The sequence below is a fragment of the Salmo salar genome, chromosome 10, assembly GCF_965601325.2.
Source record: "Salmo salar chromosome 10, fSalSal1, whole genome shotgun sequence".
Classification (NCBI taxonomy): domain Eukaryota; kingdom Metazoa; phylum Chordata; class Actinopteri; order Salmoniformes; family Salmonidae; genus Salmo; species Salmo salar.
The window spans coordinates 95,935,794-96,007,882 of NC_138300.1; the positions used below are offsets into that span (position 1 = coordinate 95,935,794).

A 72,089-nucleotide genomic window follows, 5' to 3' on the forward strand; every position below is an offset into this window, starting at 1 on the left:
TTTTGTACCCGTTTCCTCCAGCATCTTCACAAGGTCCTTTGCTGTTGTTCTGGGATTGAGTTGCACTTTTCGCATCAAAGTATGTTCACCTCTAGGAGACAGAACGCGTCTCGTTCCTGAGCGGTATGATGGCTGCGTGGTCCCATGGTGTTTATACTTGCGTACTATTGTTTGTACAGATGAACGTGGTACCTTCAGGCGTTTGGAAATTGCTCCCAAGGATGAACCAGACTTGTGGAGGTCTACAATCTTTTTTCTGAGGTCTTGGCTGATTTCTTTCTATTGTCCCATGATGTCAAGCAAAGAGGCACTGACTTTGAAGGTAGGCCTTGAAATACATCCACACCTCCAGTTGACTCAAATGATGTCAATTAGCCTATCAGAAGCTTCTAAAGCCATGACATCATTTTCTGGAATTTTCCAAGCTGTTTAAAGGCACAGTCAACTTAGTGTATGTAAACTTCTGACCAACTGGAATTGTGATACAGTGAATTAAGTGAAATAACCTGTCTGTAAACAACTGTTGGAAAAATGACTTGTGTCATGTGTAACCGATGTGAAATGGCTAGCTAGTTAGCGGGGTGCACACTAATAGCGTTTCAATCGGTGACGTCACTCACTGAGACCTTGAGGTAGTTGTTTCCCTTGCTCTGCAAGGCCCGCTGCTTTTGTGGCACGATGGGTAACGATGCTTCAAGGGTGGCTGTTGTCGATGTGTGCAGAGGGTCCCTGGTTCGAGCCCAGGTAGGGGCGAGGAGAGGGACAGAAGCAAAGTAGATGTCCTAACCGACTTGCCAAAACTATAGTTTGTTAACAAGAAATTTGTGGAGTGGTTGAAAAACGAGTTTTAATGACTCCAACCTAGGTGCATGTAAACTTCCGACTTCAACTGTACTAGATAAAGAATGCACAAGTATTATTTCTCACACAAGTTTTTTGTTGCCTACACAAACTTCAATTTTTTACATGTTTGGTTGTAGGCCCACCACTTTTAACAACAATTCTGAGTATTCTGTAGGTTTTCACACTTCCCGTGAACCTTCAAGTCGGCCAGTAGGGTGAGGCTGGAGAAGGGAAAGCAAATTGTGAACATGAGCAATTGATTCTGGAATGTCTCGAGCTCAGATGTAGACATAGATCAGGGATGGCAACTCCTGTTCTCTGGTTCCTGATTGGTATCACACTTTCCCCCAGCCCTATAACTAATCACACCTGATTAAACTAATTGCATTCTAAACTGAAGACCATGATAAATTGATTATTGGAGTCAGGTGTGTTAGCTGGGGCTGGGGGAAAAAGTGACAGCAATCAGGCTCCCCAATGATTTGTTTAATCATTGGACAAGGAGGTTATTAGGCAGATTGGACACATTGAATCATTCAATATAATGTCATGTTACAGTCTCATACACGCAAGACGTGTATATTTTGGGCTAGGTCTAATTTGTTATTCGATAGCTAAAACGTTATTCTTGGCCAGCTAGGGGAAACAATGATGGAACAGACATGGTCAAAAGTACTTTGATAAAGTCTGTGCTTAACGATCTGATTCTGCGCCAATACTCGATAATGGTTGGGCTAGAAACACAGGCTTGCCAAGCATTGATTTCGATTAATTCCTGTCATGACAGAGAAATAGTCATATAAAATAGTCTATATATTTTCTAGAGTTTAGACATCAAGTAATGAAGCCCAGTTCAGAAATAACAGTTGACATGAAAAGTTAAAACTAGCCAGTTGTATAATGTTTGTTGTACAACAGCTGACTAAAAACGGGCATTCAAATCTAGAACACAAGACATGCCGTTGAATGTTTCCACGGTAACTGGGCCTCTTTACAATTCAATGATGAAACAAAGTTGCCACTTGTTGTAACCAACGAGTGTCTTGAAATACATGCACCAGAAACAGGGTACACTTTTTGACTTAGCCTGGCTTGCTGATATTTAGGCCATCTATGTAAAGCAAAATAACTAGCTACCTCTCTGCTTGGCTAGCTAGCTGCTTAGCTGAACACATAATTTTAGCGCACTGTTGTTCAATGTCCAAATGGGTCTGTCATGTCGCAAGACTGGCTAAAGATATGACATGTTGAATCTTGAATACTCCAGGCAACGACATGAGACGTTCTAAATCAAGTATTCAAGATACGTAACTTTCAAAATACAGAAATCATCCCTGTATGATGCATTTTGCATCATATGATCCTGCGTTTTGCTTCACACGGGATGATTTTTGTATTTTGAAAGTTACATTCACTACATGACCAAAGGTACGTGGACACCTGCTCGTCTAACATCTCATTCCACAATCATGGGAATTAATTTTGAGTTGCTCCCACCTTTGCTGCTATAACAGACCCCACTCTTCTGGGAAGGCTTTCCACTAGATGTTGGAACATTGCTGCGAGGACTTGCTTCCATTCAAGTTGGGCACTGATGTTGGGCGAAGTACGCTTGGCTCGCAGTCGGTGTTCCAATTCATTCCCGAGGTGTTCAATGGGTTGAGGTCAGGGCTCTGTGCAGGCCAGTCAAGTCCTTCCACACCGATCTCTACAAACAATTTCTGTATGGACCTCACTTTGTGCACAGGGGCATTGTCATGCTGAAACAGGAAAGGGCCTTCCCCAAACTGTTGCCACAAAGTTGGAAGCACAGAATTTGTCTAGAACATCATTGTATGCCATAATGTTAAATTCAATGGAACTAATGGACCTAGACCGAACCATGACATTTTACAAACTGACTTGTTGTAAAGGTGGCATCCTATGACAGTGCCACATTGAAAGTCGCTGAGCTCTTCAGTAAGGCCATTCTAATGCCAGTGTTTGCATGGCTGTGTTCTTGATTTTATACACCTGTCAGCAAAGGTGTGGCTGAAATAGTCAAATCCACAAATGTTTAAGGGATGTCCACATACTTTTGTATATATAGTGCATCTTAAACTTGATTGCTGATAGACCCAAAATGTTTTGCTTATGTCAACAATGGCCTAATGAAACAAATAGCAAAATATATTTTTTAGGTATTGTTTTCCTTTAAGTTAATGAATACAGAGAAAAGTACATAAAAAAGGGAATTACCTTCCATTTACAGGCACTTAACGTGGGTCGGAATTTCCCCTTGACTAGGCCAGTGCGTGGGTGAGAAGAACAGGGTCAGTCAGCAAACATTACCAAATATGCCATCAACAGTGTGGGTGTGACAGTGTTTCTACAATCCAACATTTCCCAAACTAGAAACTGGTCTGAGGTTGAACATTACCTTGATCAAAGATGACCCTTTATTGAACACACCAATACCTTTACACAGAGTACATCAACATGACCAGAAATGGGTGGGTGGGAGAGGTACATGGGGTGAAGATGTACATGTATAGCAAACATTACACATGAACATTGTGTGGGTGTTTCCAAAACGTATCGATACATTAACATTTTCTTATATCACAGATGACCACTTAACATATGAAATATAGAGAAACTAAAACGGTCTCCGTCTTTGCAAGTTCTTTAATAAAAATGTCAGTCATTTACATTTCTCAAATATCTGATTTTCTTTACATTATTATTCACCAATAGTTAACATGAACATCAAGCAAAGTAGAGTAAAACATCAGCATCTGTTCTGAACAGAGTTAACGTCAGAGTTAATTCAGGAAGTGACTGCTCGGACACCCCACCTTTTACCACTGTGATGGCACACCACAAGTTGTGGATAACATGAGGACACAGACATACACGGACAGTAATATGCTGGACTCTATTCTACACAGTTCATGGGTGAATGTTACACCAACATTTCAACCATCATATATCTTTGTTTCAAAATGTAAATGATGTCGAAACCAACATAAGGAAAGGTTTCTTTAGTTATGCCAAAAAATGGCATCTAACACACTTAACTGTTGAACCACTTGTTCTTCTTGATGGTTGCAGTCTTGTTGCCGCCCATCAGTTTCCTCTTGTATTGTTCAACCAGATTGTCAAAGCGGTCATCCTCTCGGCTCCTAAACCGCCTCTTGGCCCCTTTAGTCCTCTGGAAAACCAATGAAGACAGTCGAATGTATTACATGATGTTGGGGCCACGACATGCAGACATGGGTAATGTTTGTGTGTATTTGTGTGCATACCTGTGTAGGTTTCTCCAGTGACGTTGCTCCCGGTCTCTCTCTCCTGCTGGAACCGATCCTGGGCTTCTTAGGCTGAGCAGGCTTTCCCTTATCACGCGCCCTGCAGGACCAAAATTATACCATGTAGTATGGGTTACAATGTGATAGGTACAGTGTGTGTGTGTGTGTGTGTGTGTGTGTGTGTGTATTACCTTATCTTTGGGCCATGGTGAGAGGGCTGGGATAGAACCTTCCTTCGTTTCTTTCCATCCTCCAGTTCTACGTGTTCTAGAACTGAGGTGGTCTGGAAGCCTGAGTACTGCCTGCCCTGCTTCTGTTGCTGAGTCTGAGCCTTGGCCTGTGGCTGGGGGGGAGGTACTAGACGAGAGAGAAAGGAATGGAAGGAAATATCAGCGACAACCAAAAAGCAAAAAGAACATAGAAAATTAGGGAAATGTTAAAAATGACAAACATTTGCAGTTCCACCAGAATTGATGAGCTGTGTGTGTGTTATATTCAGGGTTAGGGCAGAAGTGTAGAGCGTCATACCTCCATCCTTTCTGCCCTGACCGGATGGTGCCGACTGTGTCTTCGCTGACCCCTCCTTTGTTACCATGTTACTATGGGGTTTAGACACACCCTTCTGAGGTCCAAGCCTGCCTCCTGACTGCGGCTGCATCTTCCCTCTTGCCATAGGGCCACGCCTCTTAAAACGCTCCTGGAAACCATGGAGACAGGAAAATGTGTTACTCTTAATCTTAACCATCATCACACACCAACATAAACAGCAGAGAAGACACACCTTGACTTGTTGTTGTCGCATTTCTTTCATTTTCAAGAGAGAACTCAACAATGGGTCTCTGTAGACAGACAACGTAAATCACTCAAGGAAAAAAAAAACCTGTGAATAGTATTCTCAATAACATATTCTCATCATTTAGCAAGACCCTCATTATTGATCAGATGCTGTAGGTTGCCAAACCAAATGTGTGTACGTGCAATTTGACATTCTCTTTATATTCCTCAGGGACAATAACTATTGATGACTAGAATGTTTGAGTCCAGACGCAATATTGTTCAGAGATAAAATGAATGCAATTACTGACATCAGCTACTGAGAGCCAAAGACAACATCCTGAAACATAACCTGGCATTCACCCTCAAACACAGCTGCATTCTGTCGAGTACAAGGTTGAGGACATGCATACACACACACATAGATCAACAAAGACACAGCGTCACACAAACACACCTTGGTGTTTCCGTAGATGTCAGGGTTATTGTTGAGGTGTCATAGTGTCTTCAGAGCGTGTTCATGATCTTGGAACTGAACAAAGCCGTAACCTAGCGACCGGCCTAACACCTGACCCCGCTCTGGCTTCTTATCATACATCACCCTGCACTTGAGAGAGAAAGACAGCGAGAGAGAGAGAGGGGGCATACAGATAGAGATGGTGAGGAAAAGAAAGGGGGTGAGAAGCAAATGATAAACAAAGAGACAATTGCGGAAAGAGGTTGTAAAGAGACAAATTAAAGGCCATTCAACATGGACAGGGCAGCTTTATAGGACAATACAGTGCCTTCAGAAAGTATTTACACCCCTTTACTTTTTCCACATTTTGTTGTTACAAAGTGGGATTAAAATGCATTTAATGTCATTTTTTCCATCAACAATCTACACAAAATTCTGAAATGTCAAAGAGGAAGAAAAATTCTAACATTTGTATAAAAAAAAAACAGAAAAACCCAGTAATTAAATAAGTATTCAACCCACTGAGTCAGTACATGTTAGATTCACCTTTGGCAGCGATTCTTTCTGGGTAAGTCTTTAAGAGCTTTCCACACCTGGATTGTGCAATATTTGCCCATTATTCTTTTCAAAATTCTGTCAAATTGGTTGCTGAGCATTGCTAGATAGCCATAGATTTTTAAGCAGATTTAAGTCAAAACTGTAACTCGGCCACTCAGGAACATTCACTGTCTTTTTGGTAAACAAGGCCAGTGTAGATTTGGCCTTGTGTTTTAGGTTTTTGTCTTGTTGAATGGTGAATTAATCTGCCAGTGTCTAGTGGAAAGCAGACTGAAGCAGGTTTTCCTCTAGGATTTTGCCTGTGCTTAGCTCCATTCCGTTTCTTTTTTATCCTAAAAAAACTCCCCGGTCCGTAACGATTGCAAATCATACCCATAACATGATTCAGCCACCACTATGCTTGAAAATATGGAAAATGGTACTCAGTAATGTGTTGTATTGGATTTGCCCCCAAACATAACACTTTGTATTCAGGACAAAAAAAAATATTGCTATGCAGTATTACTTTAGTACCTTGTTGTAAACAGGCTGCATGTTTTGGAATATTTTTGTTCTGTACAGTGTTCCTTCTTTTCACAATGTCAATTAGGTTAGCATTGTGGACTAACTACAATGTTGTTGATACATCCTCAGTTTTCTCCTATCACAGCCATTAAACTCTGTTTTAAAGTCACCATTGGCCTCATAGTGAAATCCCTGAGCGGTTTCCTTCTTCTCCAGCAACTGAGGTAGGAAGGACGCATGTATCTTAGTGACTTGGTGTATTGATACAACATCCAAAGTGTAATAACTTCACCATGCTCAAAGGGATATTCAATGTCTGCTTTATCATTTTTTTTACCCATCTACCAATAGGTGCTCTTCTTTGTGAGGCATTGGAAAACCTCCCTGATCTTTCTGGTTCAATCTGTTTGAAATTCACTGCTCGGCTGAGGGAGCTTACAGATCATTTTATATGTGGGATACAGAGATGAGGTATTCATTAAAAATCATGTTAAAACACTTATTGCACACAGTGAGGCCATGCAACTTATTATGTGACTTGTTAAGCACATGTTTACTCCTGAACTTATTTAGGCTTGCCATAACAAAGGGGTTGAATACTTATTGACAAGACTTTTCAGCTTTTAATTTGTAATTAATTTGTAAACATTTCTAAAAACATAATTACACTGACATTATGGGTGGGTCAATTTAATACATTTTGAACTCAGGCTGTAAAGCAAAAAAATGTGGCACCTGAATGTGACTTTGAAGAAGAGGAGGAAGAAGAAGAAACCATTAGAACAAAAAGTCAAGGGGGTGTGAATACTTTCTGAAGGCACTGTAGTGCTACCTGGTGGTCACTAATAGTTCACCCAGAGCAGCTATTCCAAAACTGGGTTTTATTTTTTGGGGTAAAAATATTATTTCTTTCCATGTTTTTTTCTTCACATTTTCAAACAGTCAATATATATTTTCCAACGGGGCTATACATTTGGGTGAGGTTTTTTCCTCGCCTGAGTAGCCTCGTTTCACTGACCATCTAGTGTTCAGTGAAATAACAACACAATGTCAAATACAGGTAGCCTAGTCAAATAATTAACATCCAATCACATTAACCGTTACCATCTCGTGAGAATTCCACTAATGGTCCGTATGTAGCCAAACGTAGCTGCTGCTCATGTTGGTTTCTGTACTGATGGCGCAAAAGCCATGAGACATAGTAGAGTGTTAACATGCGTGCAAGCAGTTGCTCCTGATGCCACTTGGGTACACTGCAGCATCCACCGAGAGGCTCTTGCTGCCAAGGGAATGCCCAATAGCTTGAAAGACGTTTTGGACACTACAGTTAAAATGGTAACTTTGTTAAAGCAAGGCCCCTGAACTCTCGTGTATTTTCTGCACTATGCAATGACATGGGCAGCGACCATGTAACGCTTTTACAACATAAGTACGCTGGTTATCAAGGGGCAAAGTATTGACACGTTTTTTTTTTTTAATTGAGAGACCAGCTTAAAGTTCTCTTTACTAACCATAATTGTCACTTGTCTGACCGCTTGCACTATGACAAGTTTCTCACACGACTGGCCTATCTGGGTGATGTTTTTTCTCTCCTGAATGATCTGAATCTAGGATTACAGAGACTCTCCGCAACTATATTCAATGTGCGGGACAAAATTGAGGCTATAATTAAGAAGTTGGAACACTTCCCTGTCTGCATTAACAAGGACAGCACAGGTCTTTCCATCATTGTATGATTTATTTGTGTGCAAATGAACTCAAGCTTACGGACAATGTCAAATGTAATATAGCGAAGCACCTGAGTGAATTAGGTGCGAAATTACACAGGTACTTTCCTGAAACAGATAACACAAACAACTGGATTTGTTATCCCTTTCATGCCCTGCCTCCAGTCCACTTACCGATATCTGAACAAGAGACAGGGATGCAAACTGGTGAGGGCCCAAAAAGGTGACACTTTTTTGTTGCACTGAACATTCTAAAAATCCCTGCTAGGGGGAAATGCAAGTTTTAACTAATTAAAAAACAAAGAATATGATCTACATGCTCAGTCTGTGGGTGTAAAATAAAAAGTGGTTAATGTGAACCTAACTCACAGCAAAAAAAATAATAATTGTTGCCTAGACTTTACTGCAAATGACACACAAGTCTTGAGAAAAAAACTATACACTAATATTGCAGTTAGCCATGACAGCCTTTATAATAGAATGCTTGTGACCACACACCCACACATCTAAATATTGCACTTGGGGGAAAAAACATCTAAAGTAGAAATAGAATTAAACAAACAGGCATTCTATTTTTGCTCTATTATAGAGGCCACTATAGTAGACATCGATCAAGTGCACAAGGCTACATGTGTGCAAAAATAACGTTCACCAAGTTAAAAAAATTTAATAATCTCCCCTCACTCACACACGTGGTACTGTCAAGTTCAACACAAGCAATACCTTTGGGCTACACTGGAGGTTACTACATTGTAGAACAGATGTCAACAGTCAGAAAATGTCCAATGTGCCAGCAGCAGAGCATGAGACGCTTTTGTTGGCATAATTGATCTCTTTCAGGCAGACCTGACATACCCATTTTTATCCACTGTACTGAAAAAGTGAGAAAGAGGAAAAGTGTGTGGTGTTCCTTTCACCTCTATAGGTTTCTCTGGTTAACTTAGCTAACGGAGAATTCGATCCTGCTAGCAAGATAACATTACTTAAAATGCTAACAATACTTGTTCCACGACACTTTCTCCCTCACCTCAAACTTTCCAAATGCCAGTTGTTTTTCAGTTACAGCTCATGAAGTATGCTTCATCACCTTCTCACCCCTGTCTCCGTGGTCAGGCTTCTCACCTACCTCTTCGTTATCGTTCAGGAGACGAGCTGATGTAAATGGAAAACTGCCTTTCTACTCTCTGCTGTCTTTCCAGAGGATGCGCTGATGCTATAATTGGCAATTTGGTTGTCTCTTCTCTCTTTAGTCACGTGCTGCATTCTGCTGTTACGATTGGCTGAGCCTTGGATACAGCCAGTATTGCTCCAAACGCGCATCACTCGTTCGCTTACAGCCTGTAGTCTGATCCAAAGCCCCCCCTCTCTCCCAAGAACAGCCAGTAGTCTGATCCAAAGCCCCCCCTCCCCCCAAACTTCTTGGATACAGCCAGTATTGTTCCAAACGAGCATCACTCGTTCGCTTACAGCCTGTAGTCTGATCCAAAGCCCCCTATCCCTCCAAAACCTTTCTCATCAGATCTACACGAATCACGTAGGTCACCTATTTTGGATTCAAAACAGCGAATTTTGCCAAAAGGTGACTAGTTTGCATCCCTGAAGAGAGCCTCATCGAAATTGCAACAAGCGGTTCTGTGAAAATGTAATTTAATCAGAAGCCACTGCCAGATTTCTGGATTGGGCTGTGCTCAGAGTATCCTGCCTTGGCAAATCGCGCTGTTTAGACACAGATGCCCTTTTGCAACCACGTACCTATGTGAAATTGGATTCTCGGCCCTCACTAGCATGAAAACTAAATACAGGCACAGAGTGTGTGTGGAAAATGATTTAAGACTGAGACTCTCCAATACAACCCAACATTGCAGAGTTATGTGCATCCTTTCAAGCACACCCTTCTCATTAACCTGTGGTGAGTTATTCACAATTTTGTATTAACAAATAAGGTTTTATATGTAAGATGGTTAAGAGCAAAATTATTGATTATTATTATTTGTGCCCTGGTCTTATAAGAGCTCTTTGTCACTTCCCACGAGCAGGGTTGTGACAAAAACTCACTCATTCTTATGTTTAATAAATGTATCGTATAGTGTGTGTGTGTGTGTGTGTGTGTGTGTGTGGCAGGCTTACAATGATGGCAAAAAACAACATTTGAGAGTGCGCTGACCCTGGTGCTAGAGGGGGCACGCAGCTGGAGGTTGAATGTTTGAATGTTTGAGGTACAGGACTATAAAAAGTTTGGGAACCACTGACCCAGAGAGATGAGGACCTATTGACAGATTTGACTGGGATGGAAACAGCTATGGAAATGTGCTAGTAGTGTCTTACCTCGGTAATGAGGACCCCCTTGCCAGCTCCTGCAGAGCTCAGACAGAGTTGTCCTAGTTGTTTGCTGTCTACAGACTTGGGCAGGTTGTGGATACACAAGCGGGTCTTGGACACAAACACATTCATGTCCCGTAGCTTGGTCCGCTTCAGGTCCTCAAAATAACACAGAAGGAGAGTGTTAGCCTTCCTCAAGAAAACGCACACTGAGGACACAAGCCCCAAGTTACCAACACACTGTGTTGTGATTGTAACACTATGATGCTCTGATTGGTTAAAAAACAGGAAGTACTTACTCTGGTCCTCTTGGTCATGTCTGCTGCTGGAACACCCTCAGCTGCCTTAGTTCCTGCCCGTATCACTCAGAGAAAGAGGTATGAGATGGAGGGTTGGGGAGAGGAGAGGAAAAGGGAGGAGAAAGGAGGTGTAACTTACATCCCTCTCTACTGGTATCTTCCGGTTTGGAGCGAGCAGTCGCACCACGCTTCGCTCCACAGGTAATATTACACTTCACTACATTACAACGGCTTGATTTGTTTGATCTGAGCAATTCTTCTTAGCTAGCTACATAGCCGTCTTTGTATGAAAGATAATTTGTGTAGTTTAGAGTAATTGAGTAATTATCGAGGCTAGCTATCTTCGTCCTCCTAACGTAGTCAACACTGCTAGCTGCTAGCTAGCTAGTCATCACTGCTAGCTAGCCAACTTCTACCGACTAGCAGCAATGCAGAAACTATTACATTACAACGTAACGACTTGATTAGTGTGGTGTTAGTGTTAGTTAGCCAGCTACATAGTTGTCTTTGCTGTCTCTGTATCTAAGATAATCGTGTAGTTTGAGTTTGAGTATTATCGAGGTGCGCTAGCCAGCCGCGACGCGGCGCTGACTTAGTCAACACACCTAGTCATCATTAACCCACTGCCAGCTAGCCAACCGTTACCGACTAGCAGCGCTGTAGATACTAATACTTTACAACGGAACTATTTGACTAGTGCAGTGTTACCTAGCTAGCTACTTAGTTGTCTTTGTCATAGCTTGATAATTGTTAGCTAGCCAGCCATCGAGGTTAGCTAGCCAGCTATTTCCGTCCCCCGCGACGCCATTTTTCCTAACCCAGCCAACTATTACCGACGAGCAGCATTGTAGAAACTAAATACATTACAAGGAACGTCTTGATTAGTGTTATGTTAGCTACAAAGTTGCTTTGTATCATGACAAGGTGTAGTACTGAAACTATCGAGGTTACCTAGCCAGCTACACGTTCAAAGTCAACAACGCAGCCACTGCTAGCTAGCCTACTCCACCAGCCAGCAGTACTGTATCATTTTAGTCAATAAGATTTTTGCAACGTAAGCTTAACTTCCTGAACATTCGAGACGTGTAGTCCACTTGTCATTCCAATCTCCTTTGCATTAGCGTAGCCTCTTCTGTAGCTTGTCTACTATGTGTCTGTCTATCCCTGCTCTCTCTCCTCTGCACAGGCCATACAAACGCTCCACACCGCATGGCCGCTGCCACTCTAACCTGGTGGTCCCAGCGCGCACGACCCACGTGGAGTTCCAGGTCTCCGGCAGCCTCTGGAACTGCCGGTCTGCGGCCAACAAGGCTGAGTTCATCTCAGCCTATGCTACCCTCCAGTCCCTAGACTTCCTGGCGCTGACGGAAACATGGATTACCACAGATAACACTGCTACTCCTACTGCTCTCTCCTCGTCTGACTACGTGTTCTCGCATACCCCTAGAGCATCGAGCCAGCGGGGTGGTGGCACTGGAATCCTCATCTCTCCCAAGTGGACATTCTCTCTTTCTCCCCTGACCCATCTGTCTATCTCCTCATTTGAATTCCATGCTGTCACAGTTACCAGCCCTTTCAAGCTTAACATCCTTATCATTTATCGCCCTCAAGGTTCCCTTGGAGAGTTCATCAATGAGCTTGACGCCTTGATAAGTTCCTTTCCTGAGGATGGCTCACCTCTCACAGTTCTGGGTGACTTTAACCTCCCCACGTCTACCTTCGACTCATTCCTCTCTGCCTCCTTCTTTCCACTCCTCTCCTCTTTCGACCTCACCCTCTCACCTTCCCCCCTACTCACAAGGCAGGCAATACGCTTGACCTCATCTTTACTAGATGCTGTTCTTCCACTAATCTCATTGCAACTCCCCTCCAAGTCTCCGACCACTACCTTGTATCCTTTTCCCTCTCGCTCTCATCCAACACTTCTCACTCTGCCCCTACTCGGATGGTATTGCGCCGTCCCAACCTTCGCTCTCTCTCTCCCGCTACTCTCTCCTCTTCCATCCTATCATCTCTTCCCTCTGCTCAAACCTTCTCCAACCTATCACCTGATTATGCCTCCTCAACCCTCCTCTCCTCCCTCTCTGCATCCTTTGATTTCCTCTGTCCCCTATCCTCCAGGCCGGCTCGGTCCTCCCCTCCTGCTCCGTGGCTCGACGACTCACTGCGAGCTCACAGAACAGGGCTCTGGGCAGCCGAGCGGAAATGGAGGAAAACTCGCCTCCCTGCGGACCTGGCATCCTTTCACTCCCTCCTCTCTACATTTTCCTCTTCTGTCTCTGCTGCTAAAGCCACTTTCTACCACTCTAAACTCCAAGCATCTGCCTCTAACCCTAGGAAGCTCTTTGCTACCTTCTCCTCCCTCCTGAATCCTCCTCCCCCTCCCCCCCCCCCCCTCCCCCCCCCCCCCCCCCTCCCCCCCCCCCCCCCCCTCCCTCTCTGCGGATGACTTCGTCAACCATTTTGAAAAGAAGGTTGACGACATCCGATCCTCGTTTGCTAAGTCAAACGACACTGCTGGTCCTGCTCACACTGCCCTACCCTGTGCTTTGACCTCTTTCTCCCCTCTCTCTCCAGATGAAATCTCGCGTCTTGTGACGGCCGGCCGCCCAACAACCTGCCACCTTGACCCTATCCCCTCCTCTCTTCTCCAGACCATTTCCGGAGACCTTCTCCCCTACCTCACCTCGCTCATCAACTCATCCTTGACCGCTGGCTACGTCCCTTCCGTCTTCAAGAGAGCGAGAGTTGCACCCCTTCTGAAAAAACCTACACTCGATCCCTCCGATGTCAACAACTACAGACCAGTATCCCTTCTTTCCTTTCTCTCCAAAACTCTTGAACGTGCCGTCCTTGGCAAGCTCTCTTGCTATCTCTCTCAGAATGACCTTCTTGATCCTAATCAGTCAGGTTTCAAGACTGGGCATTCAACTGAGACTGCTCTTCTCTGTGTCACGGAGGCTCTCCGCACTGCTAAAGCTAACTCTCTCTCCTCTGCTCTCATCCTTCTAGACCTATCTGCTGCCTTTGATACCGTGAACCATCAGATCCTCCTCTCCACCCTCTCCGAGCTGGGCATCGCCGGCGCCGCCCACGCTTGGATTGCGTCCTACCTGACAGGTCGCTCCTACCAGGTGGCGTGGCGAGAATCTGTCTCCGCACCACGTGCTCTCACCACTGGTGTCCCCCAGGGCTCTGTTCTTGGCCCACTCCTATTCTCGCTATACACCAAGTCACTTGGCTCTGTCATATCCTCACATGGTCTCTCATATCATTGCTATGCAGATGACACACAATTAATCTTCTCCTTTCCCCCTTCTGACAACCAGGTGGCGAATCGCATCTCTGCATGTCTGGCAGACATATCAGTGTGGATGACGGATCACCACCTCAAGCTGAACCTCGGCAAGACGGAGCTGCTCTTCCTCCTGGGGAAGGACTGCCCGTTCCATGATCTCGCCATCACGGGTGACCCGATCCTGTAGGTTCATGTTCTACAACATTCGCAGAGTACGACCCTGCCTCACCCTGTACGACCCTGCACTTGTCATCTCCCGTCTGGATTATTGCAACTCGCTGTTGGCTGGGCTCCCTGCCTGTGCCATTAAACCCCTACAACTCATCCAGAACGCCGCAGCCCGTCTGGTGTTCAACCTTCCCAAGTTCTCTCACGTCACCCCGTTCCTCCGCTCTCTCCACTGGCTTCCAGTCGAAGCTCGCATCCGCTACAAGACCATGGTGCTTGCCTACGGAGCTGTGAGGGGAACGGCACCCCCGTACCTTCAGGCTCTGATCAGGCCCTACACCCAAACAAGGGCACTCCGTTCATCCACCTCTGGCCTGCTCGCCTCCCTACCTCTGAGGAAGCACAGTTCCCGCTCAGCCCAGTCAAAACTGTTCGCTGCTCTGGCACCCCAATGGTGGAACAAGCTCCCTCACGACGCCAGGACAGCGGAGTCAATCACCACCTTCCGGAGACACCTGAAACCCCACCTCTTCAAGGAATACCTGGGATAGGATAAAGTAATCCTTCTAACCCCCCCCCCTTAAAAGATTTAGATGCACTTTTGTAAAGTGGTTGTTCCACTGGATATTATAAGGTGAATGCACCAATTTGTAAGTCGCTCTGGATAAGAGCGTCTCCTAAATGACTTAAATGTAAATGTAAATGTAGCCAGGTAGAGGTTCCTGGTCCCTGTATGTGTTTTGACCTCTTGTCCTTCAGTTTGACGGCATCCTCTCTGCTTACCGCTGCTACGATGTTCAGCTTTCTACCATCCACACGGATACCCTCGCTCTAAGACAGACAAACATGTTACCCCCAAACATACATTACAGCAACTCAGAGCTCATCAGAAGAGATGTACCTGTAGAATACATGAGTCATTTATCCTATTCCGTCTCACCTCTGACTCATCCTCCGCAGCAGCAATGCATTTCTCTGCTGCTTCTTTAGACTTGAACTGAGCAAAGGCAATACCTGACCAGACAACAGAGCACAGTCAACAACCATTACCAACCAACACAGTCATGATTCAATGTCTACTATCTGACTGGCATCACTTCATGGCATTGTTTAAGTTTGGGCAGGGGACAGAGCTAGAGATAGAATTATGTTGTGTTGGAGGCAGGACTATACCTTTAGAGTGTTCAGTGTCTGGGTGTAGGCAGATCTTGATGTACTTCAGTTCTCCATACTGCAGTAACACCTCCTCCAAGCCCTCCTCCTCCGTATCAAACGACAGGTTCCTGATAAAGATGGTTTTGCCCTCATTGACGTCTGATGGTAGGGGCTTTCTGTTGGCTGCATGATGGACAGAGAGAGCGAGAGCCAGCGCCAGCAAGAGGCAGCACCAGAGAGAGCCAGCGCCAGAGAGAGCCAGAGAGAGCGAGAGCCAGCCAGAGAGAGCCAGAGCCAGAGAGAGCGAGAGCCAGAGAGAGCGAGAGCCAGAGAGAGCGAGAGCCAGAGAGAGCGAGATCCAGAGAGAGCGAGAGCCAGAGAGAGCAAGAGCCAGAGAGAGCGAGAGCCAGAGCGTTGGAGGGGTTCAAACAGAAGGCAGCCTGGAACATACACATTGATATTTCATCAAGAGAAAGACAACTGTTTCATACCAGAATCCTCACAGTCATCATCTTCATCGTTGTCTTCATCAGACCCAAGATCACTTTTTTTCATCATCATCTGCCCCCTGAGACTCTGCATCGTCATTCTTCTCAACACCCTCCTCCTCTGACGGGGTGTCTGGATGCTGAGCTGACTTAGAGATGACTCTATAGAAAGAAGAACTATTAAACACAACACTTCAACAATATCCTGGCGGAAATACTCCAGTCCTCAGAACCAAAGACTGGCCAAAGAAGATCAACTTAGACATAAAATGGGTTATTTGGATCCTGATTGGTTAACTGCCTGTTAACAGTTCAATTTGAATTATCAATGCAGATCTACTGTCCTACAGCCCAGCCAGGCAATTTATAAACTTAATCTCCCCTGGAAAAAAGTTGACATTATTAACTCATTCTACTAGGCAAGCATTTGGTTTGCAACAGTTGGGGTTTGACTAAATCTTGCTGCTTGCTTTTCTGACATGTGCAACAATGTTACAGTTTTTTTTTGGGCAATCTCCACCCTTCCATAGGAGAGAATAAACATGACTGACAATCTCTGAGCCAGACGAATACATTTATCAGGATCATTTTAATGGATATATCAAAAGAACTGGCAACAGAAACAAACGTAAAACAAATGTCTGTTGTCATTTCAGCTGCTTGATTTGCTTGTGAGTTAGCTTTAGTTGGCTAGCTAGCAAAGAAGAAGTAGCTAGCCTGCATGGCAACCTTTTTTGCTTAGAATGTTTGTAATAGACAAAGCTTGTTTGGCTTTTGCCCGGACTATATCATCTGGTGGAAGGACGGAATTAAATAAATGTACTCATTTTCATTTATGAAAACATGTCATTCATCTTTAAAAATATATGTTGGTAACCATTTTCTAAAACAGGAATGATAGTGAATAACAGCCTCCTATGGGCTGTTTCCCCTGACCCCCCCAGGCTGTGTTGGGTCTTCAGACAGCCCTTAGTCGGCAGTTATTCACACGATAATCCCTAGGTTCTCATGCCTTATTGCTTAATTACGTCTAGATCAAGGTCTACATCTTTACAGCCCATCTCAAACTGAGGACATGCAGAAATAGAGATTAAAAAGACAGCAAAAGCTCATACTTGTTCTCTTCTACTTCTTCCTCCTCTTCAGAGTCACTTTCAGGTGCCGGTTTCTCTGCTGTGACCTTTTCCTCTTTCTTAGCTCCTGGCTGAGTAGCGACAAACTTGTCTTTAGCCACAGCCCAATCAACAGCTACCTGCCTTCCTGTAAAGAACAGAGGAGAGAACGACTTGATTGCACAGATGAAGCCACAGTAGACTATTGAGATGTGCCCCATCTTTATCAGAGATATTCACAGGGCAGAAAAAGGTCTCACACACACTGTTAAGAATACTATTTTCTCATGATTATTCCCTATTGGAATATGGCCTCTAGGTACCCTCTCTCAGGCCAGAGGTCACCGTAAAGCAGGCCTCAGTAAATGGTATCTTGGCCCCTGAGCCATAACCATAGGTGTCCTTAAATGATTAAGATGTTTCAAATGTATAGTCTATTCAACCCCAAGGTCTCCACCTTGATCAAATGTTTTGGCACCGGGCACGGAAGTGTGAAACAACAAACAGATATGGCAGAGTATTTAGACCAGACCTCCCCGCTGGAGGGTGAGAGATTTGCTGCAAACCTCTTAAAGGAACATATGTCTTCACATATACACATATGTCTGTCTTTGTCAATTCAACTTTTAATTTTTCATCTAGCAGTTCTCCATACCTTGACCAGGTTTTCAATTCCTAGCACACACACACACACACACACACACACACACACACACACACACACACACACACACACACACACACACACACACACACACACACACACACACACACACACACACACACACACACACACACACCAGGTTAAGGAGTCTCACCTTTGACCTCCTTTAGGTTTATTGCTTTCAAGGCCTTTCCTGCCTTCAAGACGTTCTTAAACTGGACAAACGCAAAGCCCCGCATCTTTCCATCTGATGAAACACACACGGGAAGGTAAACAAAATGAGGAATAGTCAGACAGCAGATAGAAAACATGTTACTGACTCTGTAGTTGTCTTTACGCAACTAAATCCACAAAGGCTCAACCGTGCTTAGTGTGGTTGGGTGGTGATTCTCTCAAGTTAAAGTCTGTACCTTATTTAAGGGGGATGTTAGCCTCCAGAACTGTCCCAAACTTGGCAAAGGTCTGCTTCAGATCATCCTCAGAGCACTGTGAAAACACAAGACAAACATTAACAACTAACTGCAGACAAAGCATCCTCACACCAGTGGGAGGCCAAAGGGAAATATTGTTTGTCTGTGTGTGTCTGTTAGTTATGCAAGGGTTGACTCGTAACCCACAGTCCCTGCGGTTATATCAGCGGGGTGGGCAGGTTTAAGGCAATGAAATATTGTGTGGTTGAAAGGCGGGTGGGTGGCGGGTGGGTTGAATAAAGAGAAAACAATGCATTAAAAATCCATAAATGTACACAGTGAACAAGACAATAGGAACACCTTCCTAATATTGAGTTTCGCCCCCTTTTGCCCTCAGCCTCAATTCATTGGGACATGAACTCTACAAGGTTTTGAAAGCATTCCACAGAGATGCTGGCCCATGTTGACTCCAATGCTTCCCACAGTTGTGTCAAGTTGGCTGGATGTCCTTTGGGTGGTGGACCATTCTTGATACACACGGGAAACTATTGAGTGTGAAAAACTCTGCAGCGTTGCAGTTCTTGACACACTCAAACCAGTGCGGTTGGCACCTACTATCATACCCCGTTCAAAGACACTTAAATATTTTGTCTTGCCCATTCACCCTCTGAATGGCACACATACAATAGGTCTCAATTGTCTCAAGGCATAAACATCCTTCTTGAACCTTTCTCTTCCCTTTCATCTACAGTGATTGAAATGGATTTAACAAGTGACATCAATAAGGGACCACAGCTTTCACCTGGTCAAATCGGTGTCATGGAAAGAGCAGGTGTTCCTAATGGTTTGTACACTTAGTATAATTATTGTGACATTCATATCTATGGGCTACATTTAGGTTTTTCTTTCATTGTTTTTTAATCTGCTGTTGGTACGTAGCCTAAGCCTAAACTTCATGGCCTAACTGTAGCGTGCACCAAATACACACCAATTACGAAACGCATTGGGGAACTTGGGCAGAAAAAGTTAACTATGATCCACTGAGGCAACAAGTTCAGCGTTTCATTCAATAAGAGAAAAGCTGCAAAATTGAGAGTTGAAAATAAATAGAAAGGAGGGCCAGAACAGTATACTAATGATTGGGAAAGATTAAATTAAGTGGTAAAAAGAGGATGATTGTGCGATGATTGCGAAGCACTATACAAATTCAACCTCTCACAATGCCTATAATAACATTAACTCCCTCAGAATTAAGCATTTCTTGCATTAAAATTATACACCAAATGTAACATTTTTACTCTGGATCAGGAGTGGAGAAATATGATCTCTTCATCAGCATCATAAAATATGCATCCGAGCCGAACTGAAATCTTATCAAAAACATGTTGAGTCATTTTAACTGCTACTAATTTCCTTAAAACCGGTCACTGATGCCATTTGGAAATTTAGCATAGAAAAACTTGTACAGCTTATTTTTATTGCATTTTCTCCCTGGTCCCTAAACATATTTGCTGCGGGAGAGAAGCAGAGATGAAAGAGGAAAGAGAAAAACTATCGATTACATCAATTTATGGCATTCTGGTGAGCAGGGGTTTATTTGACAGAAGAGAAGCTGCATGTATCTAATTATAGACAAGTTGACTAAGCCTAAAATGTTGGAAACGATAAGCAAAAACATAAGCCTATCTAAAAAGGCCCGTCAAAAACGAATTTGGGCCATCTCTGACTGTGCAGCGCATTTTCTATATTTGCGTGTTATAGTTAGGTGCAGGCAGTGGCGGTTCTAGCTTGTATGGCTCCCTGGGCGAACCCCCCCCCCCCCCCCCCAAAAAAACACAATTCTGCACTAATTATAATTTTATTCAGACATTTGGAAAACAAATGTAAAAAAATCATAACATTTAAAACTATATAAATATACAAATATACACAAAAAGACTCAAATATCAAAAAGTAGAAACAAAGACAAACAAATTGTAGTATATAAATACAAATAAAAAAAATAAAAAATGACACTATTACCCAATTGCTAACAAAAACAATACACAAATAAAACTAAATTGCACAAATTCTATATCACACAAAGAATAACACACTTATAAAAAAGAGAACCTGATTAGATTATTGCACTTCAAAACAAGAAACACAAACTAAATTGCACAACTAATTGTATTAGTACCGTACAAAGTCAGAGATGCAGTATTTGATAGATTCCCCCTTTCTCCCTACCTCGGGCTTCCAGTGGGGAGACCTGAGGTCAACCTACCCCCGCTCCCCCTACCTCTGGCTTCCAGTGGAGAGACCTGAGGTCAACCTACCCCCCTTCCCTACCTCGGGCTTCCAGTGGGGAGACCTGAGGTCAACCTACCCCCGCTCTCCCTACCGCGGGCTTCCAGTGGGGAGACCTGAGGTCAACCTACCCCCTATCCCTACCTCGGGCTTCCAGTGGGGAGACCTGAGGTCAACCTACCCCCGCCTCTCCTACCTCGGGCTTCCAGTGGGGAGACCTGAGGTCAACCTACCCCCCTCCTACCTCGGGATTCCAGGGGGGAGACCTGAGGTCAACCTACCCCTGCCCCCTCCCCATCTTGTACTTCTGAGTGGGAGACCTTCCCAGGCAGTAGCCTGCCTAGACCACAAACTAGAATCAGGGCGCCCACTCCGACAAAGTTAATTGACCTACAGTCCCACACGGTGACATGATATCATTGACGTGACGTGCAAATGAGCAATAGAAAATCGATCGCGCAAATGTCACGATTTGGAATATATATTTTTTTTTGTGCAGGCGTCCTCCAGGCGGTCGTTACATGCATCTACTGGCAGACTCCGGACGAAAATTGTTAGGGCTGACATTGTTTATTATTTACTAATCTTTAGCTAGTTTCGTCTGACAACTGTTGCTTTTTTTTTGCCAGTCAACCAACGTCAAATGGAGCACACTGGCAAGCTAACTGGCTACTTTCTTTCCGGTACTTTCAAAAGTATTGTCTCCCCAGCGAATTCTAATCTTCACTTCCAAGACATAGATACAATTATCAAAATAATATAAAAATTGTATGAAAGAATGGTAACCGCTAGTAGCTAAATGGTAAACACACGTTTTCTCAACGACGCAGTCATCTTCTAATTGTAAGGAAGTTGTCATCGGTAATTTCCGATGCCAGTTCTGACAACCGACGGAATCTGACTGAGCACCGCGCCGATCTGCGTCACAAATAAACGTTTTGGATGCTGATTCTCTCCCACAACTTGGAGATAGATCCGGCAAGCAAGGTGTTTTCCCGGGAACTGCTCACACGCACCTGTTAGGCATAGTAACAGAGTTGTGGGAGAGAAGCAGCGAATCAGCATCCCACACTTTTTTTTGTGATGCAGATCGGCGCGGCGGTTAGTAAAATCAAATCACATTTTATTGGTCACATACAAATGGTTCGCAGATGTTAATGCGAGTGTAGCGAAATGCTTGTACTTCTAGTTCAGACAGTGCAGTAGTATCTAACAATTCCCCAACATCTACAGTTGAAGTCGGAAGTTTACATACACTTAGGTTGGGGTATTTAAATCTCATTTTTCAACCACTACACAAATTTCTTGTTACTATAGTTTTGGTAAGTCGGTTAGGACATCTACTTTGTGCATGACACAAGTCATTTTTACAACAATTGTTTAGACAGATTATTTGACTGTATCACAATTCCAGTGGGTCAGAAGTTTACATACACTAAGTTGACTGTGCCTTTAAACAGTTTGGAAAATTCCAGAAAATGATGTCATGGCTTTAGAAGCTTCTGATAGGCTAATTGACATCATTTGAGTCAATTGGAGGCGTACCTGTGGATGTATTTCAAGGCCTACCTTCAAAGTCAGTGCCTCTTTGCTTGACATCATGGAACAATCAAAAGAATCAGCCAAGACCTCAGAAAAAAGATTGTAGACCTCCACAAGTCTGGTTCATCCTTGGGAGCAATTTCCAAACGCCTGAAGGTACCACGTTCATCTGTACTAACAACAGTACGCAAGTATAAACACCATGGGACCACGCAGCCATCATACCGCTCAGGAAGGAGACGCGTTCTGTTCCCTAGAGATGAACGTACTTTGGTGTGAAAAGTGCAAATCAATCCCAGAACAACAGCAAAGGACCTTGTGAAGATGCTGGAGGAAACGGGTACAAAAGTATCTATATCCACAGTAAAACGAGTCCTATATCGACATAACCTGAAAGGCCGCTCAGCAAGGAAGAAGCCAGTGCTCCAAAAACACTATAAAAAAGCCAGACTACGGTTTGCAACTGCAAATGGGGACAAAGATCATACTTTTTGGAGAAATGTCCTCTGGTCTGATGAAACAAAAATAGAACTGTTTGGCCATAATGACTGTCATTTGGAGGAAAGAGGGGGAGGCTTGCAAGCGAAGAACACCATACCAACCGTGAAGCACGGGGGTGGCATCATCATGTTGTGGGGGTGCTTTGCTGCAGGAGGAACTGGTGCACTTCACAAAATAAAAGGCTTCATGATGTAGGAAAATTATGTGGATATATTGAAGCAACATCAGTCATGAAGTTAAAGCTTGGTCGCAAATGGGTCTTCCAAATGGACAATGACCCCAAGCATACTTCCAAAGTTGTGGCAAAATGGCTTAAGGACAACAAAGTCAAGGTATTGGAGTGGCCAACACAAAGCCCTGACCTCAATCCTATAGAAAATGTGTGGGCAGAACTGAAGAATCTTGTGCGAGCAAAGAGGCCTACAAACCTGACTCGGTTACACCAGCTCTGTCAGGAGGAATGGGCCAAAATTCACCCAACTTACTGTGGGAAGCTTGTGGAAGGCTACCCAAAATGTTTGACCCCAAGTTCAACAATTTAAAGGCAATGCTACCAAATACTAATTGAGTGTATGTAAACTTCTGACCCACTGGGAATGTGATGAAAGAAATAAAAGCTGAAATAGATCACTCTACTATTATTCTGACATTTCACATTCTTAAAATGTAGTGGTGATCCTAACTGACCTAAGACAGATAATTTTTACTAGGATTAAATGTCAGGAATTGTGGAAAAACTGAGTTTAAATGTATTTGGCTAAGGTGTATGTGAACTTCCGACTTCAACTGTACCTAATACACACATCTGAAGGGGTGAATGAGAATATGTACATATAAGTATATGGATGAGTGCTGGCTGAGCACCGTAGGCAAGGTATAAAATAGAGTATATACATGTGATATGAGTAATGTAAGATATGTACACATTATTTAAAGTGGCATTGTTTAAAGTGACTAGTGATCCATTTATTAAAGTGGACAGTGATTGGGTCTCAATGTAGGCATCAGCCTCTGTGTTAGTGATTGTTGTTTAGCAATCTGATGGCCTTGAGATTGAAAAACTGCTTCTGTCTCGATCCCAGCTTTGATGCACCTGTACTGACCTCGCCTTCTGGATGGTAGTGGTGTAAACAGGCAGTGGCTCGGATGGTTGTTGTCCTTGATCTTTTTGGTCTTTCTCTGACATCGGGTTCTGTAGTAGTCATGGAGGGCAGGTAGTTTCCCCCCAGTGATGCGTTGTGCAGACTGCACTACCCTCTGGAGAGCCTTGCGGTTGAGGGTGGTGCAGTTGCCGTACCAGGCTGTGATATTGCCTGACAGGATGCTCTCGATTGTGCATCTGTAAAAGTTTGTGAGGGTTTTGGGTGACAAGCCAAATTTCTTCAGCCTCCTGAGGTTGAAGAGGTGCTGTTGTGCCTTCTTCACCACACTGTCTGTGTGGGTGGACCATTTCAGTTTGTCTGTGACGTGTACGCTGAGGAACTTAATTTTCCACCTTCTCCACTGCTGTCCCTCCAATGTGGATAGGAGGATGCTCCCTCTGCTGTTTCCTGAAGTCCACGATCATCTCCTTTGTTTTGTTAACGTTGAGTGAGAGGTTGTTTTCCTGACACCACACTCCGAGTGCCCTCACCTCTGTCGTCTGCAAACTTGATGATTGAGTTGGAGGCATGCATGGCCACGCAGTCGTCGGTGAACAGGGAGTACATGAGGGGGCTAAGCACGCACCATTGTGGAGCCCCAGTGTTGAGGGTCAGCGAAGTGGAGATTTTGTTTCCTACCTGACCACCTGGGGGCGGCCAATCAGAAAGTCCAGGACCCAATTGCACAGGGCGGGGTTGAGGCCCAGGGCCTCCAGCTTGATGATGAGCTTGGAGGGTACTATGGTGTTGAATGCTGAGCTGTAGTCAATGAACAGCATTCTTACATACTGTATGTATTCCTCATGTCCAGATGGAATAGGGCAGTGTGCAGTGTGATGGCGTTTGCGTCTGTGGACCTGTTGGGGCGGTATGCAAACTGAAGTGGGTCTAGGGTGGCCAGTAAGGGGGAGGTGATATGATCCTTGACTAATCACTCAAAACACTTCATGATGACAGAAGTGAGTGCTACTGGGCGGTAGTCATTTAGTATAGTTATGTGCCTTCTTGGGTACAGGAACAATGGTAGCCATCTTGAAGCATGTGGGGACAACAGGCTGGGATAGGGAGCGATTGAATTAGTCCGTAAACACACCAGCCAGCTGATGCTCTGAGGACGCGGCTACGGCTGCCATCTGGGCCAGCAGCCTTGCGAGGGTTAACACGTTTAAATGTTTTACTCACTTCGGCCACGAAGAGAGGGGGGGGGGGGGGTGCAGTCCTTGTTAGCAGGCCGCGACGGTGGCACTGTATTATCCTCAAAGCTGGTAAAGAACGTGTTTAGTTTGTCTGGAAGCGTGACTTCGGTGTCCGTGACGTGGCTGGTTTTCTTTTTGTAGTCCGTGATCTCCTGTAGACCCTGCCACATACGTCTCGTATCTGAGACGTTGAATTGCGACTCCACCTTGTCCCTGTGCCAGCATTTCGCTTGTTTGATTGCCTTGCCAAGGGAGCAATGTTTATATTCAGCCATATTCCCAGACCTTTTCCATTGTTAAACGCGGTGGTTCGCGCTTTCAGTTTTGAGCAAAAGCCGCCATCCATCCACGGTTTCTGGTTAGGGTAGGTTTTAATAGTCACAGTGGGTACAACATCTCCAATGCACTTCCTTGTAAACTCACTTGCCGAGTCAGCGTGATGTTATTCTCTGAGGTTAACCGGGACATATTCCAGTCTGCGTGATAACATTTTTTTTGAAGCGTGGCTTCCAATTGGTCAGACCAGTGTTGAATGGTTCTCGTCACTGGTACATCCTGTTTTAGTTTCTGCCTATAAGACGGTAGAAGCAAGATGGCATCGTGGTTGGATTTGCCGAAGGGAGGGCTTTGTATGCATCGTGGAAGTTAGAGTAGCAGTGGTTGAGTGTATTGCCCCTGTGTGTGGTGCAATTAATATGCTGATGGAATTTAGGTAGCCTTGTTCTCAAATTTGCTTTGTTAAAATCCCCAGCTACAATAAATGCAGCCTCAGGATATATAGTTTCCAGTTTACATAGAGTCCAGTGAAGTTCCTTGAGGGCCGTCTTGGTGTCTGCTTGAGGGGGAATGTACACAGCTGTGACTATAACTGACAAGAATTATTTGTAGGTAAAATGACCGGAATTTGATTGTAAGGAATTCTAGGTCGGGTGAGCAGAAGGACTTGAGTTCCTGTATGTTGTTATGATTACACCATGAGTCATTAATCATCAAGCATACACCCCCGCCTTTCCTCTTCCCAGAGGTGTGTTTATCTCTGTCGGCGCGATGCATGGAGAAGCCCGGTGGCTGATTCGGTTTAAGTAATAATGCCCTTGAAGCCAGTGTTTGGAGGATATATATGCATTTTGGAGTGGACTGTGATTGAAGTAGTATGTTTTTATATTTTCTCATTTTAAATGACAAAAACATACTTCTTTAATCACAGAAATACACAAAATACATCCTCCAAACACCGGCTTTGAGGGCATTATCACTTTTATACAACGAGTTACCAATATATTCAAATAATGTTTGACATTTTCATTAACATTATTTTTATGAATTTATTTATACTATTTCATCCTTCCACAAGATAAAGTCCAGACACAAATCTAGGGTTGCTACCCGAGCCGGCTGGTTGTTCCTTCTATCAGTTTGGTTGCCAGAGACACGGCCCAGTCGTTCAGTCTTTTTTTCTGTATATATGGACGCGACCCAGTCGTTCGTACTAAATGTTCCATTGCCATACTGAGTGGCAACGTTCTTATCCATTGCTTGCTAGCTAGCCAACTACGGCTAACTTAGTCACGTCAAACAGTGCAGCCAGAACAACAGTAGCTGCATTTGCATAAGCTGTTTTCTAGTGACATTTATTTGGACACATCCATAACAATGAGCTAATGAGGCGCGATTTCACCTGGCATAGAAAATGTGCTCTCGTTGTTCAGAGGAGATAGCCAACAACACATCTAACACAATCTTTTCAAACTGAAGCTGGAAAGACTGAAAACTAGCTATACTTAGTTTAGTTTGACCTTTTTTTCTATTGAAATGACTTTGCATATATCCATAAAAATGATGCCAGCTGATTTATGATTTCGACCGGCTGAGAAACACTGCCTCCCGACATGTTCATTACTACGGGACAGCAGGAGATAGAATTTGAATATTGAAACAATGATACAAATGTCAGAGAGACATACAGCAAGGTTCATACAGTTAAAATAAATGTGAGATCATGTCTAGATACTTTTTATAGTGGAGATCAAGTTTATAAAGTGCCTGGCTGGGTTGATGAGACAGTGGATTGCGCAGTCAGATGGAACAGAGTAAATAGGCATTTTAACATCTTAGATTTAGCTGTTGGTAACTTGTGGAATAGACACAGTCTGGAATGCGGTTTTAACCAATCAGCATTCAGGATTAAACAGTTAGATATGGCATCGACACCAGCAAGTCTTCTTATTCCGTATGGTAGTAGTGAGCCAACCAACTAGTCTGTGCATTACTGCAACTGTGCGTGTATCATGCAAAGCTACTAGGACAGTGGTTCCCAACTCTGGTCCTTGAGTACCTTCTTCTTCGATGGGGTTTAACGGCGGTTGGCATCCAATGTTAATGGTGCATTACCGCCAACAACTGGACGGGGTATTGAATAAGAAACAAAATAAACATTCCAGGAAAGGGGGAAAAACATAATACAAAATAAAACACGTCAACTAAAAAACATTAAAATAATTAAGAAGTATAATGATGTTTAAACAATCACAGTCCACTCCAAAATACATCCCTACACAGGCTCAAGGGCCTGTGATGGGTCTACATTCACCTACAGGATTTCTTGCACCGCCTCGGCTGTGAAGTCACAAAAGACCCAAAAAACGTTCAGCAGCATTCAATGATTCAAATTTTCTTAGACTTCTTCTCCGCTTGTGCTGTACAGTTTATGACCATTACAATAAATAATACAAAGTCCACCTTTTTAACATGTAGCATTTCACTGTCCTTCGGTTGATGAGAAACCTTCACTGGTCTTGGTGGCTCCTCTACCGTTGCTTCTCCCCCGCTACCCATTCCTTCCAAATCTTCTCACCGCCTCCAGATAGGAGACACTCCTTACCACCTCATTCTCCTTCACCCTAACAGGGCACTCCAAGAATTCAGGCGCATGTTCACATCCACAGTTGCAGCATTACCCTTCATCTGGCATACAATATTCTTTCCTTCTGCACACACTTGACGAAATATTTTACATTCATGACACTGAAGGGGCTTGTGCACAGAAGCTCTTACAGGGTATCTCATGAATCCTAACTTTATATGAGAAGGGAGAGACTCATCAAAAACAGTAGCTTGGATGAAGTGAACTTCTTTTCTCCATCTACTGTTACCATGCAGGTCAATTGAGTGCACCAACCACTCCATCGATTCTTCAGTTAAATCCTCTGCCTTTATTTTTTACCTTTTTCTTCACTGTAACCCACTCACTTTCTGTACTCTTAGCTTCACATGACTCACTAGCAGTCTCCGCCATCTTCCGTCCATGGAACTTTACCGCCACCTACTGCACGGAGAACCCATCTCGGTCCTTGAGTAACCCCAACAGTACAAGTTGAATCAAGCACACCTGATTCAACTTGTCAATTAATCTTAAAACCATTAATGTGTTGAATCAGGTATGTTTGTCCAAAGCTGCCTATGGTCTTTACAACTACAACCAATTTTAAAAAAAGAAAATCAGCGCACTAGCGCGTGCACACACTTGTGGAAAGATGTGCCCGCCTATGGAAATCAAAGACCATCCAACTGGTTCGTTCTGCCGCCTCCTCTATTTTGCACCATCTCTCCAAACAAACACGTTTCCGCCAACCAGAGTCCCACAAAATTCAACATTTTTGTTCTTTTAAATCATGCTTTCCAAAAATAGAATGCATGACAATAGCTTTAATACAAGTGGTCACGGTGGACCTACAGTAAGTTTAAGTTTATTTTATTTTTACAGGGACAGTGCACATTAATCAACGTTTCAGTAAAAGTGCCGGTTTTAGCCAGCCGGCTAATTTTCAACCGCAGTCCCTGGACAGGTTAGTCCCTGGACAGTACTGGCGGATCATGAACATAAAGGTTTGGCTAAAACAAATTGACAGAATTGGCTAAATCTTGGGGGGGAAAAAACATGTAAAGATCTTGTCCATTGTCAACTTGTCATCTTTCTTTAAACTGGAAAGTGTAAATATTAGAAAAATCAACTAATGGTAACATTGACAAATTCATCTCAATGAATTACTTATCCAGTTAAAGTAAAATGGCACATCTGTTGGAAAACATTGCATTGAAGAGTTGCAGTATGTCTTTAACAAAATATTTATTTTTAAAGAATGGCGAAGACAATCAGAACTTCACTGCGATGTACACAGGAGAATACACACAGGGATGATAAGAGTATTTATTATATACACCCATAGATTTAGGAGGTCCTAGAGCAGGGGTATTCAACCTGGGGTTCGAGGTAATGCAGGAGGACGGTGAAAATATATAAAAACAAGTGGATTTTTATATGAATATCGCTAGCAACAACAATACATGTTTTTGAATGACATACCTACAGTAGAAAAGAGGAGAATATCTTCTAAAGGCTTCAACTCCTAATATTAAGCAAATTACACTCACTGGAGTATCATAGGCTTCAAAAAAAGCACCTGCGAATAGGCTACCAGTGAAGCAAGTGCTGCTGGTAAAGCTTTCTTGACTTGGGTATACATTTTTGTCAACACATTGCTAACCTTTGTTTAACCAGCTGCTCTTAGTGAAAATGTGTTTGGAGTTAGCCTATTAGCTACCTTCACAGGTCAAAATAATGAGAAAAAAACTAATCTACCAAATCTATTCATTTTAAAATGTTGATAACTTCTCCTTGCCATTATCATTCACCTGATGATAACACAAGATGCCACCTGGGTCACCGGTTTCCCTGGGCAAGAAAAGGTTGAAGACCCCTGTTCTAGTGTTCCTCATTTGATTGTCAAACAAGACTGCTACTTGATTGGTTAATATAGAACGGTGGGTAAGACTGACAGCAAATCTAAATTACGTTTCTATATAAAACAGGAGATTAATCATGTCTGGAAAATGTATCATAAACCACGTTTCCATTAATTTTTATGCGAGTAAAGTCATAATTTTAATAGAGTATGACAGCTGTGATGGAAACAATTTTATAAATGCCAACAGATAATTTGTTCGTTCGACACAGTAGGATCTTTTTGTGTTAGTAAAATTAAATCAAGGGAAAGGGGGATACCTAGTCAGTTGTACAACTAAATGCCTTCAACTGAAATGTGCCATACGCATTTAAAATTATGCAAGAAATGGCGGAGGAGAGTCCTTTATGCGCAAATATGTATATAATAACCATCATATCGAAGTAAACTTGGAGTCGAGCGATGATATGGTGTGTTGTCCTCCCACTACGACTCGGGAAACCATGCAGTTTATTAGGCTACTGATGAAATACGTTAAACTTCACAGGGTGGTGAAAGTGCACTGTGATCTTGATGCTCCTTTCAATACATAAAGGGTCATATTCTGGTGACATGATCGATGCTTAACTGCCTTTTGACATGCCAAATAAAAATTATCGCTCTTATCCATAATATTCATCATGTAGACCACAAGTCAAACTCATTCCATGTAGGGCTGAATATCGGCGATTTTTCGTTCCTCCCTTGTACTTGATTGATGAATTAAGGTCACTGATCAGTAAGGAACTCCCCTTACCTGGTAGTCTAGGAACTAATTGAAAGGTGAAAAAAAAATTTTTTTAAAAGACAGGCCCTGCATGGAATGAGTTTGACGCCCCTGATGTAGTCTATACCCGCACAGCCTACCCACACTGCATCTGCAAGATGTTGGCTGGAGCGCACGTGCCAAGACGCACATTTTATATTTAATGCAGTTTGTGACAAAACTATCGGTAGAATGGACAATGCGATGGAAATATATTGAACTTTGGGTTTTTATTCAGTATATGAAAACTGACCCTTTCTCTTAAGTTTTGGGAAAACACCACTGGTGAGAAAATATGCGGATTCTAGAGTATTCACATTTCCATCCAATTGGCGACAGATTGAAATCTAGATAGTGAAACAAAGCAATCTTGCATCTGTCTGATAAGTCAGGCTTAACTAAGGGATTTGTCAAGTAAGACGAAAACAAGTTTAACTGCTTGATAAGGAACAACGGAGTATTTTAAAATCATAGGCGTCAAACTCATTCCATGGAGGGCCAACTGTCTGGGTTTTCGATCCTCCCTTGTACAGATATGATTTCCTTACTAATCAGTGCACTCTCCTCACCTGGTTGTCTAGGTCTTAAATTTAAAAAACCAGCAGGCCCTCCATGGAATGAGTGACACACCACTGTTCTAAATGATCTTCAAAACAAGTCTGTATGCTCAGGGAAATATGTGTAAAGATACATTCTGAGAACCACCAGTGTAAGCGACTTGCGTATCAGTCATTACATTTTTTCACCTTCTGCCTATTTTCTCTTCTGTCCCTGCATTCATGTTGCTTTTGTTACTAAGTGTTAGCAGTATTATGCTGGATATTAAAGTTTACACAAGGATGTGTTCTTAAGGCTTTATAAGGCTGGTTATCATAAGAGGACATATGTCATTAGTTACACCCAATTAATAGGTCATTGTTAGTACAATTATGGCATGTTCAGCTTAGAGACTGTCTGCCCAGTTGAATCTCTTGGCAAACTGGGAGGGGCTCTCACTGGGTTGTGTTTGAGAAATTCCTCTTCATTAGTTACGTAACCAACAATACCACTCTGTATGCATATCTTTTACAAGACAAACTTAAGAACGTATAAATCCATTGAACAATTTTAATAAGATTGCATAGATTATTTAACACAAGTTTTGTAGTGTTTGTACGTCATAATAAAAAAAAAGTAGTAATTTAACACACTTTGCACTGTCCACCTCAATTTCAAACGTTATGAGCACAGCCAAACAGCAGAAGTGATGATTCAACTTCCGCTTTACTTTCCTACTGCAGCGCGCCGGTGGCAAACTTGCCAGAGTAAATTGATATAGTTGTAACAAGGATACATCCAAGTTCTCCAACTTTAGCTAGCTAGGCTAGTTCTGTTGTGATAACGTTAGTTGTGTCGCGTCAGCGTTAAAGGCCATCCACCAAGCACCATAACTATAGGCTACATATCTATAAAACATTTGTGAGCATCCACACTAGAGGAAAGATAATCGTTTTTTTGTTTTTTTTTTCATTCTGCAGTCCTACATGTCAATCAACTGATCAATGCATCATACTGCACGCTGCCTATTAATAAAAGGTGTTAACAAAACCATTCATGGGGTCTCTAACGCACAGACACAGGTTCAGACCATTCAATGCCGGGTATGTTCATTGTCAGTGAAAACTGCAAATAATGCATCGGCGCAACAATGTTATAATAACCGGCCAAAAGTTAGCACACCAGTGTACTTTGTCTTAACAATTCACAGGTACTGCAGGATTGTGTTCTAACTAGGCACCACACCTCACCAACTAAGCTAATTGATCAGTTCAATGATTGCCTAAAGTCAACATACCTCGTCTTCCAGGTCGGTTAAATCAAAAACATGAAGTGCCTGCGGCACCCAGGACCCGGGTTGCCTACTCCTGCTATAGCCGGTTGTGCATATTAGCTAGATATTAGGCCATTCATTAGCTAAATATTAGTGCTATAAGCTAAAGATTTACCAGTCAAAGTGCAAGAAAAACTAAGTTAACGGATTATGAAATTGAAGATCTGTACTGCGTGTTCCTCCTGGCTGCACTGTTGTCCCCATGACACGCAAAGCTTACGTTTTTAGACAATACTTTTAAACCTGGGCTACAACACAGTGCAATGAGGATGTATTATTGTTACCAAGTGCGTACACAATTCTTGTCCATAGGCTGTAATATGCAGTGATGTAGGCTAATTTGAATAACCTCTCAAATGTCCTGTTTTATTTCATGTCGAAATAACTGCATAGGTCAACAACCTAGGCCTGACTATGCAAACATTTGGATCACTTTGGGTCTTTTCAACAGTTTAGAAGGTCCAAAAAGGTACATTAGCAGGCCACTCATGATGTATTTTGTCAGGATGTAGCCCAGTGTTAAGATTGGCCAATTGGAAAATATGTGCTTCTCCTTTCCAACTCCCCACACGTTCTTAATGCTGTAGACTACTTTATATTCAGCAAGAGTGCATCTCTCATCCAATAGGCTATTAGTAGTCTATATACAGTTGAAGTCAGAAGTTTACATACACTTAGGTTGGAGTCATTAAAACAAATTTTTAACTACTCCACAAATTTCTTGTTAACAAACTATAGTCGGTTAGGACATCTACTTTGTGCATGACACGTCATTTTTCCAACAATTGTTTACAGACATATTATTTTACTGTATCATAATTCTAGTGGGTCAGAAGTTTACATACACTAAGTTGACTGTGCCTTTAAACAGCTTGGAAAGTTCCAGAAAATTATGACATGACTTTAGAAGCTTCTGATTGAGTCAAATGATGTCAATTAGCCTATTGGAGGTGTACCTGTGGATGTATTGCAAGGCCTACCTTCATACTCAGTGCCTCTTTGCTTGACATCATGGGGGGGGGGGGGAAGAAAAAAATAAAAATCAAAAGAAAAATCAGCCAAGGCCTCAGGAATTTAAAAAAATTATAATAATAATGGAGACATCCACAAGTCTGTCTTTATCCTTGGGAGCAATTTCCAAATGCCTGAAGGTACCACGTTCATCTGTACAAAAATAAATAAATAAATAATAAAAAAAAAATAGTACGCAAGTATAAACACCATGGGACCATGCAGCCTTCATACCGCTCAGGAAGGAGACGCGTTCTGTCTCCTAGAGATGTACATACTTTAGTGCGAAAAGTGCAAAGCAATCCCAGAACAACAACAAAGAACCTTGTGAAGATGCTGGAGGAAACTAGTACAAAAGTATCTATATCCACATAACCTGAAAGTCCGCTCAGCAAGGAAGAAGCCACTGCTCCAAAACCACCATAAAAAAGCCAGACTACAGTTTGCAACTGCACATGGGGACAAAGATTGTACTTTTTGGAGAAATGTCCTCTGGTCTGATGAAACAAAAATAGAACCGTTTGGCCATAATGACCATCGTTATGTTTGGAGAAAAAAGGGGGACGCTTGCAAGCCGAAGAACACCATCCCAACCGTGAAGCACGGGGGTTGCATCATCATGTTGTTGGGGTGCTTTGCTGCAGGAGGGACTGGTGCACTTCACAAAATAGATGGCATCATGAGAAGGGAAAATTATGTGGATATATTGAAGCAACATCTCAAGACATAAGTCAGGAAGTTAAAGCATGATCGCAAATGGGTCTTCCAAATGGACAATGACCCGAAGCATTCTTCCAAAGTTGTGGCAAAATGGCTTAAACAACAAAGTCAAGGTATTGCAGTGGCCATCAAAGCCCTGACCTCAATCCTATAGAAAATTTGTGGGCAGAATTGAAAAATCGTGTGCGAGCAAGGAGGCCTACAAACCTGACTCAGTTACACCAGCTCTGTCAGGAGGAATGGGCCAAAATTCACCCAATTTACTGTGGGAAACTTGTGGAAGGCTACCCGAAATGTTTGACCCAAGTTAAACAATTTAAAGGCAATGCTACCAAATACTAATTGAGTGTATGTAAACTTCTGACCCACTGGGAATGTGATGAAAGAAATAAAAGCTGAAATAAATCTCTACTATTATTCTGACATTTCACATTCTTAAAATAAAGTGGTGATCCTAACTGACCCAAGACAGGGAATTTTTACTTGGATTAAATGTCAGGAATTGAGAAACTGAATTTAAATATATTTTGCTATGGTGTATGTTAACTTACGACTTCAACTGTAAGTGTCCAACAAGCTTTTGTAGTCTTGCTTTTCCTGGGACTCAATATTTAACAGGAACAGCAGAGAGGCCAGGTGCGTAATTGCACAACAGAACAAAGACAGACAGGCTTGGGATGCAAACTATAGCCTAAATTAGAAGCATATGCATATTAGCCCATAATTCATAAGCTCAATACTGCAGTGAATATCACGTAAATTTACACAACAAAATATTTATCAGATAACAAAATCATAGGTAGCCTACACTGTGTGTGCTCCCGAGGCTGTGCTGAGTGTGCTCCCTCCCAGTCCCCTGGTACCAGCTTGAAAAGCTACCCTATAGTTTCACCTACCCTATAGTTTCAGCTTCTTAGGGACAAGAAATGTAGCCTACAACAACACAATGTAATGAAGAATGTTATTGTTTTCAAGTGAGTACAAAACTCTAGTCTTGGCTGTAAACTGCAGTGAAAAGCCTATGTCATTTGAATAACTGCTCAAAAGCCTGGCGTTTTGAATGCATATTCATTTCAAATTGATTGCATCTAGCCTGCCTGATTGGACAATCATTTGGAGCAATTGTTTTTTTTCCTCAAATGTTTAGCCTTCAAGGTCCAGGCACATTAGCAGGCCAGCAAAATGGGGTATTTTTTCAGGATTTATCAGCTAACAGAAACATGCTAATGCAGGGATCTCTAGTGGCGCGCATACGAATTATGATAATGCGGAGGAAGTTTGGCTTCAGTGTTTAAAAAGCGTTTGAAAATGAAGTGGATACTATTAGAGATTGGTGCTGTTGAGGTATTCAGAGCACTACGTAACCTACGTAATGCAGAGGCTATATCACATGACATTTCTGGTACAATTCCGAAACATCTAAACAATGACTCCTTTTGCGAAAAGTCTACAAAAGAGTTAATTTAATGTTTTCGAGAATGTAAAACTGTAGACAATAAGTCCCCACTATACCTAGAGTACTCAAACGTGGAATTTGTAGGTAAGTGAAGTGCAAACTGTCATGTCCTGGTCTTGAGGGGGTCCTGAGTGCTTAGGGGGTAGGGGCTAGAGTCTATTTCTGGACTGGACCACAGCTGTGCCTTGTTGTCACTTGGCCATGCTGAGGGCCTAAGGGGTAGTGGATAGGGTTAGGGATTGTTTCTGGACCGGACCACAGCTGTGTGGGTCCTGCCTAGGGTCACATCTTGGCCTTGAGAGGGACCATACCGAGAGTCTTTAGGAAGGTCTCCAAGGTAGACAGGTACTCCTGGGGGTGTCGTCTCAGGTGGCCTGCATGTGTTGACTCCTCCCACTTCCTGTCTGTCACCTCCATCCCTCGTTTTCTCCAGTAGGCGATGATCTCCTCCATGCCCTCCGGGTCGCACAGTGCGTCGTTCTGGCAGAAGAAGACGAGGGCGGGTGCGGTGACAGGGTTATTCCAGAAGACATCAATGCCGTTGTTGAAGTAGTCGACTGTGTGGTGTTTGAAGGCTCTGAAGTAGAGCATACTGGCCCATTTCACTTGGCTCTCCAGCCGGGGGAACAGGCTCTTACCTAGACCTGAAGAGATAATCAATGACAAAATGTAGTGAACAAGAAATATAAAAACGCAACACGTATAGTGTTGGTCTTACGGTTCTGGAGCTGAAATAAAAGATCCCAAACATTTTCCAAACGCACAAATAGCTTCTCTCAAATGATGTGCACAAATTTGTTTACATCCCTTTTAGTGAACATTTCTAATTTGCCAAGATAATCTATCCACCTGACAGGTGTGGCATATCAAGAAGCTGATTAAATAGAATGATCATTACACAGGTGCACCTTGTGCTCGGGACAAAAGGCCACTAAAATATGCAGTTGTCACAACACAATGCCATAGATGTCTCAAGTTGAAGGAGTGTGCAATTGGCACGCTGACTCCAGGAATGTCCACCAGGGCTGTTGCCAGATAATTTAATGTTCATTTCTCTACCATAGCCATCTCCAATGTCGTTTTAGGGAATTTGGCAGTACATCCAACCGGCCTCATAAATCGCAGACCACGCATAACCACTCCAGCCCAGGACCTCCACATTCGGTTTCCATACCTGCGGGATCGTCTGAGACCAGCCACCCGGACAGGTGATGAAACTGACGAGTACTTCTGTCTGTAATAAAGCCCTTGTGGGGAAAAACTCATTTGGATTGGCTGGGCCTTGCTCCCAAGAGGGTAGACCTATTCCCGCCCAGTCATGTGAAATCCATAGACTTGGGCCTAATGAATTAATTTCAATTGTCCGATTTCCTTTTATGAACTAACTCAGTAAAATCATTGAAATTGTTGCATTTATATTTTTGTTCAGTATAAATGTCCTGAGGATAAAGAACAACATCAGCTCACTGGTTAACCAGGCTATACTAGACAATGCTAGGCTGCCAGATGTGTTACACCTGGTCGGTATCCTCTCACGGTAACCCCTGTACCCCAGGCTCACCTGTAGCCATCCTCTCCAGCGAGCCCAGCACAAGGCTGTCATAGATGTGGCCTCTGATCCTCTGAGTGAAGCCGTAATACTTCTGTGTGTCGCGGGACACATGCACCAACAGCTGGGTGAAGGTGTACCCTCCTATGGAGAAGGCGTGCACGAGCAGGGGGCGTGACACAAAGCGGTCACTCTGCAGGAGATCTAGTACCCTTGCCCCGTAGTCCAGGCCCCAGCGAGGCCACAGGAACTGACTCACCTAGGGTAGAGGAGATATGTGAGGTATTTTAGAGAGGAAAGAGACCATAGAGAGGAGCATTCTAAACAGAATTTTTAAATAGTTAGATTTTCCACCCATGAACGTTGTCCCTTCCTCACCGCACTCTCCACTATGAGCACGTCAAAGCCTGTACGGAAGTAGATCTCACAGTACTTGGCCACAGCATGAGGTCGCGACCCCAACCAGGGCAGCATCAGCAGCAGGGGCTTGGTTGGGGCAGAGGTAAGGGCTAGGGATGGAGAGGTACTGGCTGCATCGTTCAGGGCAGACAGAGGGCCAGGGGAGGGTTTAGGTGAGGCTGTGTCATTCAGGTACAAAGTGACGGTCTTGCTGATGCGGTGAACGGTGACCCTACGGGCTTGCATGGTGACAGCAGGGATTCAGAGTGCAGGGTTAGGGAGCCTGGAGGTGGTGCTGTAAGGCAACTGTTGAAGGCTTTGGTCTGAAAGGGGAAGAAAAATATTTTGCAGACAGATTTGCTGTTTAAACATGCAACATTACAGATAAGGTCCTTATGCTTCCACACACTATCTTTCACACCATCTTTGATATGAAAGATAGTGTGTGGAAGCATATATATATATTCAATTGATACACACCTTTATAGGGTTAGGTTTCCCCACACTTCAATATTATAGCGGTTGTTTACAGAAAACAAAACGGAAGACTGAGTGGACTAGCTCACTATGCTAATTAGCTATCTGCATCTCCGAACACGTGTGTAAATGGAAGACGGACGCCACAAACGTGTTGTCACTGAAAAATACTGTTGGCTGCAACGGCGTTAAAACAGTACTTACATTTGGGCAGTGGTGGAAAAGATGCCTTAATAGAAAATGACTCAAGTTAAAGTCACCCAGTAAAATACTACTTGAGTAAAACGCTTAAGTATATTTAAAACCAAATACTTTAAGTATCAAAAAGTCAATGGAATTGCTAAAATGTACTTAAGTATCAAAAGTAAAAATCATATCAAGTTCCTTATATTAAGCAAACTAGACGGCAAAATGTAATTTGTTTTAATGACAGATAACGCATTTGTGTTTAGTGAGTCTGCCTGAGCAGAGGCAATAGAGATGTTCTCGATAAGTGTGTGAATTGGACCATTTTTCTGTCAAAATGTACTTTTGGGTATCAGGGAAAATGTATGGAGAAAAAAAGTACTTGATTTTCTTTAGGAATGTAGGTTAGTAAAAGTTGCCAAAAATAATAATAGTAAAGTAAAGATACCCCAAAATCTACTTAGCATTACTTTATTTTTACACCACTGCATTTGGAAAATTATTTTGATGTGATATGAAAGAGGGATTTGTGTTTCTAGAACCGTACTGCAATTGAGAATCGATTCACGTTTAGATAGTGCATTTGACTGTTTTGTCTGTTTTGTCTTCTAGAGCCAATTCGCCTTTAAACGGAATGTAATGTCCTTGGACTATAAGGAGCAACGTTAGGCTCCTTTAGTCCATTATTGGGATGGTCGTATCCTACAACATTCTGCCTTCTTCCTAGTTGAGCCATTAGCCCTGCCCACCACTGACTCATGTGAACTACAATCCCGACGCTGTGTTTTAATGTTTAGAAACGTTAATAATCATTGCTTGTAATATGGCTTTCCAAACATATGGCCCTTATCTTTCAGCGAGAAAGAATCTTTCCACACACCACACACACACTGTAGCCGTTTTGCACAGATCCATATAGCTATTAGTCCCTCCAAAACTACACTTCCAGAGTTAGCTTACACACAGGTGTTCGGAGCATACTAGATAGCTAATTAACACACACACACACACACACACACACACACACACACATTTTTTCCCTCATTGATATGAAAGAAACTCCGTATTCATCCAAAACCGTGAGGCAAAGGACGCGTGTTACTGTTCAGATTGAGCATCGGGGCTCTTAACAGTCCAATGACTTGTGTCTGAGAGTCATTCAAGGGGAAATCGTACCCCTGACTTTCTCAAGGACACAGTCATTATGCGCAAACACAACCAAAGGTTAGCTGCAAACTTGGTAGCTGATAATATACATTTTTAAAAAGCTGGTAGCTGGCCAAATGAACGAAAATGGATTGTTCCAAATTTTTAAAGGCATGTTAATGGTCTGTGTGGCCGAGATTAATTCAATAACTTAAAAAAATATTTTAAAAAAAAGACTTTAAATCGAATGATCAAGCGGTCAAAACTGGCAAAGCTAACTTTGGTCTAGTTAGCTTACTATCGGTAGTTAGCGGGCTAGCTACCAATGTTGCAAAAGGCTATATATCATATATACAGTATTGACATCAACACTTAGGAATGTTACTAGCTAGCTATCATAAGACCTTTCCTTACCTGTGAAACCGTATTTTGTGCCAAAGTGCCCCGCCCCAACGTCCCCGAAGTACTCATCAGAGACCGTGGTACACACATATCACAAACCCACACAAAAGGGGTTATTTATATATCTTAGACAACCCGGTGAAATCGTGCCTACATCCGAATGGGGGCGCTGATGGTTAGCTAATTTAAACAACGAGCTGGTGATGGGCATTCTGGCTCTTTTCAGTGAGCCGACTCGTTCGGCTCAGCTCACGTAAAAGAGCCGGCTCTTTTGGCTCCCAAACGGCTCTTTAAAAAAAATATGTTTTGTATTTTTTCAAGTCAAACCGTTTGCGATAGTTTGACTGATTGGTGTTAAAACATTTCTAATTAAATTATTAAATGAAATCATACTCTACCTTAACCACAATGTATTTTAAAATGCATTGGTTTGTTATGAAAAATAATGCTATTAAACATTTGCATTTAAAGTATAACTTTTTAATGTATATAAACAAAGTGCATATAAATGTAACAATTCAAAACTAATACAATCTGAACAACATAATAATAGAATATTGCTCCATATCAAAGAAAAATAAATAATGTGCAAAACTGCTGCATCCCACTTAAAACAGTAAACGTCCCTCTTTTCTCTCTCTTCTTTATTGCCATGTTATAACCAGCAGCACACAGCAATGCTGACCATATTTAGCTTTTCTGAGAGATTTGCATTCAGAAATGCAGCTGCCTCACTTTCGAGGGGCTGATGCGGTTTCTTCTCTCAGTAATTGTTTGTCCCGTTTTTGAGAAGACCCTCTCAGAGGGAACGGATGTGGCCACCATGCAGAGTCTCCCTGTCATGACTTTAGTAAGCCGTGGGTAGACAGAGGCCTTGTTCTTTCACCAGCTCAGAGGATCTGCAGATCTTTGGAGGGGCTCCTCCAAATAGGATCGGACCTCCATTATGGCATCTGCTGAGGGGTTCCTTCATGCTGCATCCCCAGATCCTCTCTCGTCAAACAGCATCATTCGTTATTTGAATTAGTTAATTCTATTCATTTAAATCTTTTGGTTATTCATATCTGAATTTTTTAAATATTTTTATAAATAGATTCGTCTCTTCTGATATGCGAGCCGGCTCTTAGAGCCGACTCGTTCGCGAACGACCCATCACTACAACGAGCTACATAACCCATTATGCATGCCGTGGTTATATGAGCACTCTATTTTTTATCCAAACAAAGCCCCTTTTATTTGCCTTGAATAGTTCAATTAAACCTGGCTGGCGCGCGACCCACGTGACTACGTCAGGACACCTTCGAGAGCTGGTGTAATATGGAACGCCAAAAAAGATACACGTCAAATAACACAGCTCTATTATAGAATGTTGTGTGTTCTGAATTTGTACGTGCAAACCAAGCGCCACCACTACTATCAGTAGTAGCACAGCCGGTGAAATCGTGCCCACATCAAAATGGGGGCGCTGATTGTTAGCGAATTTAAACAACGAGCTACATAACCCATTATGCATGCCGTGGTTATATGAGCACTCAAATTTTTATCCAAACAAAGCCCCTTTTATTTGCCTTGAATAGTTCAATTAAACCTGGCTGGTACGTGACCACTGTCAAAGCTGTACAAAAAAGTCGGCAAACAAGCAAACACCGCCCACGAACGATGTGTTTACAATAACGCGTTGGTAAAAAGTATTATTTGTTCGACCGCAACTCCTGGGGTAGCTAGCTAGCACCAATACAACCAGCCTGAAAACAATGACCAGTAGAAACTGTAGTCCTTTTCATTATTCTTAGCAATGATGTAGGAATCCTTGTGAGTAAGTATTAGCTAGGTTGCAACTTGTTGTTCGCCTATTGAAATTGAACTCCTGTTCATGAAAATAAATAGCTAGCCAGCTACTTAATAACCCCATTGCCTAAAGCTAACGTTATAAGCAGCCAGCTAGCTTCATCTGGCTAGTGAAGCTCTACCGGACCGGGTTATGTGTTCTGAAGCTAGCCACAATAAGGATTAGGCACAATAGTGTAATTTGCGGTTTCCCTTCAAAATCCAAGTAAAAGTGATGCAGAAGGTTACAAGTTGTGGAATCATGCCATATTTAGACTAGATCATGTTAAACATGATTGGAATGTGAAGCAATGAAATGGGTTATCAATCTACTCTGTGACACCCACAGAACACAACTGTGAAGAGTTTACGAAAATATTAGCGTTGTAGCTCTTATCGGGGGACTGTGACTGTGAAAGCACCTCCCCAGTCAGCCTATTGTGTGTATTGACATTGATGTTGCGCTGTACAGTTTTACCTAAGGATTGGGGATCAATGAAATGGGGTATCAGTCTAAATACCCAATATATTTTTTCCCAACGTCCTCCTCAGAGTTATCAGACTCCAAAACATCCACGCAGTATCGTTTTTACTCGGGAATAGTGTTCAATCAACATAGGTTGACAATAAATGTGGCTCAATTCACAGTTGTTTCAGAGTCCTGCAATAACTATGACGCTAATGATCTCTGGGTGTCACTGAGTAGACTGATACCCCATGTCATTGATCCACAATCCATAGGTAAGGCTGTACCGTGAAATAAGAATGCCCCCAATGCAATTCTAAAGTATAATACATCCAGTGTGATTTCAACAGATTTTTGCCAAATTAACAAATTATTGTCTTTTGTTGATTTAATATAAAAACATTCCAACCTCGTTTAGCATGATCTAATCAATTATGGCATAATTTACTATTTGTATTCATTTGCATCACTGTCAATTACATACTTTTATTTTGAAGGCTAACCGCAAAGTCCACTATTGTGGCTAGCTTCACATAGATGGGTCCGATCACAATTAATCAAATAAGAACTGTTTTACAAATTAGGGTTATTTTAGATGACACCTAGCTAGCTAGCTACTGAAACATATTATGTTGTTTTGCAATGTTTTTGGGGAAGAACATTGTTTGCATCTGTAACCAGGGGCGGAAATCCCGGGGGGGACACGACCCCCCCATCCTGGGAAAAATATGATTTGTCCCCCCCCCCCAATATATCACTGAAACATAACTATGTAATTTAAATAATATTAATAATACGCAATGAAAGCAATTGTGCTGATTATAGACACTTAATTGCGCGTTTTTAAGTTTCAAAAGATTGCGACCCCCCCCACCCTTTGCCTCACAATGGTTTGATCCACTGCCAGTTCCTTAGTTGGCAAGGTAACAGAGGGGTCGTGTCTACTGTCTGAAAGGCACTCAATGAACGTAACTGACGTGAGCTTAATCCAGTCAATCGCGCACACACACTAGCTGAATATGCAGAGCTAGCGCGCAATATTAACTATTAAGTTAGCTAGTACCTATTCCATTTATGTGGCCTCGTCAAAGATGGAATCTTTGCTATCGTCAATTTATTCCATGATCAGCATGCAGATGATGTAAATTAGTGCTTCAAAGTCCCTGTGATAAGGTTAGCGATAAACTGAAGTCCAAACTGAACAGAACTACACTCTCTTCTACCATTGTCTTAAATATATTTAATGGTCTCGGTACAAAAGCTAAATTGTCGCAAGGGAACTTTTATTTATTTTATTTCACTTTTATTTAACCCGGGTAGCAAAGATTATAGCAAACACCACTGAAACGGAATTGGTGCTCGCTAGCTTTGCAAATTCAGCTATTGTTGGAAGCCAGCCAATATGAAACAAACTATTAAAATTGCAAAAGGTTGCAGCATATGTTGTGTAAATGGTGAACTCATACAGCTGTCAACTCTTGTCATTTTAATCCGTTTCACATTTGCTAGCTACCTTTTAGATCAATGCCCAAATAGAATGATAAAAGATAAGATGATAGAAGCCCATCTCCTACTGTAAATAACCTACACACTGTGTGTGTGTGTGTGTAGCCAGCCAGCCAGGTAGAAAAATGGCAGAAAAATAAAAGACGGACATCAGAGTATTTTTCAGTACACCAAAACGCAAAGTAAGAACCCTAGTAGCCTAATATCTCAAAGACTAGTTGATAAAATATTCATAAGAAAGAAATGAAATTCTTATGGAAATGTTTCACAATGATGTCATTAGGCAGAGCAGGCAACAGATGGCACACAGATAGCAGAGTTGGGGACAGATATGCAGGGACAGACTGGCAGAGACAGGGAGTCTCAGGTAAGTTTGTTGAGTCTTTGTTTGGCAACATTATGAAAGGTTCTCAATTTCTTTAACTTGGAAAATAGGAACATAATTGGAAAATGCCATGGATACACCCACTCTCAACTTAAACTGGTGACTGAACTAAGATTTGTTAAAGGCAATGGTATTGCTGTTGTGATTAGTTGTGTAGTTTTGGGTACCGGTAGTTAGGAGTACGGCAAACACCTTATTTCTTTGGTTCCTCAATATACATTTACCATATTACAATGTAGGCTATGTGTTACAGCACTACTTTTGGTGTCCCCATCAGGAATTGCTCTTGAGAAAATTTCATGTAATTGTCCCCTCCAAAGTTGATATCAGATTTTCGCCCCTGTCTGTAACAGTACCGCTTCCGTACCTCTCCTCGCCCCTACCTGGGCTCGAACCAGGGACCCTCTGCACATATCAACAACATTGTTACCTATCGCTCCAGAAGGGGTAAAAGTTAAAAATCTGTCATTCAGCCTTTGAACAAGGCAGTGTTCCTAGGCCGTCACTGAAAATAAGAAATTTGATCTTAACTGACTTGCCTAGTTAAATAAAGGGGAAAAAAAGGGAAACAACTACTTAAAGGGCTCAGAGCGAGTGACGTCACCGATTGAAAAGCTATTAGCGCGCACCCCGCTAACTAGCTAGCCATTTCACACCTGTTTCACATCCATGAGCTAGCTAGCTTTTTTTTATGACTAGCACTGTAGGTGCGCGAGACAACTTTACCAGCATCATAGCATACTTATCATGAATCGTTGTGACATACGAAATATGAGTGATAGTTATTACACATTGATTACACTATGTAAAACATTTATGAACGCATTAAATTATTATGTGACGTGCAGTCATATTCAGGTCCTGATTGGTAAAGAAGCTTATTTGACACGTCAGATAGTGTTTTTTGACACGCAAAGACCCAAACGGCGTTCCATAGCTAGAAGGGATCCAGCGTTTGTCAAATTAACGTCAAGAATTGACTTTTTTGTAACAGGTTAGGATAATTTCTGTAGCAGGTTAGGAAAATGAACATAGTAATTTTATGTATAAATAGCCTAAAAAATATATATAAACAAACCATAAATGTCAAATGTTTTGTTTTCTTGGAAAGCTGTGAGCGCTATTATATGATACAATATCAGTACTTGTTGCATTTACAACTTGTCTAAATCCTATTATCAACTGATTTCAGTGGAATGTTGGCATATTGTCAGTGAATTACAAAAAATTAATGGAATCTCTAAAACTGGCTGGCTAGCAAACATACATTCCAGATAAATTATTGAAATTCATTTTTTATACAACATCTTATCACATCACTGGCAAACCATGGTTGGCCAACTCCCCGACCAAAATAGCTGACCTTTATCCCATCATAAGAATTCTATGGTCCCTAGCTAAACACTAATCCTAACCTTAACTCCTACCCTAACCCCAAACTTAACCCTTACCTAATCTTTACCTTAACCATTTTAAATTTCAACTTCAATGGGGTGATGTCAGAGTTGGAGGTCTCGGGATCCCAAATAGCAAGAACCAATTTGTATTTATTTTTGTATTTTTTATTTAACTAGTCAAGTCAATTAAGAACAATTTCTTATTTACAATGACGGCCTACCAAAAAGCAAAAGGCCTCCTGCGGGGACGGGGGCTGGGATGAAAAATATATATATATATAGGACAAAACACACATCACGACTAGAGAGACCTAAGACAACAACATAACATGGCAGAAACACATGACAACACAGCATGGTAGCAACACAACATGGCAGCAGCACAACATGGTAGCAGCACAACATGTTAGTGTGACACACACAAAATGTATGGTCACATTTGTGTTTATGTATTGTTTCTTTGTATTGGGAAAGGATGCTTTTACTGAAATGTCAGTCCTCCAAGGTTTCGCCATTGCGAGTGTAACAGTGTTCCGTCCCTCTCTTCGCCCCAACCCGGGCTCGTTACCCATCGCGCCACAAAAGCCAGGGGTTGGGGCGAAGAGAGGGACGGAACACTTGCAACGCAAGGGGAAACCCTACTTCAAGTCTCAGAGCGAGTGACGTCACTGATTGAAATGCTATTAGCGCGCACCAGCGCTAACTAACTAGCCATTTCATATCGGTTACACGAGGCATTTATACAACTGTTGGCCAGTAGGGGGCAGTGAGACGTGTTCGCTTTGCATTTTAGAGAATTTAATGTTGTAACTGATGTTTAACCTCTATTTAACCTGTTTAACCTTTAATGGGATTGGTAATTTATCCTGTGTTACAGGAACAATTATCTGTGGCACCAGTCCCAAAACTGGGACCTGTAACAGTAGCAGCACAAAACATGATACAATCATTATTGGGCACAGACAACAACACAAAGGCAAGAAGGTAGAGACAACAATACAACACGCGAAGCAGCCACAACTGTCAGTGTCCATGATTGAGTCTTTGAATGAAGAGATGGAGATAAAACTGTCCAGTTTGAGTGTTTGTTGCAGCTCGTTCCAGTCGCTAGCTGCAGAGAACTGAAAATTCGAAAATTCAAGACTCTTGGGTGCTGTCATAGATTAGAAGTGCCCATCCAAGAAGGCTTAAGGTCATTGGCCACAGATAAAATGACGTCAAATCACGTTATATCTACCGTAGCTTTGATTGGACTGTTCATGTCAAAATCATACTTTCATAATCTTAGCTATCAAGCCAGACAAGCAGTCATCATGCATTAAGTCGGCAATCTACTAGCAAATCCTTTTCAATCCTTGTCATATGAAGTGAAATTATAGATTAAACATATCGGTGCTCATCGGCCATTGGACATAAACATTACACAACAAGTTGGAAATTGCAAATTCAACAATGAGTGCTAAGGCGCCACTGCAACCCCGGGTTCGATCCCAGGCTGTGTCTGTGACCGGGAGACCCATGAGGCAGCGCACAATTGGCCCAGCATCGTCCGGGTTAGGGGAAGGTTTGGCCGGCCGGAATGTCCTTGTCTCATCATGCTCTAGCGACTCCTTGTGGCGGGCCGGGTGCCTGCAAGCTGACTCGGTCGTCAGTTCCGACAGTGTTTCCTCCGACACAGTGGTGCGGCTGGCTTCCAGGTTAAGCGACCAGTGTGTCAAGAAGCATTGCGGCTTGGCTCTCGACCTTCGCTGAGTCCGTAGGGGAGTTGCAGCGATGAGACAAGGTTCTAACTACCAATTGGATATCATGAAAAAGGTGTTAACACCATGGGCCAAAAACGTTTGAATCCATTGGCCAATCTGTCAATCCAGCATGACTTCTGCCGCGTTCAAAACAACTGGAAACTCGGAACTGGGAAATCTCAGTCTTCAGTGAGTGCAAGACAACTGGAAACTTCAAGACAAGTGGATAAAACTAGCTCCGACTGGGAAAATACGGATAATTATTTTGAACGGTTATCCAAATCAGAATTCCTAGTTGGGATTTCGGGCCTATTTCTAGATCCCACAAGAAGGACCGCCACGCCACCTTTCTGTTCAAGTGAACACAGCACAACAATGTGAGTCCAAATATGCCAGGGAGATATGTATACTGTAGCCAAGAAAGTAATGCTAAGTGTATGTTGTATAGTAAGCGGTTAGTAGCCCATGTGGTCCATTTCCTCCCTCATAACTTAGCCTACTGTTCTGACTCTGATGATGCACATGTAGCCTATAGCCTGTTTTAGAGAAATGAAATCATTGATTATTGTAAGAACTTTCAGTGTCTGTTTATATGCCCTCTTTCTTTATCCTACGTTTCTAGCTTGGTATACTGGGAGAATACTGTAAGAACGGCCCATGTTCGGAATTCTGTCACTGTACATTTCAAAAGTGCTGAACAAATACTTATATTGACTACGTCCATCTTAGCTCGCTCATTAATGTCTTAATGAATATTACGGAATGCCTCTTATCTGCTCGTCGTTCTCTTATGACATAGTTTGTACATCTCAATTGTCAGTAGAAACCACATTTGTTTAAGCATGTCATCCATATCAGCTATGTTTGTTTTTAAAGGCAGTAAATGAGGCTGAATGAACTGTTTTGCTGCCAGACAAGGCTCCGCTGATAGCCAGGTGTAAGGATTCACTCTATGGTGCTGAAAAGAAAACTCTGCTGTTGTGACAGCTTTATGTAGGCCCTAACAGTTGTTGGACACCGGTTGGCACCATTATAGTGCAATGAATGTATTGGTTAGTGTTGTGTAATGTAGTGGCTTTGCTGGCATGCAACCCCCATTTCTTTATTTTTTGTCCCAAAAAGATTTACATGCTAAAATCGCCACTGAAGGTTAGACTTTTTGTCCTTTTTACCCATCTTCATTCACTTTGACCACTTTGCCAACAACTGAGACAAAAAGTTAATGACATCTTCCACTTCTCTGCTTTTCAAATCTGAACTCAGAACCAAAATATATTATACCAATCAAACGATACAGCTGTTTAACTACACATGTCAAAGACGTTTCCTCTAACGGGACAAGGTAGCACGTCCGGTGAACAGGTCAGGGTTCCATAGCCGCAGGCAGAACAGTTGAAACTAGAGCAGCAGCATGACCACATGGACAGCAAGGAGTCATCAAGCCAGGTAGTCCTGAGGTATGGTCCCAGGGATCAGGTACTCCGGGAGAGAGAGCGAGAGCATACTTAAATTCACACCGGATAAGAAAGAAGAAATACTCCAGATATAACAGACTGATCCTAGCCCCCTGACAAACTATTGCAGCATGAATACTGGAGGCCGAGACAGGAGGGGTCGGGAGACACTGTGCACCGTCCGACGATAACCCCAGACAGGGCCAACCAGGAAGGATATAACCCCACCCACTTTGCCAAAGCACAGCCCCCACACCACTAGAGGGATATCTTCAAACCACCAACTTACTACCCTGAGACAAGGCTGAGTATAGTACACAAAGATCTCTCCCACAGAATGAACCCTTGGGGGGCGCCAACATCTTTGTCTACTTCTTTACTATTCAAATCTGGCGGCTGAACAAAAATATATCTTGCAAATAAAAAGTTAACTTTCAGTAACTGCATGAACACATTTTTTTCTCAACTTTTTCCAAACAACTGCATTCTCACAACAAATCAGACAAAAACTTAGAGCATATGCAATCTTCCTCTACTTCTCTACTTTTCAAATAAGAAAGCGGATTGGGAATAGCTTCTACCTAATCAATAGGTAGAGCTGTTTCAATAACCCATCGACTCCTTTCTTTAAAGTTCTGTTTCAGACTGAACAGCTAGCGCTAAGATTTCAAATGCTTCCCCAGTCTGGGCGAACTGGAATGATACAGAAAATATTTCTAATGCTCACTAGCGTCATCCTCCTTCTCAGGATCATGCTCTGTGCTCTAAATAATTCAACTGGCTAGTTTGCCTGTCTGGAATAGAAGGTCGGGCTGTACGTTGATCCTGCTGCTCTGATTGGATAGAGTGAAGCTGTCTCCGTTCACTTGCTTCATAATTCACCCGAAACACACCATGCGATGAGAAGTTTTTCCACACGCAACAATAGACTCTGACCACAACCACACTCTTAGAAAAAAAGGTTATGGATAGAACCAAAAAGGGTTATTTTGCCTTCTTTATCAGTGATCAAGGTAAGACCCAGATGCAGACCGTGTCAAAGTAACAGCAACATTACAGCAACATGGGCAAAGGTACAGGACGGCAGGCAGGCTTAGGTCAGGCAGAGGTCAGTAATCCAGAGGTGGAGCAAAGGTACAGTATGGCAGGCAGGTGGGTACAGGGTCAGGACAACAAGGGTCAAAAACCAGAGGACGCGAAAAGAGACTGGGGAAAAGCAGGCACTGACACAACGCTGGTTGGCTTGACAAACACGATGAACTGGCAACAGACAAACAGAACACAGGTATAAATACACAAGTGATAATGGGGAAGATGGTTGACACCTGGAGGGGGGTGGAGACAATCACAAAGACAGGTGAAACAGATCAGGGTGTGACATGCTTCATATGTAGCACCCTTAAAGATTCTATATAAAACCTTTTTATATGGTTCTTTGATCAGAACCCCCGGGGTTCTTCTTCACTGAACCAAAATAGGTTCCATATTGAACCCATGGGTTCCTTATAGGGTTCTATATGGAACCAATTTCTGAACCCTAAGAGGTGTCATATATGAAGCAAGCATATAACCCTTTTTGGTTCTTTCCAGAAACTTGTTTTCTAAGAGTGCACAAAACTACTGAACACAACCAGACAATTATTTACAACATAACTACTTAACCACACAACTACTGACCACAACCACTAACCATAACAACACAACTACAGAACATGACTACTGACCACAACAACTAATCACAACTATTGAACACAACTCCTGACCACAACCACACAACTACCGAGCCACACAACTAATGTCCAAAACTACACAACTACTGACCACAACTCCACAACTACAGACCATAACTTCTGACCACAACTCCTGACCGCAACCACACAACTCCTTAACACTACTGACTGCAACTATTGACCACAACTACTGACAAAAACAATACAACCACTGACCATAACTACTGAACCATACACATACTTAAAACTACTGAACACAACTACTGACCACAGCCAGACAATTATTTACAACATAACTACTGAACCACAACCTCACAACTACTGACCACAACAACACCACACTGCAACTTCTAATCACAATTACTGATCACAAGCACAAAACTACTGTCCACAACCACAACTAGAGACCAAACATACTGAACACAACTCCTGGCCGCAACATTTGACATTTTAGTCATTTAGCAGACGCTCTTATCCAGAGCGACTTACAGTAGTGAATGCATACATTTAATACATTTCAAGCATTTTTTTTTTGTTGTACTGGGCCCCCATGGGAATTGGACCCACAACCCTGGCGTTGCACACAGCCTGCTGGTGTTGCAAACACCATGCTCTACCAACAGAGCCACAGGGAAAACTACCACGGCTACTGAACCACAACTACTGACCACAACAACATAACTACTGACCACAACCACACAACTACCGAACCACACAACTAATGACCAAAACTACACAACTACAACTACTGAACACAACTCCTGACCGCAACCACACAACTACTGACCACAAAACTACTGAACCGTACACATTCTTACCAAAACGACTGACTACGGACCACAACTACACAACTACTGACCAAGACTACTGCCCATAATACCACAACTACTGACCTCACAACTCCTGAGCCACACAACTGAACCAAACACGTACATACTTATCAAAACTACTGACCACACCACAACTACAACTAGAGACCATAACTACTGACCACAAATCCTGATCACAACCACAAAACTACTGACCACCCCTACTGAACCACAACCATACAACTCCTGACCACAACCACAGTCTACTACTGACCACAACCACTGACCACAAAATTACTGTCTACAACTACACAACTATTGAGCCACACAACTACTGACCACAACCACACAACTAGAGACCAAAAATACTGACCACAAATACTGAACACAACTACTGGCCGCAACCACTGAACCGCAACACTACTGACTACAACTACTGACCACAACAACACAACTACTGACCACAACTACTGGGCCACTCAACTAGTGACCACAACTAGAGACCATAAATACTGAACCACAACTACTGACCACTACTGAGCATAATACCACAACTACTGAATACACAACGACTGAACCACAACTGCTGACCACAACCACAGAACTACTGGCCACAACAATACAACTACAGACCCTAACTGCTGAACCGAACAACTGAACTACACACCTACATACTTACCAAAACTACAGACCACAACACAACTACTGACCAGAACCACACAACTAATGACCAGAACCACACAACTACAGACCACAAAACGACTGACCACAACCACTGAACCACACAAATAATGACCACAGCCACACAACTACTGACCACAAAACTACTGTCTACTACTGACCACAGCCACACAACTACTGACCACAACAACTGAACTACAGATCATAACTACAGACCACAACTACTAATCACAACTACTGACCACACAACAATTGACTACTTCTGACCACAACACAATTGACTACTTCTGACCACAACCACAACTACTGAGCCACACAACTACTGAACCACACAACTACTGAACCACACAACTAATAACCACAACCACACAACTAGAGACCAAAAATACTGAATTCAACTCCTGGCCGCAATCACACAACTACTGACCACAACTACTGAACCACAAAACTACTGACCAATTCTACTGACCATAATACCACAACCACAGAACTACTGGCCACAACAACACATCTACAGACCCCAACTGCTGACCCCAACTACTGACCCACACACATACATACCAACACTACTAAACCACACACCTACATACTTACCAAAACTACTGACCACAACCACACAACTACAGACCTCAACTACTAAACACAACCACACATCTACTGAGCCACACAAATAATGACCACAACCACACAACTACTGACCACAACTACTGACCACAAAACTACTGACCAACACTGGCCACAACTACTGACCAAGTCTGACCATAATGCCACAACTACTGACCACAACCACTGATCACATCACAACTACAGACCGTAACTACTGATTACAACAACTACTGACCACACAACTAGAGGCCACAAAACTACTGAACCACACACCTACATACTTACCAAAACTACTGACCACAACCAACCAACTACTGACCACACAACAACATCAACAACTAGAGACCATAACTGACCACAACCACACAACTACTGACCACACAACTACTAAACCACGCAACTCCTGACCACAACGACCGAACCACACACCTATGTACTTACCAAAACTACTGAACACAACACAGCTACTGACCACACAACTAATGACCACAACCACACAACAACTAGTGACCGTAACTACTGACCACCCAACAACAAGTGACCATAACTACTGACCACAATGACTGAACACAACTCCTGACCACAACCATACAACTACTGAACCCCACCTACTGACCACAACCACTGAACACAACACTACTGACCACAACTACTGACCACAACCACACAACTACTAAACCACACAACTCCTGACCACAACGACTGAGCACAACTACTGAATTACACACCTACGTACTTACCAAAACTACTGAACACAACACAGCTACTGATAACTACTGACCACACAACTACTGACCACAACTAGTGACCACAATGACTGAACACAACTCCTGACCACAACCACACAACTACTGACCACAACTCCTGACCACAACCCTACTAAAACACAACTACTGGCCACAACTACTGACCCACAACCAACTAACCACACAACTACAATTACTGACCACATCCACATAACTACTGACCACACCCAACCAACTACTGACCACACAACAACACAATGAGAGATCATAACTACTGAGCACAACTCCTGACCAGTTGTTATGGAAAAGATGAATGTTGTTTCCAACTACCAATCAGCTACTGCGCTGGCTGCATATTTAGCATTGAGACTGCCGAAAGGCCAGTCTCTTTGGCAAATGACAGGAGTGACAAGGAGTGGAATGTTAGCTAAAAAGACTGGTACACATACTAGTCTTCAATTATTTAAGCTAGAAATGTCATTCAAACTTTAAAACATGCAGGTTGCTCGGAATAGGTTACTTGTATATAGCCTTTTGATACCACATACGTTTTGAACTATAACCATTTTAAATCTTCATAAAAGCTCCATAGGCTTGAATGGAAAATATTTGGATCCGCCACTGATCTTGAACCATTAAAGCTACAAACACCAAACCAACATTGACATGTACAGTCAAACTCCACTTAGATTGCTTGTAAAAAAGATTATAGATACTTTTGTACTTTTTGAACTATAACCGTTTTACATTTGTATTAAAGCTCCATAGACTAAAGGCAAAACATTTATTTGCCACTGCTCTTGATCCGTTCCAGCTACAAACACCAACCCAAATGTGCAGACTGTCTTAACTTAGATGGCATCAACACAGCTTTTTGCTACCATTCATAATTCATGAACTTTAGAGCTTGTTGTATCCCCATTCATTTCAATGGCGGAATGCAGGCTTCAACATTTTAAACTGAAATCACAGCCCAAAAACTTTAAGATTTATAAGGGCACAAGGCGAGACCCAAATGCAGACACAGGAGGCAGATGGTCAGGCTGGTGGGCTCAGAGTCAGGACAGGCAAGGGTCAAAACCAGGAGGGCGAGAAAAGAGAGACTGGGAAAGCAGGAACTGAAAAACAGAAACGCTGGTTGACTTGACAAACAAGACAAACTGGCACAGAGAGACAGGAAACAAGGATAAATACACCAGGGAAAATAAGCAACACCTGGAGGGGGTGGAGATAAGCACAAGGACAGGTGAAACAGATCAGCCCCCCCCCCCCCCCCCCCCCCCTCTAGGGGCACCACCTGGCATCCTACCTGGGCACATACCTGGTTGACCGGGGTATCGGCGGTGGAAGTCTGCGATGAGGGCTGTATCCAGAATGTCTCTAGTGGGAACCCAGCACCTCTCCTCCGGGCCATAACCTTCCCAGTCAACCAGGTACTGGAAACCCCTGCCCCGTGGTCGAACACCCAGGAGGCGTTTTACCGTGTATGCCGGATGGCCATCGATGACATGGAAAGGAGGGGTGGGCCTGGAGACAGATGACAAAGGGCTGTGAGACATGGGCTTAATCCTAGACACATGGAAAGTAGGGTGAATACGGAGGGTACGGGGTAACAAGAGACAGACAGCAGTGGAACTAAGGACTCTAGAGATGGGAAAAAGGACCAATGAAATGGGGGGGACAGTTTGCGGGACTCCACCCGAAGGGGCAGGTCCCGTGTGGAAAGCCATACCCTCTGCCCAATGCGGTAGTGGGGAGCTGGAGTCCGGCGGCAATCCTTTTGTTGATGATACCTGGAGTTGGTCTTGAGAAGTGCCACCCGAGTTCTTCTCCAGGTACGTCGACAGTGGCAGACGAACATCTGGGCCGAGGGTACGTTGACTTCCTGCTCTTGTTCTGGGAAGATTGGAGGCGGATACCCCATGGAGCACTCCAAAGGGGAGAGTCCCATGGCTGAACAGGGAAGGGTCTTCCGGGCATACTCCACCCAGACCAGTTACCGGTTCCAGGTAGTGGGGTTGGTTGAGACCAGGCATTGTAGGGTGGTTTCCAGGTCCTGGTTAGCTCGTTCCGACTGGCTGTTGGATTGGGGATGGAATCCGGAGGATAGGCTGGCCGACAACCAAATAAAAGTGCAGAATGCCTTCCAGAACTGAGACAAGACCTGAGGACCCCGGTCAGAGACAATGTCCACCGGGAGTCCATGGATCCGGAAGACGTGCTGCACCATGAGCTGGGCCGTCTCCTTGACAGAGGGTTGTTTGGGGAGAGGGATGAAAATGGGCAGCTTTGGAGAACCGATCCACTACTGTCAGAATGACGGTGTTGCCATCAGACGGAGGGAGCCCAGTGACAAAGTCCAGAGAGATATGGGACTAGGGATGATGAGGTAGAGGCTGAAGGAGGCCAGAAGGAGCTTGCCGCGGTGTCTTGTTCTGAACACACACAGTGCACGCGGCGACGAAGGCAGAGACGTCAGGAACCATTGTGGGCCACCAGAAACGTTGTCGGAGGAAAGCTCGGGTACGACGGGAACCTGGATGACAGGTCAGCCTGGAGGAATGAGCCCATTCCAGGACCTGGGACCGCACTGAGTTTGGGACAAACAACCGGTCAGCCGGGCCCCCTTCAGGTTCAGGCTGGGAACGTTGTGCCTTGCGAACCAGGGTTTTAATACCCTAACCCACTGAAACCGCAAGGCATGAGGTAGGGAGAATGGTCTCGGAGACCGAGGGTGTAGCAGAGGAACTGTATAGGTGGGAGAAGGCATCAGGCTTCACATTTTTGGACTCTGGGTGGTAGGAAATGGTGAAGTTGAATCTTGAAAATAACAAAGTCCACTGGGCCTGCCTGGAGTTAAGGCACTTGACTTTACAGAGATATTCCACATTTTTATGGTCGGTCCAAACCAGAAATTGCTGTTCTGCTCCTTCCAGCCAGTGCCTCCACTTTTCCAGCACCATCTTGACCACCAGAGGTTCTCGGTTGCCTACATCGTAGTTCCTTACTGCCAGATTGAGACAATGGGATAGGAAGACACAGGGATGGGGCTTTTGGTCCTGGGCAGATCGCTGGGACAGGATGGCCCCCACTCCAACATCAGAGGCATCAACCTCTACCACAAATTGATGAGACGGGTCCGGATGGACGAGGATGGGCGCTGTGGTGAACTGATGCTTCAGGTCCACAAAGGCTCTGTCAACAGCTGGAGACCATGTGAACAGTACTTTGGGAGAGGTGAGTGCAGAGAGGGGGGCCGCCAGCGTGCTGTAGCCCCGAATGAAACGGCGGTAGAAGTTAGCGAACCCCAGGAAACATTGTAACTGCACCCTGGACTTAGGTTGAGGCCAATCTACCACTACTTTCACCTTTTCAGGATCCATTTGGACATTTCCATCAGCGATGACATATCCCGGAAAGGAGATTGTAGAGCGGTGGGACTCACACTTTTCAGCTTTCACAAACAACTGGTTCTCCAGTAGGCGCTGAAGGACCAGGATGTCGTCAAGGTAGACGAACACAAAACAATTTCACATGTCCCGGAGCACATTGTTTACCAGGGCCTGGAAGACAGTGGTGGCATTGGTGAGTCCAAACAGCATGACCTGGTACTCATAATGTCCGCCGGCTGTGTTAAATGCTGTATTCCACTCATCTCCTTCGCGTATCCGAACCAGGTGGTAGGCATTCCGAAGGTATAGCTTGGGGAAAAAATGGTGGTAGGCGGTAACGATTCTTGATCGTTATATCATTAAGACTTCGGTAGTCAATGCACGGACGCATGGTATTGTCCTTCTCCAAAGAAAAACCCTGCGCTGGTAGGAGATGCAGACGGATGGATGCCTCCAGTAGCCAGAGACTCCTCTATGAATTCCTCCATGGCCTTGGTCTCCTGCCCGGATCGAGAATATAGCTGACCACGAGGTGGTGTGGTGCCGGGGAGGAGATCAATGGCACAATCATAAGGACTGTGTGGGGGAAGAGAAGTAGCATGTGCCTTACTGAATACATCCAGGAGGTCATGGTACTCAGTGGGAACGGCAGAGACATCCAAGGCTTTGCTTACGCACTGAGGAGGATGTCTCGGGGACGGCTGTGCCGCTTTAAGGCAGTGAGAATGACAAAAGTGGTTCCAACCCAGGATGCAGCTCGTGGTCCAGTCAATAACAGGGTTGTGTTTTTGGAGCCAAGAAAATCCCAGAACAGGAACATGGGGTGAATTGATGAGGAGGAACTGTATGTTCTCACTGTGGTTTCCGGAAACCTGTGTCTGAACGGGCACTGTGCTATCGGTGATTGATCCAATTGAGCGGCCGTCCAATGCCCTTGAATCCATGGGGACAGAGAGAGGTTAAGTGGGAATACCTAATTCAGAAACCATAGTAGCATCCATAAAACTTTCATCAGCCCCAGATTCAATGAGCATCCAGAGAGACTTAGACTGGTCTCCCCACAGCAGAATCACAAAAAAAGGTGTACAGGTGATGGGAATTAGGGAACTCCCAGTCTGGCTCACCAGAGTACTTGTACCCACTAGAGAAAAGGAATTCTTGACCGGGCAGGTGGCTATATAATGTCCTGTGTCTGGCTATATAAATGCAGACACAGGAGGCAGATGGTCAGGCAGGCGGGCTCAGAGTCAGGACAGGCAAGGGTCAAAACCAGGAGGGCGAGAAAAGAGAGACTGGGAAAGCAGGAGCTGAGAAACAAAAATGCTGGTTGACTTGACAAACAAGACGAACTGGCACAGAGAGACAGGAAACATGGATAAATACACCAGGGAAAATAAACGACACCTGAAGGGGGTGGAGACAAGCACAAGGACAGGTGAAACAGATCAGTGCGTGACAAGATTGTTCAAACTAAAGCATTTTGAGAGCGTAAACACATTCTATGGCTAATGATGCTATAGTACCCACTATAATAATTCCACACCTACAAACCATCCCAGAATAGGTCACTATATTATAACTAGCCCGTAGCCTAAGAAAACCCTACTACTACTACTACTACTACTACTACTACCATTACTACTGCCATCACTACCACTACTACTTCTATTTCACAACCATAAATACTTCAAAACTAGCAAGCACCCAAATTTACTTCAGAAAATGACTTTTTTCTAGTTCTTTATTACGTTTTTATCCTCGATCATTTTAAACGTGTTGTTTTCGCATAGTTGAAACAACCATTTGTTTCAAGAGTATTTTATTCATTCATTTGGCTGCTACAGTGCGCTTTGCAGCAGAGGGCACAATCCTCGTTATCAGGTATGATCTGAATTGTAGTATCTCTTGTGCATGCAAATGGATTTCTGCCTTTATGACACACACACACACACATGCACACACACACTGCCCCACTGTTTGGACAAGTCATCCCCTGTCAAACCTGACTCAGCAGCCATACAGGCAGACAATGTGTGTGTGTCTGAGTACGTGCGTGTGCGTACGTGGTGTGTGTGCATGTAGCTGTGTATGTGAGTGTGTTTTTGTGTTCCCGAGTGTCGGTGTTCCTGTGCAAGCCTGTGTGTGTATGTCATCCTGTGTTTAAGTGTGTGTAGGGGGTTTGTATAGCCAGTGTGAGGCGTGCCCAATACTGGTTTGCCATGCCCAACGCTGAGATCATGTGTTTGGTCAGTCATTGTTCCACTCCGGACCCCTTTAGTTCTGGCTGGTTGGTGCCTTCCTGTGCGGTCATCACACCGGGTGTCAGTCGGCTCTGGTGTGGCTCTCCTAACCCCCTACAGCACATTTGGCCACCTGTTGTCGGAAACCGGAAGACTTGTGTTGAGTCTCGGAGCTTTAGCTCAGTGGACTAACAGTTTTAAATGTGGTACAGAACACCCCTGGTTGAATGCCCGGTTAGTATTTTACCCCAGCTAACTATCCTATACTCTGTGACCCTTCACCTCCAGGTTGACCTACTGTGAGCAGGTCCTAGTGACTGTTATTCATCCATCATTGATCAATTATTGGTCCTCTCTCTGGTTATGGATCAATGATTCTGCTGATCCACAGGGACAGATAATGCTGAGACCAAACTCTATCTCATTTTACACTGGCCTTTCAGAAAAAAAACATGATTTCACATTTGGAAAATCACATGATTTCACGAGAAATTTCCCATGTGAAATCAAGTGAAAACATGTGTTTTTGGAACACTTCACATGTGATCACGTCTTCACATTTGTAGTTTCATGTTATCACATGTTGCTTTACATGTTGTGACATTAACTTCACATAAGATCACATGAAACCATCTGTCTGTCTGCCCGTCTGTCTGCCTGTCTTATATTTCCCTGGGGTAAGTAGGGGAGGGACAGAGTGCTCTACTGTATCTACTACAGCCAGGGATAAATAAGAGCTTAATTTATCATAAACCTGCCTGATAGTCTGACCAACAGACATGAGGGACGGAGGAGATATTGATGCTGAAGATGATCCATTCTTCATTGCTCTAAATCCAATGGATATTTGGTCAGTACTAATGTAAGTTCAAGATACTGGAATACTGTATACCAAAGCATGTTTGTTATGTATGATATTGAATAGACAGAGGCTAGATGTATTGGCTCATGTCCTGTGAATGCACTGCTGTAATCAATTATGCTCACCCATAATCCAACCCCCAGTCAGTCGTATACTAGCAGAGCTGATCTATAATATAGATACAGCACAATGACCCATATGTGGAGTCCTATTCCACTCTGGACAGTACCCGAGTGCAGACTGAAGATGTACACAGATTAACAAGGTACAGTATGTGGATCAGTGTCTATTTTAAAGTATCCAGAGAGGAATTAAATGAGGACAGGAGCCTGGACTTTACCCCGCAGGGAGATAAAGTACTATATCTATCAGAGTCTGATGACATCAACATGTTGAGTAGGAGAGAGATATTGGGAATAAAGACAGAGCGAGAAGTGGGTATGTATATAAGACATGAGAGAGAGAGATGGTGTGATAACAGAAGGAAGATGCCAAACTAACACCAATGCAAAATCACAAGTTGTGCATTCTTAGCTCACAAAGAAGTTCCAAATTCCTTGTGATGTTTGTTCTATAATTTGTGATGTACTGGCTTCATTCTCACACTGACTATTGCTTTTATGTTAATCATGACAGAGAGGGTTGGTTTCAACTCCAGCTGCAAATTACATCCAATACACTATATTGATCTGATAGTTAATTCTATGCACAATACCACCCTCCTGTTAACGATTCGTTCTTACAGGCATATTTATCTGCAGTGTGTGTGTGCGCCAACCCTTTTTGTCCCCCACTGGCTCCCATCCCATAATACGACAAGACCGCACTGATGAATTATTTGCCCAGTGAGGTGTATCCTCGGGAACCATGCATTCCTGACACACATCATAGAGAGAGAGACACACACACCCTTGAACGAGGGAGGGAGGGGTAGAAAGAAGGAGCATACTGAGTGTGTGAGTGATACTGAGAAGAGGAGTGAGCAGAGTGAACCTGCAACTCAGTCTAACACACACACAGACAGACAGAGGGATCTTTACAGCAGCAACGGAAGCAGCAGGAGCGCGGTGTGGGACAGAGGGGGATGTTGTCTGGCTGAGCTGGGACCTGTCCTCTTCCTCTCCTGTCTGTCTGATGGAGAGCAGAGGGACGCAGCACAGTGAGTACTACAGGCTGTGTGTGTGTGTGTGTGTGTGTGTGTGTGTGTGTGTGTGTGTGTGTGTGTGTGTGTGTGTGTGTGTGTGTGTGTGTGGTGTGTGTGTTGTGTGTGTGTGTGGTGTGTGTGTGTGTGTGTATCCAGAATATATAGATTGAGGTAGGGTTTAGGGAGTTGTGAAGGGCTAAGGAAGAGAGACAATGATTGAAAGGAAGTTGGTGTTGCTGTGTACCCAGCTAGCACATAATGTTCTGAGAACCATATATTTCTTAGCACTTGGTGAAGGCGGGGTTGACCCATGGTTATTCTTTATACAACCTTCCCACGATGTTCTTGGAATGGTGCAGGATAGTTGCTTGGCTTTGGAACATTTGTCAGGACATTTAAGGAACTTGACAAAATATTGTTATTTTCTTGGTATTTCATTACTTTAACAGAACATTTCCTAAAAGTTCAAACATGGTTACATTTAATATATTTTTTTGTCATGTTCTAGGATTGTTCTCCTAATGGTTTGACATTGAGAATTTTCTCAATTAGTTCTGAGAATGTGAAGAAACAACATTCTCCTGTTGGAATTTCAATACTTCAGCAAAACGTTTCCAACAGATTTCCTCATGATTCTATTTTAAGTAATGTTCCAACTTTTTTTAACAACGTTAAGAAACAATGTTCTTCAGGTTTCCTTGTGGTTCTATTTAAAGTCATGTTCTCAGAACATTAAGAAAACGTTCCATTAAAACGACAAGAAAACATTAGTAATGTTCAAATAACTTTTTAAATATTATATTGAAAATCCTATACATTCTGTCCTCTGCATCAACAAAACTCTCTCTAGCCTATATCTTGTTAAGTGTGTTCAGGTGTGTTGGTCGAGCCCACTAATTGGCCACACCCGATTTTAATGAGTGCTTGTTTCCTTTGAAATGGGGTCTGTTTGAATAGACCAAAATGAACAGCTTTGTATGAGTTTAAAAAAATACTAGCTCCATCCTGGTGGTGCAATGGACTAATTCCATGGATAGAGAACAGAAGATCATAGGTTCAAATTGCACTGATGCTGTGCCACACATTATTAATGCCAAAGCAAATTAATTTCCATGTGTCCTATCTGTGCCTGGAGTTCAAAACCGTTAACCTAAGCGAGCAGTCCTATTGAAAAATTCAGTGAATGTTTTATGGAAGTTATACAAAAAAAACTCTAAATAACCTCTAATTTCGGTTCTCAGAACAATAACAAAACCTCACAGGAAAACTTTCAGGAACCCATAGTAAAATGTTCTCAGAACCTCCCGGTTACCTAAAAATTAACGTTCCCAGAACAAGTTTAAAAAACGTTCAGTTTTACCGGTCAGGAAACGTATGACTTCGTTCCCAGAACCAATGGGAAACCAAAGACGTAGGTTCCCACAACTTCCAAGGAACCAAATGTGCTAGCTGGGTGTGTAGGAATATATATGGTGACTGCTGTGCTACATCCTGAGAGCATTGGCAGAGAGAGGCATGGAAAAATCTAACGGGGTATGCGTGCATACATTGAAGGGTATGTTTTTTTTCTAATGGAGGAGGAGAGGGACATGGCTCCAGTTTTTTGTATGCTGACTTTGAGGTGTGTGTTGTCTGTGTTCTGCAGGTGAGCTGATACTAAGGTGTGTGGGATCGAGGTGAAAGAGGAGTTCGCTGGGAATCATGTGATTGGACAGCGATGTTTACCTGCATCATGTGACTTCACAGAGAAGATTATACTATAGAGTCTCCATTATGGCTGTTGTGATGTGTATCTCTCTCCTCCTATTCCTGCTCCTCCTCTTCCTCTCCCTCACTCCTCTCCTCCATCTGCATGCCTTCCCCCTGGCCACAGAGGCACCACCTCACCCACACACAGACACACAGACAGATGTACAGGTTTCACACATCCCTTTAGGGGCCTCCTGGGCTCTGGTAGGCCTCAACGCTGGAGCCAGAATGGCCGACTCTCTGGGTTGGTTTCCAGAGCTGAGGGGCTCCATACTGGAACCTGAGGAAACTAAGAAACAGGACTACACAGACGAGTTTCAAGGAACTATCGGTGAATACCATGATTTGCTGGAAAGCCCTGAGCAGTCACCTAAAACTGTCCCCAGACAAACAGGGCTGGAGACATTCAGATTCACAGAGGCAGACAGTGTCACTGCATGGATGGAAATGAAACCTCCAACTGGGACCTTATTTAGGAATGGACTACCAGACAGGATCCAGGATGGAGATCTTGAAAACGAGCTAAAAGAGATCAACACCAGGGGGAAGGCTGGATCCCCACTAACTCCTTCACAGGATGGACAAACTCCTCTGATACATCTGTCACTCCCACAGAATGGAGATAGTATTGGTAGACCAACACCCATCCTTCTCTTTCGCTCTGACTATACAGAGACCCCAGGCTTTAATCCACTCACTAGGCCTACTTTACCAACCCCAGTGACAGCACAGCTAGGCTCCACTACTGACCCGGACCAAGACCAACCCATAGCCTTGGCCACAGACAAAGGGTTGCTATCTCTGGACCAACCAGCCACCCCACAAAGAGACATGATGGAAGGAGATATCGTGATGGAGACTGGAGACTTCTCAGAATTGGAGGACTACACAGAAAACCTCACAGATACAGGAACAGGCACAGGTAAGACGAACTTCTCAAATCCAACCCACATTCCCGTCTTATGTCCGCTTTTACAATACCCTCAGGATGTTAGTAAGAAAGAATAGGATATTGATCAGAAATAATTGTCCTATTTTTCTATTTTGTGTAACACTGGAGGTGAATTAACTGATGTACTGTGGAAGTGTGACGAGTATCCCCTTATATATTTTCCCTTCATGACATCCTACCTCTGATGTTAGGAAATGTGTATTTTATGTTTACATGCCTCTGTAGCAGTACATAGTAGTAGTAGTATGTTTTCTGTTGAAGTGTGTGTTGGAAAGCGATGGGACTTGTCTGCTCTGTGTCTTCTCTGTGCCACAGTGTGTGTGTGTGTGTGTGTGTGTGTGTGTGTGTGTGTGTGTGTGTGTGTGTGTGTGTGTGTGTGTGTGTGTGTGTGTGTGTGTGTGTGTGTGTGTGTGTGTGTGTGTGTGTGTGTGTGATATGTATTCTGCTAGCAAACACGGTTGTTTTATATTCACAGGGCAGTTTACTCCACGCCTCCTCATCTCCCACTCCTTCAATCCCCGTTCTCTTCTCCCCTCTCTCAATCCCCCCTTCATCTCCCATTCATCTCTACCACTCCCTCTCTCTCCTCTGTCCTGTCTTCTTAAACAGCTAAACTGAGGGAGACTGTGAATTAATTCCATGTGAATAACAGTAAATGAGATGAATGGCAAAACATAGCTGGACTGGTAGTTGTGGGACATCCCGGAGTTGCCTCTTCACTGTTGACGTTGAGACTGGTGTTTTGCGAGTACTATTTATTGAAGCTGCCAGTTGAGGACTTGTGAGGTGTCTGTTTCTAAAACTAGACACTCTAATGTACTTGTCCTCTTGCTCAGTTGTGCACCAGGCCTCCCACTCCTCTTTCTATTCTGGTTAGAGCCAGTTTGCGCTGTTCTGTGAAGGGAGTAGTACACAGCATTGTATGAGATCAGATACTCAACTAGTCTAAAGAAGGACAGTTTTATTGCTTCTTTAATCAGAACAACAGTTTCTAGCTGTTCTATCATAATTGCAAAAGGGTTTTCTAATGATCAATTAGCCTTTTAAAATGATAAACTGGGATTAGCTAACACAACGTGCCTTTGGAACACAGGAGTGATGGTTGCTGATAATGGTCTGTACGCCTATGTAGATATTCCATAAAAAATCAGCCGTTTCCAGCTACAATAGTCATATACAACATTAACAATGTCCACCTTGTATTTCTGATCAATTTGATGTTATTTTAATTTAATGGACAGATAATGTGCTTTTCTTTCAAAAACAAGGACATTTCTAAGTGACCACAAACTTTTGAACAGTAGTAAGTGTATATATATGTGTGTGTGTGTGTGCGTATGTATATACAGTTGAAGTCGGAAGTTTACATACACTGAGCCAAATACATTTAAACTCAGTTTTTCACAATTCCTGACATTTAATCCTAGTAAGAATTCCCTGTCTTAGGTCAGTTAGGATCACCACTTTATTTTAAGAATGTGAAATGTCAGAATAATAGTAGAGAGAAAGATTTATTTCAGCTTCTATTTCTTTCATCACATTCCCAGTGGGTCAGAAGTTTACATACACTCAATTAGTATTTGGTAGCATTGCCTTCAAATTGTTTAACTTGGTTCTAACGTTTCAGGTAGCCTTCCACAAGCTTCCCACAGTAAGTTGGGTGAATTTTGGCCCATTCCTCCTGACAGAGCTGGTGTAACTGAGTGAGGTTTGTAGGCCTCCTTGCTCGCACATGCTTTTTCAGTTCTGCCCACAAATTTTCTATAGGATTGAGGTCAGGGCTTTGTAATGGCCACTCCAATACCTTGACTTTGTTGTCCTTAAGCCATTTTGCGACAACTTTGGAAGTATGCTTGGGGTCATTGTCCATTTGGAAGACCCCTTAGCGACCAAGCTTTAACTTCCTGACTGATGTCTTGAGATGTTGCTTCAATATATCCACATCATTTTGCTTTCATGATGCCATCTATTTTGTGAAGGCCACCAGTTCCTCCTGCAGCAAAGCATCTCCACAACGTGATGCTGCCACCCCCGTGCTTCATGGTTGGGATGGTGATCGTCGGCTTACAAGCCTCCCTCTTTTTCCTCCAAACATAACGATGGTCATTATGGCCAAACAGTTCTATTTTTGTTTCATCAGACCAGAGGACATTTCTCCAGAAAGTACGATCTTTGTCCTCATGTGCAGTTGCAAACTGTAGTCTGGCTTTTTTATGGTGGTTTTGGAGCAGTGGCTTCTTCCTTGCTGAGCGGCCTTTCAGGTTATGTCGATATAGGACTCGTTTTACTGTGGATATAGATACTTTTGTCCTTTGCTGTTGTTTTGGGATTGATTCACACTTTTCGCACCAAAGTACGTTTATCTCTATCTCCTTCCTGAGCGGTATGATGGCTGCATGGTCCCATGGTGTTTATACTTGCGTACTATTGTTTGTACAGATGAACGTGGTACCTTCAGGCATCTGGAAATTGCTCCCAAGGATGAACCAGACTTGTGGAGGTCAATGTGGAGGTCTAATTTTTGGGGGGAAGTCTTGGCTTATTTCTTTTGATTTTCCCATGATGTCAAGTGAAGAGGCACTGAGTTTGAAGGTAGGCCTTGAAATACATCCACAGGTACACCTCCAATTGACTCAAATGTAGTTAATTAGCCTATCAGAAGCTTCTAAAGTGATGACATCATTTTCTGGAATTTTCCAAGCTGTTTAAAGGCACAGTTAACTAGTGTATGTAAACTTCTGACCCACTGGAATTGTGATACAGTGAATTATAAGTGAAATAATCTGTAAGCAATTGTTGGAAAAATTACTTGTGTCATGCATAAAGTAGATGTCCTAACCGACTTGCCAAAACTATAGTTTGTTAACAAGAAATTTGTGGAGTGGTTAAAAAACAAGTTTTAATGTGTGTATTTAAGTGTATGTAAACTTACGACTTCAACTGTATGTTGGGTATAGTGTGTATATTTTTGTTGTATTGTACAGGGCGCATTTGGAAATGAGACCTAAATCTTAACATGTCTTCCCTGTTAAAATAAAGATAAAACAAACTCACGCACACATGCATGTGAAGAGGAGGGACCAGAGGTCTTGTCGCAGAGCTCCTATCCCTGTACTGTATTTACTGTATTTCTCTATGAAGAGGCAGTAGGCAGGCACATAGGGAATAGAAGTGTCTACATTATTCAGATGGTATGTAATCATAGGGGACAGACATATGGAATGTGTATGTGCACCTACAATACTATGTTATAAATTATGTAATGTTAGTGAGTGTGCCAGTTTCTGCGATTTATAAATAGTTCACAAATGAGAACAGCAATGGGGTCAATACTACCTAATCTGCCCCCCCCCTCCATCTCTCTCGCTCCCCTGGCTCTCTCTCTCTCTCTCTCTGACCCAGTTAGAGATTCCCAGTTACAAGCATGTACTTTTGCAATAGATTACACCACACTCGCTGATGTTTCACCCTATGAAACGCCTCAGATCTGGGGATAGGGGCAAGGAGTTGATTTGGGCATCAGTTTCAACCATCTTTGTTTCTGTTTTACAGGTGTGTCTCCAGAGGAGGTGTGGCCTAAGTCAGCCACCAATGAGACACCTATCCTCGACTGCAGCCTGGAGACCAAGGCCACACCCTGCAACACAAATCTATCCTGGAGCCCTGTTTACCCTGATGACATCATCTCAAATAAATCCCAGCGCCCCATTCTGTCTCTAACCCCTCCTCTCTTCGTGCCTCTGTATTCTGATTGGAACTCAGCTCTGGCCACCTGGGGCTTTGCCTGGGAGGTCCACATCTACGGTCTGGGATCTGTGTTCGCTGCATTAGGTCTGATATCTGTACTCTGCCTGTTAGGCCTGCCCCTGCGCTGCCCCCCGGGAAGCCCCTACTTCACCCTGCTGCATCTGTTCCTCCTGGCCACTGGAGGCACTAGAGCATTCACTCTGCTGTATGATGCTTATAGTCACCAGGACCGCCTGTCTGCTCTGGGCTCTCTCCTACTTTCTGAGCTACCCTTACCCTGCCTCACCTCTGCCTTCTCCCTCTCCTTCCTCCTCCTCTCCCTCCGCTCTCGCATGCACCTCTCCCTCCCTTTCTCCCTCTCTCTCTCTCTCCCTCTCTCAGCTCTGCCCCGGCCCTGTCTCTTGTTCTCCCTCTCACTGTTGCACTTTGGGGCCTCCCTGGGTTCCATAACTCTCTTCCATGTCTTCCCCAGCCTCCCTGTCCTCCTCCTACTCCCCCAGGGAGTGTTCATCCTACTCTGCCTCCTCCTCTCCTGCTCCTTCCTCCTCTTCTACTGCTTTGTACGACAAGACACCAAGCATGTCCAACGGCTGAGTGATGGTGAGGGAGAGGTAACAGGTTCCCCGGTGTTGGTGGAGAGGCCGTCCCGCTGCCCATTCGCTGAGGCTGGGGAGTGGAGCAGGGCGGCAGGGGCTGGGGTGGGAGGGTCTCTGTGCCTGTTAAGCTGTGGGGGGCTCCAGCTGTATGGGATGTTACATGCAATGGGGTTTGGAGGGGTGAGTGCTGGGGCGGGGTTTCAGCCCTGGCCTTGGTGGGGCTACCAGCTGGGCTGCAGGCTCTGTGAGGTGGGGGTGTGTCTGTCCTTGTCAATCATCGGCACTCATCCCCTCCTCTTCTGTTGCTCCAACTCTAACTCCTGCCCCTGGACTAAACCCAACTGCAACCCCCGTCCGGGGTCCTGGGTGCAGCTGCCCTGTGGCTCACCCTCAGGAGGGCCTAGCCACCCCCTTCCCCTCTCCCCAGCCCTCCCCCCTCACTACCCCTGGTCCCTGGGGCAGGAAGAGAAGCTGGTGGTGTGTGATGTCATCAGTAAGTGCAAGTCTGAAGCGTTCCCCCTTTATACACTAATGGACCCCCCCTCAAACGGACTGAACCTGCATCCTAACCCTAACACCCACCCTGACCAGACCAGAACCTCCAGACACCCCCACCTCCCTGACCCTCCCAGCCCACCATGGATGCCTCAAGCTGGGGTTGCATCCCAGGGCTCTTCCCAGGCTAGTCTAGTTCTGGACACTGACTCCACAATGTACCTGCGCCCCCCCTCTCCAATCGACCTGTCCCGGAGCATAGACCAGGCCCTGTACAACGAAACCCTGTTCCCCCACAGTCTCTTCAGTCATCCCAGGCTACTCCATGCATCCTCCAGCCTCTCCCTGAACTCCCCTGGCTCCCACCTCAGCCAGAGTGCCTCACAACCTGGACACAACTCAGCCGACAGCTCCCTCTACCGGACCTCTTCCTGTAGGGATGTGGATATGTCTCCTACACGGCCACCCCAGCCTGAGTGCATCCTCCCAGGCCACGGCGATCCCATCTCTCCCCCTGAGCGCTGGTGGAGAGGTAGTAACTCCAGCTGCATGTGCCAGGAATCCCTGAGTGGGTCTTCCCAGGGTCTGTTCTCCAGCCTGGGGGCAGGAGGGGCGCATTCGCATCCCCCCTCCAAGAGAGGGCAGCTCCATTCCCAGAGCAGTCTGCCCAGGACGCTCCCCAACCTCACCCACCACAGACGCTACCGCACCCTCAGCTCCACCTCGCAGGACAGCCAGGGGGAGGGGCGGCTGGCGGGCAGAGAGGACCTGAGTGAAAGCAGGTTGCTGGAACGGGATCTGGCCGTACAAGCGGAGTTCGTCAACGTGTGCCGACAGATCGATGCTCTTAGCGTGTGCAGTGACACTATTGACTTGTAGGTAGATACTACTGGGTTTGAACCATGAGTCATCTATGCGCCACAAGACACTGTTAGTCTGCCGAGCTAAACCAAGATATTTATCTGTTATGTAAGGACATAAGGATATGATGTAAAATGCACAGAGATTATATATTGACCTCTAGAGCGATCTAAGGACTTAACTGATAAGCTAAAGTTTGTGTTTGAGTGGTTAACATTGAGCTCAATTATCTCTTTCACTGCTACATCAGACGTGTTTGGAGGAATTACTATTAATTACAGTTTTCTGGGATTCTACATGTAGAAAATAGACATAAGTTAGACTTAATTAGAACTAAATAAAGAGATAAAGTTCTGGTTGATTAGTTCTAAGTGTACAGTTATAGAGTTACAATATGTGCTAAATGAAACAACTTTCTGAGCCAACCAATGTAGAGTAGATTAGAACACTAATGTCAGTGTAGTGTTGACGAAAGCCATAGAAATGTGCAAGATCACTTCATGCTTTAGTGGCACTTACTGGGGGAGAGTGAACATAGTGTAACAGATGCTGTCATACTGTACATTATAGCTGTTTTTTTTTATTAAAACATTTGTTCTTATAAAGCATTTATAACTGGTGCCCTACCTCAAGCGTATCTGTTTAAGTCGCAACAGCAATGTCAACCAGGAGTTGTGTTAGAGTGTCCAAGTGCCAAATGTAGCTATGGAACCAACACCAAATCAATCAGAGAGATCTAACAACGTTTTTCAGACAGGAACAAACCAGTTCATTCTCTGATATTCACACTGACTTCAAACCTTTTTTCTACAAAGAGTATATGTGTCATACTGTACATACATCATTAAAGGCTGTGTAAAATGTTTATTTGTAAACACAATGTACATGGAAAACATTTATACTGTATGGCATGTATCATAGACAAGGTATGATAAACAAAACATTAAGTTTATGATGTTTGAAAACACAAGTCATTAATTGTAGTGTATGAACATACAACAGACACTATAGATAATACTGTAGACTTTTAGGGATTCTCCAACTCTATACATTGTCATGAGCTACAGGCCATATCACATGGAGTTGTTTCAGTTGAACTTACAGTACCAGTCAAAGGTTTGGACACACCTACTCATTCAAGGGTTTTTCTTTATTTTTACTAATTTCTACATTGTAGAATAATAGTGAAGACATGAAAACTATGAATTAACATATATGGAATAATGTAGTAACCAAAAAAGTATTTAACAAATTTAAATATATTTTAGTTTCTTCAAAGTAGCCACCCTTTACCTTGATGACAGCTTTGCACACTCTTGGCATTCTCCCAACAAGTTTCACCTGGAATATTTTTTCAACAGTCTTGAAGGAGTTCCCACATATGCTGAGCACTTGTTAGCTGCTTTTCCTTCACTCTGCCGTCCAACTCATCCCAAACCATCTCAATTGGATTGAGGTTGGGTGATTTTGGAGGCCAGGTCATCTAATGCAGTACTCCATCCCTCTCCGTCTTGGTCAAATAGCCCTTACCCAGCCTGGAGGTGTGTTGGGTCATTGTCCTGTTGAAAAACAAATAATAGTTCACTAAGTGCAAACCAGATGGGATGGCGTATCGCTGCAGAATGCTGTGGTAGCCATGCTGGTTAAGTGTGCCTTGAATTCTAAATAAATCACAGACAGTGTCACCAGCAAAGCGCCCCCAGACCACCACACCTCCTCCTCCATGCTTCATGGTGGGAACCACACATGGGGAGATCATCCATTCACCTACTCTGTGTCTAACAAAGACGTGGCGGTTGGAACCAAAAATCTCAAATTTGGACTCATCAGACCAAAGGACAGATTTCCACTGCTTGTGTTTCTTCGCCCAAACAAGTCTCTTCTTCTTATTGGTGTCCTTTAGTAGTGGTTTCTTTGCACCAATTTGACCATGAATGCCTGATTCACACAGCCCCCACTTAACAGTTGATGTTGAGATGTGTCTGTGACTTGACCTCTGTGAAGCATTTATTTGGGCTGAATTTTTGAGGCTGGTACCTAATGAACTTATCCTCCACAGCAGAGGTAACACTGGGATTTCCTTTCCTGTGGCGGTCCTCATGAGAGCCAGTTTCGTCATAGCGCTTGATGTTTTTTGCGACTGCACTTGAAGAAACTTTAAAAGTTCTTGAAATTTACCAGATTGACTGACCTTCATGTCGTTTCTCTTTGATAATTTGAGCTGTTCTTGCCATAATATGGACTTGGTCTTTTACCAAATAGGGCTATCTTCTGTATACCACCCCGAGCTTGTCACAACACGACTGATTGGCTCAAACGCATTAAGAAGGAAAGACATTCCACAAATGTACTTTTAACAAGGCACACCTGTTAATTGAAATGCATTACTACCTCATGAAGCTGGTTGAGTGAATGCCAAGGGGTGCAAAGCTGTCATCTGGGAAAAGGGTGGCTAACACGTTTTTGGTTATTTCATAGTTATTTCATAGTTTTGATGTCTTCACTATTATTCTACAATGAAAGAAAAACCCTTGAATGAGTAGGTGTGTAGAAACTTTTTGCTGGTACTGTAGGTGTTGAACATTCAACATAGTTTGGAGTTTTTTTCAGTAGTCAGCAGCAATAGTTAAAAATAGAAATAGTAATGAATTCAATGTCTGTTCATCTAGCTACCACAGATGTAAATCTGTAGTGTAAGCCTTGAGTGTGGTTTATGTTGCTATTAAACAGGTTAGGCTTGGGATAAGAGTTACGAATGGAGTGAGGAGAAAAGGGGTGAAATAAGGAGAAAGAGAAAAAGGGAGAAAGGGAGAAAAGGAACGAGCAAGGGAGCAAGCATAACAAAGACCAAATTGTCCTCTGTTGGTGTGGAAAAAAGACGCTGTCGCAATGTTAGTAATGACGTTATGGGCAGCAACTGATGTAATGATGTGATGTAATGTCATTAATCAGCTCATTAATCATGATAGGCCTACACAACATACATACACCAAATAAGGAGATCAGTAGATTAGTCAACTTCTTTATTCTGGTTTATGCAACAGCATGGTACAGCTTGAGTGAATTAAAAGCCAGAGATTGAGATCACCAGGATATAACAAAATAAATAACACTAATAAAACATCTGATCAGCTTTTGTGCAATGTTCAGCACCCAAGGTTCACTTCAAACAAAGGTTAACACAACAGACAGAGTGGTTCTGTCAT

The 72,089-nt window shown here is 43.4% G+C and overlaps 4 protein-coding genes across 4 annotated transcripts; 1 reads left to right on the plus strand and 3 right to left on the minus strand.

Moving 5' to 3' along the window:
* Positions 1–3,492: 3,492 nt before the first annotated feature.
* Positions 3,493–13,168, minus strand: LOC123723903 (RNA-binding protein 28). Its single transcript, XM_082957240.1, has 7 exons — positions 10,769–13,168; positions 10,476–10,628; positions 5,362–5,511; positions 4,659–4,827; positions 4,322–4,487; positions 4,131–4,230; positions 3,493–4,036 (listed from the first exon to the last, which is right to left on the minus strand). Exons 4-7 carry the CDS (start codon positions 4,801–4,803, stop codon positions 3,899–3,901), a joined length of 549 nt encoding a protein of 182 aa, XP_082813366.1. The 5' UTR covers positions 4,804–4,827; positions 5,362–5,511; positions 10,476–10,628; positions 10,769–13,168; the 3' UTR covers positions 3,493–3,898.
* Positions 13,169–14,745: 1,577 nt separating this feature from the next.
* LOC106561211 (RNA-binding protein 28-like) lies at positions 14,746–18,143 on the minus strand. The gene is made up of 6 exons (XM_082957241.1): positions 18,064–18,143; positions 17,808–17,900; positions 16,993–17,137; positions 15,881–16,039; positions 15,408–15,572; positions 14,746–15,248 (listed from the first exon to the last, which is right to left on the minus strand). The coding sequence occupies exons 4-6, from the start codon at positions 15,975–15,977 to the stop codon at positions 15,121–15,123; spliced, it is 390 nt and encodes a 129-aa protein (XP_082813367.1). The 5' UTR covers positions 15,978–16,039; positions 16,993–17,137; positions 17,808–17,900; positions 18,064–18,143; the 3' UTR covers positions 14,746–15,120.
* Positions 18,144–31,373: 13,230 nt separating this feature from the next.
* LOC106561212 (transmembrane protein 53-A) lies at positions 31,374–39,664 on the minus strand. Its single transcript, XM_014124923.3, has 4 exons — positions 39,509–39,664; positions 37,265–37,608; positions 36,899–37,145; positions 31,374–35,981 (listed from the first exon to the last, which is right to left on the minus strand). Exons 2-4 carry the CDS (start codon positions 37,529–37,531, stop codon positions 35,620–35,622), a joined length of 876 nt encoding a protein of 291 aa, XP_013980398.1. The 5' UTR covers positions 37,532–37,608; positions 39,509–39,664; the 3' UTR covers positions 31,374–35,619.
* Positions 39,665–60,137: 20,473 nt separating this feature from the next.
* Positions 60,138–72,006, plus strand: LOC106561214 (proline-rich transmembrane protein 4). Its single transcript, XM_082957242.1, has 3 exons — positions 60,138–60,498; positions 62,129–63,154; positions 66,737–72,006. Exons 2-3 carry the CDS (start codon positions 62,257–62,259, stop codon positions 68,899–68,901), a joined length of 3,063 nt encoding a protein of 1,020 aa, XP_082813368.1. The 5' UTR covers positions 60,138–60,498; positions 62,129–62,256; the 3' UTR covers positions 68,902–72,006.
* Positions 72,007–72,089: the final 83 nt, after the last annotated feature.

Coding starts and splice junctions, on each gene's coding strand:
- LOC106561214 (XM_082957242.1), top strand. CDS start 62,257: ATGGCTGTTGTGATGTGTATCTCTCTCCTCCTATTCCTGCTCCTCCTC. Junction 63,155..66,736: donor AGATACAGGAACAGGCACAG/GTAAGACGAACT, acceptor TCTGTTTTACAG/GTGTGTCTCCAGAGGAGGTG.
- LOC106561211 (XM_082957241.1), bottom strand. CDS start 15,977: ATGACGATGCAGAGTCTCAGGGGGCAGATGATGATGAAAAAAAGTGAT. Junction 15,573..15,880: donor TGATGACTGTGAGGATTCTG/GTATGAAACAGT, acceptor TCCATCATGCAG/CCAACAGAAAGCCCCTACCA. Junction 15,249..15,407: donor AGACACTGAACACTCTAAAG/GTATAGTCCTGC, acceptor TTGTCTGGTCAG/GTATTGCCTTTGCTCAGTTC.
- LOC123723903 (XM_082957240.1), bottom strand. CDS start 4,803: ATGGCAAGAGGGAAGATGCAGCCGCAGTCAGGAGGCAGGCTTGGACCT. Junction 4,488..4,658: donor TCAGGGCAGAAAGGATGGAG/GTATGACGCTCT, acceptor TCTCTCGTCTAG/TACCTCCCCCCCAGCCACAG. Junction 4,231..4,321: donor CACCATGGCCCAAAGATAAG/GTAATACACACA, acceptor TTGGTCCTGCAG/GGCGCGTGATAAGGGAAAGC.
- LOC106561212 (XM_014124923.3), bottom strand. CDS start 37,531: ATGCAAGCCCGTAGGGTCACCGTTCACCGCATCAGCAAGACCGTCACT. Junction 37,146..37,264: donor TGCTCATAGTGGAGAGTGCG/GTGAGGAAGGGA, acceptor CCTCTACCCTAG/GTGAGTCAGTTCCTGTGGCC. Junction 35,982..36,898: donor GCTGGAGAGGATGGCTACAG/GTGAGCCTGGGG, acceptor TTATCTCTTCAG/GTCTAGGTAAGAGCCTGTTC.